Here is a 68,520-nt window from a genome sequence, read left to right as displayed (position 1 = left end):
ATGGCTCCTCGTTGGAGAAAAGGTAAATGATTTGCAACCTTCAGAATTCCAAGTTGGAAGGAATCCAAGAGGTAATTTAGTCTAGCCTGTGCCAGAATAAAAATTCCTTCTACCAAATACCTGACAAGTGAACTTCCAAACATTTGCTTGAAGAGCTCAAGAGAGGGGGAACCAGCTGCTTCCTAAGGTTAGTTCATTTTTGGACATCTCTATTAGGAAGTTTTTCTTTATAACAGAGCCAACATCTGCATCTTTGTAGCTCCCATTCATTTCTCCTAGTTATTCTTGGGACAAAACAGAAAAAAAGGTCTAATTTTGACGTGACAACTCTTCAAGTACTTCAAGATAGCTTTCCCATCCTTTTTTCTCCCAACTCTTCTTTTTGCCAAAGTTAAAAATCCCCAGGCTAAATATTTCGCCAGGCTAAACAGCCTTCAACTGTGACCTACACATTAAATTCATTGAACAAGCATTTATTAAATACCCATTATATATCAGGCACTGAGCTAGAGGTAGAAGGATGCTGGAGAAATGAAAACTGGAAAAAAGAGAGGTTTCCTGGATGAAATTTCCTGCCTTGCATTTTTAAAGAAGCTAGGGTTTCTGTGAGGTGTAGGTTACAAGGGATTCCAAGTATGAGAGTGAGCCTATACAAAGACATGGGAACAGGAGATACAATATTATATAAAGGGAGTAGTAAGCGTGCTGGCTTGGCAAGACTGTAGGCTGTATAAAGGGAAATGTGCAATAACTCTGAAACGATAAGCTGGAGCCAGAATGTGAAGGGCTTAAAAGTCAAACAGGAGTTGAGTGTGTATTTAATCCACGAGACAAGCGAAAGCCACTGAAGCTTCCTGAGGAGCTGGCATGGTCAGACCAGTGTTTTAGTGTATCTAGAAAGTACTCTCTGGCCTCAGTCTTCCAGAGTGAGCCTGACTACATTTTGTTTTCAGGGTTCTAAAGAAATCCCTGAGGGGGGAAGGTGTCTGCCTCTCCACTAATGCTATCAGCTGGAGCCCCCATACTGGGTGTGGTTTTCCCCACTGTTAGGCACCGATGACTGGCACCCAGGTCCATTTACCCATTTAGCATCACTCAACTTTTACAAAGTGATATTTCTTTTAAAGATATAGCATCCTACCTTTCTCTTGTCCCCATCATACCATTTCAGTCTCTGGGAGATGGGGAGTGAGCACAGACTTAATATCTTTGCTTTGCTTTTTTTTTTTTTAGGCAATTAGGGTTAAGTGACTTGCCCAGGGGCACACAGCTAGTAAGTGTCAAGTGTTTGGTCTGAGGGAGGATTTGAACTCAGGTCCTCCTGACTTCAGGGCCGGTGCTCTATGCACTGCACCACCTAGCTGCCCCTACGTAATATCATTTCAACAAAGCATGGGTCCCACTGAATTTCAATGTGGCATCATTAGTGGATGAGTCATCTCCACTACTTCTGGGCTGGGTTACTCCTCACTCCCTGGGCTACTCTTACTGTGATGGTTCCAAAGTCCAGCATACACTCAACTTTTGGACTCCTGGACAGCCAATCAAAGAGGCTGTTGTTCTCCACAAGATGAGCACATTGGGACCAGTTACTGAATGGCTTCACATGTTTCATATTCCTCCAAGGCACTTCCGTTACATCTCATCATGACTCCTGGAAACAGCCTCTCTAACCTCTTCCATGTGAAGAATTCCACCAGCAGCACTCTGTGCTTGTTCATAAGGACTGGGCTCAGTGGCCAGACCCTGAAATACTGGCAATATCACTCTGGTTTATTCTGATTTGACCAATCATCTGATGCTTCAGGGAGGCAGCATGTACATTCACAAGAGTATCTGAATAAATAAAGAGTAAATACAGGCTAGTCAGGGAAAGATGGTACTAAGAATTTGGGGGATCAGGAAAAGCTTCAGAAAGCAGGTAATGCTTGAGCTGCATCTTAAAGAGTTCCATGAGGCACAGGTGAAGAGGAGGTGCATTCCACCTGTGGGAGATGACCAGAGCAAAGGCAAGAAGATGAGAGATTGGAGAGGAGCAAGCTCATGGCTGGTTACACCAGTGTGTATAATGTAGGAAGGGGAGTAATGTATAATGAAGCTGAAATGATACATTGAAGAGTTTGGCTTAAAAGCCTAACAGAGGTATTTATATTTTCTCCTAGATTGCAATTGTGATCCACTAGAGTTTATTGAGTTAGGGAATGCTATGGTGAGGTTTGATGTGGAGGATGGGTTGGAGTGGGGAGAGACTTGAGCCAGGAAGACCAATTAAAGAGCCATTTCAATAGTAGAGTGCCAGGCCTGGAGTAAGTTCAAATCTAGACTCAGCTGTATGACCCTGAGCAAGTCACTTACCGCTGGTTGCCTCAGTTTCCTCATCTGTAAAATGGGGGTAATAATAGCACCTACTTCCCAGGGTTGTTGTGAGGATCAAATGAGATAATAATTGTAAAGCATTTACAGTGCCTGGAATATACTTGATAAATATTAGCTATTGTTTTTGTTATTGTTGTTATTATTACAGGCAAGAAGAGTTGATGAGAACCCATCTTTGGGTGGTGGCTGTGAGTACAGAAAAGGAGTTGGATGTGAGAGATGTGGAGGCAGAAACGATTATATTTGGTCAATGATTAGATATGTGGGGTGAGAGAGGGTGGGAGTCAAGGATAAGTTGAGATCATGCACCTAAAAGAATGGAAGAATGGTGGTGTCCTTAGCAGAAATAGAGACGTGTGTCAGAGGAAGGTTTTATGCAGAAAGATCATGAATCTTATGGACAGGTTTAATTTGAGATATCCTCAGGGAATTCAATTTGAAATGTCCAATTCTTGCCAAGAAAACTCCAAAGACTTTATGGTCCAAGGATCATGAAGATCCAACTGAACTACTGAATAACAATAAGGAGTTGGGCTGTGGAGGAAAGATATAGGATGATAGCTTGAGGAGAAGGTAGGGTCTAATGAAGGTGTTTTTGTTTTGGGGGTTTGTTTTTGTTTTTTAAGAATGGGAGAGTATTGAGAAAGTCTGAAGGCAGTAGGGAAGAAACCAGAAGATAGAGAATGAAGATAAGAAAGGATGATCTACTGGAGAGGATGAAATGAAGTCAAGATCATGTGAAGAAGGGTTGGCCTTAGCAAGAAGAGTCATCTCTTGATTAGACACTGGGGGAAAGTAGGAGAAAGTGAGGAATGTTAAGAGGTTTTGATATGAAGAGAAGGTTCTCACAATGTTTTCTGGGAAATAAGAGATAAGGTTCTCAGATAAGAGGAGAGAAGAAAGGAGTGTGGGGGGAAGGTTTGAGGAGAGAAGAGAAGGTTTGTAACAGCTTCTGAGAAGAGTGGGATAGGGAATCAATTAGGGAATAGTGAAAGGATTGCCTTGCTGCAGTGAGGGCCTAGTTGAAATTAAATAACATAAACTGGCTATAGATAACATAAAAGTCATTAAAATAACATGAACAAACAGATGACATAAAATAGATAAGAGATGTTATTAAAATAAAATAGATAACATAAGTATTATTAAAATAACATAAACAAATAGATAACAAATGGCTCTCATTTATATACTTGTGTGACTTTCTCCATCTTCGTTTGTATGAGCAGGAATGGATGAGGCAGATGGTGAAAATAACCCAGGGTTGGGGTTTGATGAGGAATGAACAGGTGTAGGACAAGAAGGCAAGGGATCTGAGAGTAGAAGATGGTGTGGAGTTTAACTGAGTGGAGATTGGGAAGGGAGAAAAGTGAAGTCAGAGCAATGATAAGGACGTGAAAAACTACCTAGGAGGGGAGGGATTACAGGTCGTGATAAAAACAAAGATCAGGTATAGGAAGGGTAATACATAGGAAGAAGTGGAAGGATAGAAGGTTATGGTCAAACAGAGGAATATCAGAATTTATTTTTAAAGAAGAAAGTAGAGTATCAGTGAGTAATAGTAAGATCCAGGATCATCATCATCATCATCTTCTTCTCCTCCTCCTCTTCTTGTTCTTCTTCTTGTTCTTCTTGTTCTTGTTCTTCTTCTCCTCCTCCTCCTCATCTTCTTTTTCTCCTCTTCTTCTCCTTCTCCTCCTTCTCTTCTTCTCCTCCTCCTTCTCTTCCTCTCCTCCTCCTCCTCTTCCTCTCCTCCTCCTCTCCTCCTTCTTCTTCTTCTTCTTCTTCTTCTTCTTCTTCTTCTTCTTCTTCTTCTCCTCCTCCTCCTCCTCCTCCTCCTCCTCCTCCTTCTTCTTCTTCTTCTTCTTCTTCTTCTTCTTCTTCTTCTTCTGCAATTGGGGTTAAGTAACTTGCCCATGATCACACATGCATATAAATATGATTACATATGATTATACAATATTAGAAGCAAAGACTATTAACAGAAAGATAGAGAGATAAAGAAGAAGAAATACATCACCAATCCGAGGAAGCATCAACTCCTGAACATCTGGCTGGGGGAGTCCTGTATCACAGCCGTCAGGGTTTCAGTTGAGAAAGTCCCTACGGCAGAGTGTCCTCTCCGAGGAAGACTCCCAAAATCCTTTTCCCAAGAAAGACCCTTTTTCTCATCCTTACACAAAGAAGGCAGGGAGCCAAGGAACAGGTGATTGATCTTAGGAACCTGAGAGGTGTGGCCAAAACTCTCCAACCTCAAGAACAATCTTTATTATATCAAAAATGTCTCGGGTCAATACCCAGGAATGGGCGAAGTCCCTGGATGTTTACCTCACGACCTGTTTCTAAGGAATAGTTCCCCAAGGTGGGTCTGGGTTGGAACAAATCCCAGAATAATACATTAGGGAAGTTCCTTGTCCCTTGGCTTAGGCTCTGGATAGGGAAGATCTTATACATTAACCCTTCACCCTGATACTGAGATTCTTTAGTGCTGGTTGTTCATCTTTTCATGGTTCATGACAAACTTGGCCAAGAGCACACTCCTTGCTCCCCAATGCCACTCTTAGAACCTCCCTTTGCCATCATCGTTCAGCATCTGTTTCTCCTTTGAGGTTCATTCTGTTGTCAGTATCACATGGTCTATTAGCCTCCAGGTCACCCTGTTCTCAAGGAGCTCAGTACTTGGTTTACATCCCAGTCTTCTCCTACATTCTAACCCCTGCTTTTATCCTAGCATTCATGATGATGACCCCTCAGACACCCTTGCTTCCCATTTCATCAGCCTCATCAGCTCCCATGACTTAGAACTCTACCTCAACAACCCACAGAGATGATCTCACTTTAGAAACCCCCCCCCACTCAATGAGGCTTCATCCACATGCTTTTGAAATCAATTTCTCTTTTCTATGGAAAATTTCCTTCCCTTTTATGTCTCCCTCTGCTTAACTCTTCCTAAATCTGTCCTTTGGGCTACACTGTCACCTCCAGTCCCTCTAATCTGCTATCACTAGCTGTTCTCCTAATCTGTCACCTCTATTCTGGACTTATTTTCCTCCCTTCATTGCCTTGATCTTCTAATACATAGATAAATAAATTATAAGCAAATGAATGAATGAATGAATAAACAAATAAAAATAAGTAATGATAACAATTGGGTTTACAAAGCACTTTACAAATATTATCTCATTTGATCCTCAAACAATCCTTGGAAGGTAGCTGCTGTTATTATCCCCATTTTACAAATGAGGAAACTGAGGCTGAAAGAGAATAAGGAACTTATCCAGATTAAATAATAAAAATAGCTAATATTTACATAACACTGTGTACCAGGAACTGTGCTAAATACTTTACAATTAGTATCTCTTGATCCTCACAACATTCTGGGTGGTAGGTGTTATTATTATCCCCATTTTAGAGATGAGGAAACTGAGGTTAAAATGACTTGCCCGTGGTCACACAGGTGGTAAATGTTGAGGATTAATTTGAACTCAAGTCTTCCTGACTCCTGACACAGAGCTCTATCCACTGCACCACCCAGATTATACAACTAAATATTTGAGGCAGGATTCAAACTCAGGCCTTCTTTACTCCGAGCCAAATACTTTATCTACTATGACACTTAGCTATTCCCATAGCTAAGCAGTTCAGTAATGTACTGTCCACTCCCTTGAATCCTTTGCCTTCTCCCCACCCCCTCCAAATCCTACTGCTAGTCACACCCTGTCACTGCTCAGCCCTGGATCACCTGCATGCCCACTCCTTATCTTGAACTCTGAAGAAACTCAAATAGCAGACTCAGTGAGGTTGACTCTAAATTCATATTATCTAACTGCAACTAGGCCCTCACTGCCACAAGACCATCTTTTAAACTATTCTCTATCATGCTTTCTATAGCAACTATTCTAAGCCTTCTGCTTTCACAAGCCCCTAATGCCACCCTCAATCTTCCTTCTCAGTAGATGTCTTCATTTCTTATTTTCCTGAGAGAATTGAAGCCATTTTTTTATACCATGCATCTGGCTTAACAATGGATGTGTGCCCCACAGATAACAACTTCTTCATTTGCCTTACTCAATTCTATCCCGTAAACATTTATTAACCATATACTACATTCCAGGCACTGTGCTAAGTGCTGGGGATACAATTAATAAAAAGATAGTCCCTGCCTTCAAGGAGTTTACAGTCTAAAGGGGGAACAAAACACAAAAGAAGGCAGGAAAGAAGAGAGAATGGGACACTGGGGTGCGTGGCACAAGAGCATCTTGTTTCTGTGGAGTTGAAACTAGGCAGGGCATCAATGTGAGTGAGCTGAGAATCTGGTTTCTGCCCTCTATAAAAGAAGGCATTGGGAGGAGTTTGGTATTCTATCCTTCCACCCTCCAGAGGGGAGAAGAGGTTGAGTGAGGTGGTGCCAATCAAGGCTTGAGTCAACAGCATGACAGTGAGTTTAGAAGTAATGAGCTTATGCTGGGAGGGGTAGCTTGTTCCTTGGAGTGGAAACCAGGCAGGGCAGAAGATGCAAAGTGTATACTCTACTTCTCAAATCTTTTCTATCTTCACTTATCCTTTCCTCCTTTCGGAAGATGAAAGGTCCTTTTTGCTAAGGCAAATATTGAGAAAAGAATATCTTTTTTCCCCCAAAAAAAAATTTCTTTATTTTTAGTTTTCAACATTCACTTCCATAAGATTTTGTGTTTTAAATTTTCTCCCTCCCCCTCTGCTCTGTCATTTCCAATTTACTCTCTCTTCCTCTTCCATAGAACCCTCCCTTGTGATAAGGAAGTACAGTTCAGCAAAACAAATGAATACATTGTTTTCCTTCTTCTGTACCTATGATCAATGACCTCTTTACAGAATGAGAGGACAAGGATGGGGGTGGGCTGGAAGGGGGGAGTACAGGTGGCAATCATACCTAACTGCCAGTTTTTCAGCATTCCTTCCTCACATATTACTGTGGTCATTGTGCAAACTGTTCTCCAGGTTCTGTTTATTTTTCTGTGAAACAATTCCTACAAGTCTTCCCAAGTCTCTCAGTTCTTCATATATGTCATTTTCTACTGACATAATAATTTTCCATCACATTCATATACGAGTTTTTTCAATGGGCAGCTACTTTCCTTCCATTTCTTTATTACTATAAAAAGTTCTGCTATAACTATTTTGGAATATAAGGTATTTTTTCTTCCATCTTTGACCTTGTTGGGTTATAATTCCTAGTAGTGGTATCACTGGGTATATTCAGCTACTTCTCAACCTTCTTTCTAACTCACCACTTGCCTGAAATTGCCCTTCCAAAGCTTGTCCATTAAATAGTTAATAGTTAATTATTAATAGTTAAATGTGATGACTGCTGCTGCTGCTCTACTTCTGGATATTATTTGCATCCTTGGAATCAGGTTGGGGGAAATGACCTAGGTAATATGTGAGGAAGGAATGCTGAAAAACTGGCAGGTAGGCATGATTGCCACCTTTCTGACCATTCCCTCTTAGTCTTCCTTTGTTCAGTTGTTTCCAGTCCTGCCCCACTCTCAGTGACTCCATTTGGGTTTGTTTGGTTTTTATGTTTTGTTTTGTTTTTGTTTTTGGCAGAGATCCTAGAGATATTTGCCATTTCCTTCTCCAGCTCATTTTACAGTTGAGGAACCTGAGGCAAACAGGGTTAAGTGGCTTGTTCAAGATCCCACAGTTAGTAAATGTCTGAGGCCAGGTTTGAACTCCAGAAGCTGTCTCCAGGCCTGGCACTCTGTGCACTATGGCACCACCTAGCCTCCCTTTAGTCTTCCTCACTAAATTATTATCCATCTCTTATCCTTTAAATGTTGCTGCTTCCCAATTCCCTGTCCTAGGCCCTTTTTTCTTCTCTATACTCTATGTTCTTTTCCTTGGTGATCTCACCCACTCTCATGGGCTCAGTCATTGTCTCTGTATGGATAGTTTCCATCTATTTATCCAGCTCTCATCTCTCTTGAACTATAGTCCCACATTTCTAATTCCTGGATGAATATCTCCACCCGAATGTCTGTCCCATCAGCACTTCAAACTCAACATGTTCAAAAGTAAATTGATTACCTCCCTTCCCCATTCAAGCCCCACCGCTCCTCTCAACATGATGGCGAGCACTAACTATCATCCTCCTGGTTATCCAGGTTCACAACTCTGCAGTCACCTTTGCCTCTCCCCTCTCTTTCATTCTGGAGTCCCAATCAGTTCCCAGGTCCAGCTGATTCTACTTCCTTGACATCTCTTTTATCGGTCTCCTTTTCTCCCCTCATACCCACGTCCTCCTGCTACAGGCCCGCATCACCTCTCTGATCACTTCCACTCCTCTCTCTAATCTTTTCTTCATCCTAAACTTCCCAAGGCACAGGTCTGATTATGTCATTTTCCCCACTCAATAATCTTCGACTTTGACACAAACTACTTCTGACATTCAAGACTCCCATAAGCTGGCTTCAGTTCACATTTCTAACCTTATTTCACAATACTCCTCTTCACATACTATATATTCCAGCCAAACTGGGTGGGTGGTTGGCTATTCCCCAAACTCAAAATGCCATCTCCTCCAACTTGTATGTGTACAGGCTAGAATACATCTTCTCCTCACCTTTTCTTTCCAGAAGCCTTATCATCCTTCGAGGCCTAGCTCAAGTGCCGTCTGCCCCATGAAACCTTCCTTGACCCCCCCCACCCACCCCTGGTTGTTAGTGTTCTCCCTTCTCACATTTTTGCAGTTCCCGTTCTCTGCTGCCTCCTTTCCCTGTATCATCCTTAACTGTGCACATTTTGTATTCCCCTGGAGGGCAGGTAGGGAACACTTTGCCTTTTTCTTTGTATTCCTAGTGTTGTTGTTGAGTCATTTCAGTCATGTCTGACTCTCTGTGACCCCATTTGGGCTCTTCCTGGCAGAGATGCTGGAGTGGTTTGCCATTTCCTTCTCCAGCTCATTTTACCGATGAGGAAACTGAGGTAAACAAGAGTAAGTGACTTGCCCAGGGTCACACAGCTAGTGAGTGTCTGAGACTGGATTTGAATTCAAACCTTCCTGACTCCAGGCCCAGCAATCTATCCACTGCTGCACCTAGCTGCCCATTCCTAGTGACTAGCATCATTTTTTTGCACATAGTGTAAGCACCTATTGAATATTTGTTGAATTGAACTTTTTAATGCACTTTGCATATAATACTTTCTATTTTGCATTTAATATTATCTAGTTTTTATCATTCCTCAATAGAATACAAGTTCCATGAAGGCAGCAGCAAAAACATCTAAATTTTGTATCTCCTCCAGCATCTAATTGTTGTAGTGGGAAAATGGCTGGATTTGGATTCAGAGGACCTAAGTTCACTTACTAACTGTATGACCTTGGCAAGCTAGGTAACTAGCCTGGGTCTCAAGTTCCTTGTCTTCCAAATAAGGAAGATCAGATTAGAGGCCCTCAGGTCCCTTTCACCTCTAAATCCACAATCCTTTGATCCCATAGTGCTCTGAACAAAGCAGATGTTATTAAATGTGTTGCAAAAACGAATGATGAGAAAGAAAACAGAAATGAAAATTTCTCAAGTCAATTTTATTAATAGAAACATTTAGAAACAAGTGCTACTTAGGAACCTCCCTTTGATACCATGAAAATGAAACAAAAGAGAGATATTCTGATGACCCTCCACCCCTAAATTCCCACAAACTGCAGCCTATCACAAGATATAGATGAGCTTCATCCTTCCCCACTTAAGAGTGTTTCAATTCAGTTGCTTGAAAACGTACAAGACCAAGATTTATTAGACACACAAACCTGTTACATGCCTATAGGAACCTATGGAATTGACCCCTACAGCTTCAAAGCAAGAGAACAACTGGGGCCACTGAACAGAGGACACATGATTTCAGTCTCTGTGGTTAGCTAAGTGAAAGTAAGTAATTGCCCCGAGAACAGAAAGACTATGTAGACAGCAATGAAAGGGACACTGAGTATTCGCACAGATGTTAGACACAGAGAAACCAAAGACAGGGTAGGTAATCGAAACCTTCTCCTTTGCTCCTTCACCCCTCTCAGTATGTATGGGGCAGAGCACCTTCCATCCTCCACTCTCTGATGGATTTGATTCTTTAGAAAAGCACCAACCAGCTACAAAGAGTTTGTACAAACAAAACAAACCAGGCCTGCTATCAGAATTATCAGGAATCAGAGGCCTTTTCAATGTCTCAAGATCCAAAAGTGAACAATGAGCAGATGAGCTAATGACGGGAACACTTATTATCCACATCCCCTCTGGATCTTGTATCCTGTGTAATCTATGGAAACATTACAGCAAGAGAAGACAGTGATGATACACCCTAGTGAAGAGAGTTACGGGATCCAGGAAAAAGAGAAGTGAAATAGTGTGCTTCCTTGGCAGTATCAGACCAGGCAGTTTGATGAGTAGAAAATGCTTCCATTACTCTGGAGCACAAAAGGGATAGTATCTGGAGAGTGATGAATAGGTCCATGCACCAACTCTGGAGGGACTTGGGAGGAATGAAGAACAATGGTGCTACTCTTACTTTCAGTATTCAATTTGACTCCAATAGAACATGGTTCCCAGGAGAACACAGAACTAGAAAAAAATTAAGAATTCATTATATTAGCAATACCTCTCATATTTAGGAGGGTGTAACACTCAGGTTTATGCAACCTTCAAATCTAAGAGGCATCCTATCCTATTCTATCCTAAAAAACACTACAAGGACATTGGTAGAGAAGAGGTATTACTTATAAACTCCTATTTAATGGCCCCAAATATCCCCACCCAAGAATCTTCTGATACATTAGACAGCCTTTCCTATTCCCCCATTTTCACTGCTGAATCACTCCCCTCAGGAACACACCCTTTCTTTGATTACAAATATAGGCCAAATTAATGGGTTCCATCTTTACGGTAGATCAATTCCTAACTTGGGGCTGTTGCTATTGGGGTTTTACTTATTACTTTAAAGGGCAGCCTCCTTTTCTTATTTTTTTTATCATAATAATAATTATATACACATACATACACACACACACACATATTTGGTCTGGACCTGTAGTTTCATTGACATTGGGAACTTTAGGTGAGGAAACTGTCTGTATCAATGTAAATCAACAGCTATTCTGCAATTTATAGTTAGTTGCATTGGGTCCTTGAGAAGTTAATTGCCTAGCCCAGGATCACACAGCCAGTATGTAGCAGTGGCAGGACTTTGAACTCAGATCTTCCTGACTCTGAGCTCCTCCCTCTAACCACTATGTCATACTTCCTCTCTGTAATAGTGGTTAAAAAGTACCAGTAAGGATGATGATAATTGACATTTGTGAAATATAGCTTGCAAAGCTTGTGGACTTTCCCATTCAAGTTGTAGTTGTGACTTATAGTTTCCAAAGTATCCTGTTCATGTAAACTGGGCTTTTCTGAGGCCTCCAGGAAATGACTGTGGCCAAGCATTAGAGACACTCAAAGCTAGGTAGGCATGACTGTGGGCTCCTATACTGGCTCTGCTTATGAGGTCAGCCAGGAGGGGAACCTAAGGACAGAAGGTTCAGGATAAACCCATACTCCTAAATTTTGTGTCCTTTACAGATGAGGAAACTGAGGCTCAGAGAGGTAAGTGACTAGCCCATGGTCACACAACTAATATGTGGCTGAAGTGGGATTTGGACCCAATTCTTGCTGATTACAAGAGCAGCTCTCTTACCACTATGTGTTCTTCATTCTCCCAATTATGCACTCTGTAAATAACCACCATATATAAAGGGGTATATGAAAAGGAGGCCTTTGGGAAAAGTAAAGCTGTCACAGGTCAAAGGAAAGATACCAACCAGCCTTCAGCTGCATGGACTGGTTTCTTAAGACTAGAAATTAGAATATAGAGACAATAGCATCTTTCATGCTTCTGGCATCCTCTCATTATTACAACTCACACCAGGAAATACTTACAGTCCAGCAGAGAATGGCAAATCCAAACCACGCAACGCCCCAGGCATGCCGGTTCATTGGTCCAGAGATCAGATCATAACAACCCTGGCGAAGGACCCAAGGAGCAATTAGTGTCAAATCATACCCCTCTAGCAGGATGTGGAAGGAAAGGAATGATAAGGGATAGATTACAGCATTATTAGACATAATAAGGCTATTCTTCCCTTAAGGCATTATGGTATAGTGGAAAGAGCTCAATGGCTCTAGAGTGGAAATACTGGGGTTCAAATCCCACCTTGAATGCTTAACATTCATATGACCTTGGGCAAGTCACTTAACCTACATGGGTTTCAGTTTCCTTATCCTGTAAAATGAGAAGGTTCAACTAGATGGCCTCTGAGGTCTCTTCTAGCTCTCAAGTTTATTTTTTTTATAATATTTTATTTTTTTTCCTAATTTCATGTGAAAATGATTTTTAGCAATCATTTTTTAAAATTTTGAGTTCTCAATTCTCTCTCTCCCTTCTTCCCCTGTTCCCCCTCGACGCAGTAAGCAATTTGATATGTACTACATTACAAGTTATATGTTGTATAAGTTATATAACATAACTTACAAATATAACTTATATAGGTTATATAAGTTATAAGTTATATATGTGCAATCAATATTAGCCATGTTGTGAAAGAAAACACAGACCAAAAAAAAATCCGCGAAAAAAATAAAGTGAAAAATAGTGTGCTTTGATCTGCATTCAGACTCAATCAGTTCTCTTTCTGGAGCATTTTTCATCATGAGTCCTTTGGAATTATGTCAGGTCATTGTATTGCTGAGAATATCTAAGTCATTCACAGCTGATCATCATACAGTATTAATCACTGTATAATATTGCTATTACTGTGCACAATGTTCTGGTTCTGCTCACTTCACTTCGCATCAGTTCAGACAGCATGGTTTATTCAGCACTGTTTTGTTGAGGTGGGAGTACAGTAATTTTTGCTCAACACTTTGAAATTGATGCATTTAAGTCCTTCTCTATTTAACAAAAGTGTTGGTATTTTGGCGCTTATAGCATTTACATATATGATAGGGGATTGGCCAATGATGGCCCAGTTGTGGCAATGTGCACAATCAGCTCTTGCTGCAAACCTGCCTAGGGGTTTTGTGAGTCTGCTTCTAGAAGTGAGTGATGATGGTGTAATGCAGGTGCTTGGCCGGGGTGGGCGGGAGCCAGCTCAAACCAGCTTAGAACTGATTGTTAAATTTTCAATGAGTATTTATACCTCAGAAATTACCAAGCCACAAATCAGGTCTTTATTTGTTGTTTTGTTTCATTGATTGTCTAGACTTAAGAAAGTGATAGATAAAATGTTAAATAATGCAGATTCAATTAAAAAGTGTGTCATGGGTAAATTTTTTTCAGAGAACTGGTTGTTACACATTTACCACCACACCTGTGGGTCCTGTCCACCATTTCAGAGCTTGCTAGGTTTTCTGTGACCACTTCCCATTCATGCGCTGAGCTGTGAAGTAAAACTTTAGCCCAAACTGGGTGTGCATACAAAAGGCCAAACCGAGTTCTCTTTTTCTTTGTGGTAATTGGTGTGTATGGTGGGAGGGGGTTAGGAGTGAGGGGGGAATGTTTTAAATGCCTGATGAGGAGAGAGGCCTTGTGTATCTGCAGGCCTTACCACAGTGCCTACAGTATAGTAGCGGCTTAATAAATGTTTATTGATTGACTGATTAGCCTGATATGTGGCCTTGATGATTCTGTTGGCTTTCTGTCTGTTGTTTCATTCTTCTTATTCTTAGGTAAATAAAGGTTGGAGATGGAATGGACTAGGCTACATCCATGTGAACTAGAAGTATTACCAGAGGACCATCGATGGAAGTCCACACTAATGTTTGCCAGCAGCTGAGCCTGGTGAGGAACAGGGCCCCAAGGAGCAACTTGTGGGATCCAGCTCAGCCTGGAAGCCTGGCAGCTCTGTCATGTCCAGAAAGGAAGCTGGTGAGCCAAATGGTCAGTAGCAACTACTTACATTTGAGCCTATTCTCCTTCATGGACTAAGGGGGTAGAGGAGAGCATTTGCCCTGGGTTTTTTTTTGGCGGGGGGGGGGGGGAGAAAGAGATGTATTTGTACTTCTGTTCACAGATCCTTTGTAAAAGCTAATTGGTGTTCATTGTTTATTAATGATTTTGAGTTGATACTAACTAGCCCTGGCAAATAGTACTGGAGCAGTAATCACTGGCAACTGATATGGGGACAGGGAAGGGAACAGACTGGAATTGGGGCTCAAGCTGATAGCATTAGGAGAACCTGCTATTTGGTGCAGAACCTGCAAGGGAAAGATGTAACCAGCCATGCTCTGAGGACTTGGCTTGCCAATACAAGTGAGAATAAGGACTGCTAGAATTTATATGGGCTCCATGTACAGTAACTTTAGTTCAATACTCCTACAAGGTAAATTATTGTTACTAAAATTGGCCACCTGCCTCAAAAGCAAAAGCAGAACAACCACCTACCACATGTCAATGATCCTAAGGAGGATCACAGAGTTTGTTGTAAAGGGCCTTTATTACTTCAGAACAAATTTACTCACAGCTGTGTGATGAAAGCCACACTTGTAATAACCATTAACCTAGAGAACCACGTGAGGATTATCATAACTTACTCAGTGTCATCAGTCAATGCACAAAAGAACACAGTGGGGAGAAAATGACATCATGGGGTGGAATTAGTGCATTAAGAACAATGTTACAGTGATTTGACTTTACAATGCAGTTGGGTTTTTTTTAATCATTGTAAAATGTGGTCATTTCCTTCCCCTTCCCCTGGTTCCAAGTCTAGCACTAAATCCACTATTCCAGGCTACTTAGCAGTGTACCCTTTCTACCATTCCTGTGTTCTCACATGCCACTCCCCCCTGCTCCTTATGATCCCCTCACTGGCCAACGTGCAGTTCCTCAAATATGACCCTCTATCTTCTATCTCTGTGCCTTTCCCCGGCTGTCCTCCATCCCCAGAATACTCTGCCTGCTCACCTTCTCCAGCTTCCTTTAAGACTCAATTCAAAGATCACTTTCTCCAGCTGCTGATGCCCTCCCCTTTCAGATTTCCTTCCCTCTCCTCTACGTATCTTCTTTGTTGTCTCCCTTATCATAACATAAGCTCCTTGAGAAGCCCGAGTCATGTTCTAGCCCTTGGCCCAGTGCCTGGCACTTATACTGAAGAAATGTTCATTGCCTTACTGACCTTCTACAGTGAATTACTGACATTACTGCAAAACAGAGTTGGCCAGAGTGACCGTCACTGGGGTAGACGATCTCTTAATGGCCAAATCCAAAGGCCTTTTCTCAATCCTCATTCTCCTTGACCTCTCTGTAGATTTACACCACAGTGGTTCTCCTCCAACCTGACTGCTCCTTCTCACTCTCCTTTGCTGGATCTTTATCCTGGCTGCTCCTACTAATCATAGGTATCCCCCAAGTCTCTGTCCCGGGTCCTCTTCTATCTTTTCTTTATGCTATTTTGCTGAGTGTTCTAATAAATTACCACCTCCATGTAGTTGATTTTCAGATCTTTTTATTCAGCCCTATCCTCTCTCCTGACCTCCAGGATTGCATCTCCAGCTCCCTACTGGACATCTTGAACTGGATATCCCATAGACTCAAACTCAGCATGTCCAAGAGTGAACTCACTACCTTTCCCCTCACACCCTCCCCTCTCCCTGACTTCCTTATTACCGTCAAGGGCATCACTGAACCCCCAGTCCCCCAGCTTGCTATATAGGTCTCACCCTTGATTCCTCATTTTTCTTTTTCTCTCCCCCCAGCCCCCCAACCAATCTGTTGCCAAGCCCTGTCAATTCTACTTTTGCAATATTTCTCATACACATCCCTTTCTCTTCTCTGCCATTGCTGCCATCCTGGTACAGGCCCTCATCACCTCACACCTAGACTACTGGAATAGCTTCCTAACTGATCTCCCTGCCAGCCCATCTTTCACTCATCTATCAAAATGATCTTCCTGAAGTTTAGGTATGGCTATGTCACTCCCCTGTTCAATAAATTCCAATTTATTGAGTTATTTTTATTATTACTTCCAAGATCAAATATAAAACCTTCTGTTTGGCTTTTAAAGCCCTTCCTCGCTTGGCCCCATCCTACTTTTCCAGTCTTCGTACACTTTATTCTCCTCCACATATACTGACATCCGGTGACACTGGCTTCTTCACTGTTCCTTGCACAAGGTGTTCTACCTCCTGATTATAGGCCTTTTCATCCCCCTTCATCCCCAGAAGGCTCTCCCTCATTGCCTCTGCCTCCTGGCTTCTCTGGCCTCTGTCAAGTCTTAGGTAAAGTCCCACCTTGTGTATTTAGCACAGTGCCTGGCACAGAGTGGGTACTTGATAAAAATACTTATTGACTAAATGAGATAGTACATATCGAGAACTTTGTAGGCCTTAAAGTGTCATAATAAAAGTCATATGTATATGTACATTATATATATGTACATACACATGCTCACGCTTATCTTATATAAACTTTAATGTAATAGAATATACAAATGCAACAATGAGAGGTCATAAGTAGTAGCAAATTCAAATGGCTCAAGAAAAGCTGGCTAGAGAGCTTCGTTATCGGTAAATCATGAAAGTGCCCGTGTAACATAAAAAGATAGGAACTGCTACAGTGCACCATTGAAAGTCCTCAGTGTGGCATTGTGCAGGCCCAAGAAATGCACTGTTAGAGGGCACATACGCCCATCCCCAACAAGATCAATCTTAAACATGAGACTTTGGAAAAAAATCTCAGCTACTATTCTTTGTTGCCATTTTTGATTAGGTCTTTTAACACTTGTCCTAATCCTTTCTGAATCCATTCACATTTCCTACCAATGCCAACTCTTTCAGTGTAAAGGGTTCCATAAGTTTCTGTTGTTGTTCATCCTTTGTTTTTTTCTTTGTCTTTTTGCTTTTTGGTGAGGCAATTAGGGTTGAGTGACTTGCCCAGGGTCACACAGCTAATGAGTTTCAAGTGTCGAAGGCCACATTTGAACTCAGGTCCTCCTGACTCCAAGGCCAGCGCTCTATCTACTGCGGCCACCTAGCTGCTTCTCATTCTTTGTTTTTGAAAAGGACCAATGACGTCACAAGGTGATGTCTTGACTTGCTCGTGAATTGGATTTAAGTGAGGCAGAGTTGCACAAAATCATTAGTCTCAGTCTCTTTTCCTGTCATCGAAATCCAGTTGCAGGACAAAAGTCAAGGTGACTGGTGAAAGCCCAGAATGCAGTGGATGACCCTGGCATCTTCAATGTCTGACCAAGCTCTTAGCACCCCGCAGCACCTGCTTCAGCCAACCTTCATGGCCTTTGGAACAAATTGTCCTCATCTGCCCATTCCCCAGGGGAAATATTCATATGCTTGGGGTAGATACCCCCTAACACACCAGCATGTTTGAGGCATGTTGGTTACTCTCAAACTGGTTTTGCCTGTCTGCTAAGATGGTTTACTAGGGTGTGGCTGCTACAGCTTCTTGGAGCCATAGGTGAGAGTTGGGTGATAGGTGGGCACCAAAGATGGATGAGCAGCCCTGAAAACGGCTCATTAGTCCCCACACAAGAAGTGCTGGTTCTCCTGAACACCCCTACACCTCTCCATGAGTTATTACTTACCATTTGAAGTGGCCCTTTTATTTGTCCTAAACTTACTTTACTCAGGTTTCAAAAGGTACCTGCCCATTATCCTTGCACTTGGGGATTTAGGGAATAAGTCCATGTTTTCATTAGCCAGGCCCTCCCTGATCATCAGACACGACCAGTGCTTAGCACAGTGTTTGGCACGTAGCAGGCCCTGACCTACCCTACCATGGCTAAAGAGTAAATACCGTTTGGCCTGTTGTCATACAACAGGCCTCCTACTCCAACCTCATCACTATCACTTTAGTTTCACCTCTCTGGACCTCCTCTGTTTTGTTCATACCTTCTGGAAGATACAGTGACCAGAGATGTGCATGGATCTGTTATCTCATCAATGTGAGCGCTCCCCTCAGTGATGCAGATTGTAACACATTCATACCTGCCCATCCAATGAGACTGTCCTCTGTGTACTCCCACAGATTTGCCACAGGGAACCCACCTGACCTGCAGGAAGCTTTCTTCACATTCACTTTATATTGTCCCAGTCGTTAAATTTCTCAGATGATATCCTTTGCACCACAACTCCTGTGTAATTCCTTATTTGTAATGTATTGCTCAAGTCCATCAATGCATTTATCCATTGACTTTTGGGGGACCTCAAACTTTGTTTTATAGAAGGATAGGAAATGCTTTCTGTTTTGTTTCTAATAGTCTTCTTCATGATGAGCAACATCTGTTGTCTTCAGTAGTATATTGTTTGAACATCCTCAGTAAATCATCTAGAATGACTCCCAAGGCCTTTACCTGGGTTACAACTAACAGTGCATTTCTAAATGCACCTAAATAACATCATTTTCTAAATGTATTTTGGGTTATTTCTCCCTAAATGAGTTTGCCCATTAATAACTCTGTGAAGTTCTATATCAGTTTTCCTGAGAAATGCTCATTCACGAACAACCCCATCTCCTCCCCAAATCACCATGACATTTTGAAAAGCATGTCAGATTATATTCAGAATATCTTATACTGTGATAGGCAGCAAAAATAGATCTGGCTTCAAAATCCAGAGGATATGGATTAAATTCCCTCCTCTGACATATGAAGCCCTACCTAACTCATTTATCCTCTCAGTGCTCTAGGCAATTCTCGAAGACCATATGTTGCTGAATAGTTGCTACCCTGCATGGGTAGAGGGAATTTCTTTCTCAGGTATTCCCTGAAACAATGAAATTACAGGTTCAGTTCCCCTCTGTCCCACTCCCCATATGTTCTATTGCACTCAGACAGAAGTTAATATTAGTTCAGTTGTAACTAGCAGCATTTACAACCAAAGGATAAGGAAATATATCTTAGATTGAACCCTCTGGTGCACTGCTCTGAACTCTCATGACATTTTGTTCCTAGCTCGGTTATACAGTCATCATATTCTCTTTTGCTTTGATGTTCTTTTTAAACATGTCCTAATACTGACTGTTTTCACTGGATGTCTTCCACGCCTGGAACTCTCTCCCTCTTTACCTTTGCATCCTGGCTTCCTTGATGTCTCAGCTGAAGTCTTACCTTCTTACTTCAAGAAGCCTTTCCTGGTCCCACTTAATCTCACTGCTTCCCCTCTGGGATCATCTCCCATTTACCCTGCAAATACTCTTTTTGGACATAGTTGTTTGTTTGTTGTCTTCCCCATTAGACTGTGAACTCCCTCCGAACAGGGACTAATTTCTTTCTTTCTATCCTAGGAGCTTAGCATAACGCCTAACTATGTCATTGAATGGGTGTTGCCTCAAGTAAACTGAGACCTGGGAAAGATCTTAATTTAGAAGGATCAAGGTCACTCGCCACATACTGGGTCAGTCCCAGTAATTTTGACTTTTGTCTTGCCACTGGACTTCCACGACTCTGGAGGAGAGAGTGAGGCTGATGACTTTTCATGGCTCTGCCTCACTTAAATCCAGCTCACATGCAAGTCAAGACATCAGCGTTGTGATGTCAACGGTCTTTGAGAACGGAGGACCAAGAGCAGCAATAGCACAGTGGGTGCTTACAAGTGCTGTTGTTGTTGTTTGTCCTTCGTTCTCAAAGAGGATCATGAAACTGGGAAGTGATGCCATGACATGCGAGTGAACTGGATTTAAGTGAGGGAGGATGGTGCAAAATTATCTGCCTCACTTTCTTTTCTGGAGCCATCTTGGTCCAGTGGCAAGATGTAGATCAGGATGACTGGAGATGACCCCGTGAAAAATTCTAGTTGACTGCTAGAAGAAAACGGTCTAAGTAAGAGTGTGAGGGCTGAGCACCATCTGGTGGACAACAGGGATGCTGCAACCTCTAGGAAAGCAATTGAGTAGGGGAGAGAGGAGGACTGCATAGGTGCACCATATTGCTTCTGATGAAACCACCTGGCTAGTGGCTTGAACATAGGGCCAGCCTGTTGGGAAAAATGATATTTGCACTGCCCTGCTGGTAAACTAGCTAAGTGATTAATCAGTTTTCTGTGGAAAGCAGGACATATACTAGGCATGGGCTATCACTCTTATGCCTTTCAAATTCTTAAAGTTAACTCTCCCTCCTCAACCTTTTCTTCGTAAAGACAGACATACATAATCATTATGAAGCAAGATCTAGAGCCCCTTCATCATCCTGATCACTCTCCTTTGTATTCTGTTCTCCCTGAAGTGTGGACCATCCTACCAGGTCTTTAGAAAAAAGGGGATTTCTTACCTTGCTGTGATAATAACCAGACACACCAAGTTTACAAGCATCGAGATTGAGTGGCTTATACAAACTGTCCATGACGCAGCACTGACGAGGCCAGGGGTAGTCAGCATCATTATTCTCATCCCGGAAGGCCGACTTGTACTTTTGCCAATCTGAAGGACCATTGACACCACAGCACTTTTCCTGTCCGTGGAAAAAAAGCCAATATTTCCTTTCATAATCCCTGCTAAAGTAGTTACTGGAACAAATAAGGTATTGAAGGGGAAGCACGGATCAAATATTACAACATAGCAACATAACTCAAAGCCCTACCCTTAAAGTGTATTAGGGTCTCCATGTGGGAAAGAGAGAGAAAAAGACATATTTTCTCTTGACTTAATGATGCTAAGAAAGATGTATCCTCTCATTCTGAAATAAAGAGCCCACACCCATCCATCCTGTCTTGAAGGTCCTTGAGAGCAGGAACCATTTTCGCAGAAAAACCTTTTAGTTTTGGATCCCCAGCCTCTGGCCCAGTGGCTGACCCATAGTAGGTGCCTAATTAATTGCACTGAATCACATTCAATTTTGTCACTTATTCAAATTGTACTATATATATGTTGTAATACTTAGTTTTTTAAAAATGCTGCTATTCATTAAGTAGTATTTATATATATATGTATATATAATAGTATTAAATAGTATTTATTAAATATCCACTATGTATCAGGCACTGTGTTAGGTGCTAGGGATACAGCTGAATTCGAAATAACCACTATATACATACATACATGCACACATCCATGTATATATGTACACACTACATATATGTACATATATATACATGAAAACAAGACAAAAAGGCATCAGAATTCTGACTAATGAGATGACTGACAGACTTCAGAGGGCTGACAGTAAAGCATGTCTCTGCTTTTGATAGAGAGGTGGTGGGCTATAGATGCAAAATAAGGTATACATGGTCAGATATGGCCATTGTGTGTGTTTTTACTTAGCTATATTACTTAGCTGTGTTGCAATGGAAAGTTCTATGGGGTGGAGGTAGGGTGGGAAGGACTTATTGGGAAGCAATAGTTAAGAAAGGCATTAATAAAATATTTTGAGGCAGCTAGGTGATTCAGATACTTATTAGCTATGTTACCATAGGCAAATCACTCTGTGCCTCAGTTTCCTCACTTGTAAAAAGGGAATAATAATAGCACCTACATCCCAGGGTTGTTGTGAGGATAAAATGAGATATTTGTAAAGTGCTCTGCAAACCTTTAAGCATCCTAGGTATTGCTGATGAAAAGAAAATTTATATCAACACAATGTTCCCTAGGAGCTATTTTTTCCAGTAATAAGGAAAAGCCAACACTAAGTTATATGTGCTTTTTATATTATGAAAGGCAGCATGGTGTAGCGGGTAGAATATGGGATTTATAGCCTTAAAGACCTGGATTAGAATCCTTCATGTAAGACTATGTCCCTGAGCAAATCACTTAAATTCCCTGAGCTGTGATAGAGTTCTGGACTTGGAGTCAGGAAGTCCTGAGTTCAAATCTTGCCTCAGATATTTGCTAGCTGTGTGACCATAGGCAAGTCATTCTGTATCTTGGTTTCTTTTCTCTCTGTAAAAAAGGGATAACAATAGTACCTACTTCATAAGGTTATTGTGAGGCTCAAATGAGATAATATATACAATAAAATGCTTCCTATACCTGGTACAAATGTCAGCTATTACTACTACTGATTAGAATTACAGGATATGATCAGAGAAGAGTCTCTCCTCTGTTGTAATATATTGCTGTGGAGCCATCTAACCATTATTTAGTCTGACCTCAACATTCCTAGAGTCCTGGGGAAGCCAAAAAGCTCTTTGATTTCGCATATTCTCTGGTTAATCATCAGTAAATCAAATGGCAACTTGCAAATGAGCAGGCTTGTGAAACAAAACTAGACCTGGAGCAGGAGGAATTGGGTTTCTTTCTAGTGACTTCCTAGCTGTGAGATCTTAGATAAAATGAAACAATATCTGTCTTCAAGGGTTTTGCATTCTATTAAGGAAAGATGAGATATACACATACAAATGTATGTGAAATAAATAGAAGGTAATTTTTGGGGAGGAGAAGGTGCTAGCAGTTGGGGAGAGCTATTCTCCAAAGTAGGGGGCATTGTTTTAGTAAAGATTTGAAGGGAACCAAGGCTTTTAAGATGAAGAAAGGAGGATGTACAAAGGCATGGAGACAAAATATGGAATATCCTGCAAGCATAGAATAGCAAGAAGGCCATTTTGGCTGCACTACAGAGGAAAGGCAGGTTATAGCGAGGTTGTGAAGGACTTAAACACCCTAGAGGCATTTGCCCCTATGTCTTTTGGATGGAATGGATAAACTCCTAGAGTCCTGGGGTCCTGCTTCTGATACATACTAGTTGTATGACATTGGCAAGTTAAAGTCTCTCTGAGCCTCAGTTCCCTTAGCTGTAAAATGGGGATAATTATGCTTGTAATATATATCATAGGTTTGCTGTGAGGCTCAAGTGAAATAACATATGTGAAATGCTATAAAATATCTATTATAGTTATAGTTATTATTTAGACATAATAATTAAATTAGTCATAATGGACAGATACTTGACAAAGTCAAGAACTAAGACTGAATCCTGTCTCAAACGCTTCTAAGCTGTGTAACCCTGAAAAAATCATTTAACCATTCTGAATCTCATTTTCTTTGTTCAGGTCAGACCAAAATAATGGTTAGATTGCTCAATAGTAATATATTGCAACAGAGGAAAACATTTTCCTTGTCTGTAAAACAGGACAGCAGCACTTGGCTTACAGGGTTGTTATGAAGGTCAGTCGAGGTAACATAGGAAAGTACTTTGCAAACTTTATAGCTCCATATGAATATTAACTATCATTATTATTGTTAGTGGTGATAAATTCAGGATGAGGAAGGTGGCAGCCTTACTGTTTCATTTTATGTAAGATCTTACAGCCTGTGGATTCTCAGGATATTCCAGCTTCTGGGATTAGGGAAAATAATCAGTTAATCAACAAGTAATTATTAAGTGCCTATTATGTTTCAGGCACCAAGCCAGATGACAGAGAAACAAAAATAAAAATAAAATTTAAGTGTCTTAAATGGAAAAAGATAGATTTTATTGCTTCAGATGAGTATTGAAGTACCAGCAAGTATTTGGATGTGGGAAGAGGCAAGTCAACTAAATTTAGAGGTTTAAAATTAGAAATCAGTTGAGCTATTTTTAGTTATTTTTGTTCTGGACTTTACTGCTTTTAGTGTAACTGAAACTTGGGAATATTTTTCCCTGAAGATTAATATATAGTACAAATATAACTGAAAGAGACAACAAGAGGGCCCCAGAAGGATGTTAATTTTTTTTTTTACAAAATTATAGCCAACTCTATTGGTAAGGCTCTTATTATCCCACTTGTACATTTTTCAAAAGTTTATATTCCCCTCTTGCTTTTCAGAAAATTCATTTCTGTTCAGTAGCTCAGCCAAAGGGTAGACATCTGCAGAGAAATGGAAACAAAATACTAAACACACCAATTTTCTCCCTTTTACCAATTCCATTGAAATATTTGGTGAGAAGAAGTTGAAATTATAAATGCTACCCAATTTACGGAATAAATATTTTCAAGCACACGTATAAGTCAAAAGCAAGTTTCTATCAAACAAATCCTTTTTCTGCTGATTTTCATAATAAAATTGGTTACATGTTAACATGGAAACACATATACACTTATGTGAATAATATTATATACAGTGTGTGTATACGTGCATATGTATTTGTATTTGTACATAAGCATATACACATTATCTAAATCTATTTAATTGTGTTGAGTTGAAAATCTTGAGGAAGGGTTAATCTTGAGGAAGGGTTAAGGCTTAAACTTTCATAAGGCCAGGATCATCACTTACTAGGTATATAAAATTCTTTAGGTCTTGGATAAATACTTGTGGTTCCAGAATCTTAGCTTTCCTTTTCCTTTCTCCCTTTGTCTAGGAACAGTATTTATGACATCTATTAGAGGTGGGTTGTGATATCACACTTAACCAGAAGGTGACTCTATCTTGTACATAATATACTCATGGGTGGAAAATCCTTCAATGCAAGGATTTGGGGTCTATAAAACATGCTGTTTTGTCTTGATTTATGTGTCCAAATTAAATATTCTGTCAAATATATATATTTTTTTTTCCTAAGGGAGATAACTGTTATGGTTCCAATTTTCAATGGTTCCAGTTAGTTCCAATGGTTTTTGAGGGGTACAATCTGTAGATTTCAATTATTCATACAATGCTTATAGAATACCAAGATTTGACTGAACAATTAAAACTTATGCAACTCTCAGGGAATTGGAAGACAAATGGGAAGTCAGTGATAGGGAAAGGAGCTAAAATGAAGTGTTGATAATCATCCATTTCTGCTACTTGAGCTCCCCATCTTCTTCCCCACTGATTCTAGGTCTAGCCAATGAAAGTGAAGAATCAACCAAGAAATATTTTCTGATCACTATATTATAATGGTAAATTAATTCCATTCAACAAACGTCTTCCATCTTAATACATGATAGTCCCATGAAGTGCCAGATAATAAGTGGGGCACAGAAGGCCAGTGTTTATATATGTTTGCATATTTTCTAAAGTGTAAGGAGTTTGGAATTATTAACATTTCTTTGTAATGTAAATGGTAGAATATAAATTCTTGTCATGTAACATTTTCTAGGCCATGTTTACTCAAATCTTACATGACTATCATGTAATGTCAACAAGATGACACCAAGATTTGTAGATCTCTGTTCTAGGCACTGGGGTTCTGATACATGAACATTGACTTTATCTGGTCTAGAACCCAGACCCTTACATACTGCCCAATCATTTTAAAATCATACTCATTGCACTATAGCCACCATCATCCCACTAGAAGCTGTACTCTGTTCCTGGGACCCTGGGCTTTGATAATGAACGTAGGCCTTATCTTGCCCAAAACTAGGCCATTCCCAGACCAAGTCTCTACAAGTAGCCTCATTCTACCCTGACCTTTCTCCTATTAGAATGTAAATTTCTTGTGGACGGGCACTGTCTTGCTTACTTGTATTTGTATCCTCAACATTTAGCACAGTTACCTGACACATAATAGGCACTTAAAAATGCATTTTCATTTAGTCATCAATAGGCTTCCCCATCACAGTTTCATCTTTAAAATTTTTTTAAATTTAAAGGTCAATGTCTTCAGTTAAGCTTAAAAATGATAAGTTAGTCCAAAGGCCTTCTACAGTCTGGTACCACCTTACCTTTCCTTTAAATTTTCTTAAACTTCTGAACAATCACCAAGTAAAATGAATACAGAGAAAAGAAAAAAAAGATTGCACATAAAACTATGAATCTCTTTTAAGTACAGATTATCTTTTTTCCCCTTTTTAAGTATATAAGAAAATTGACTGCAACTTTCAAAGCTATCCTGCTTGTCCGTGTTTTCTTCTGGCCATCCTTCTATTCTGTCCATTTAAAACATGTTTCAATGACCCTCTTTTTCTTTTTCTTTTTTTGGGAGGGGGGGATTGTTGCCTTCTCAATTTGCCACTCCAATTGAAAGAAGAAGAAAAACAAATGTTTGACACAAAAATGCATAGTCAGTCAAAACAAATTTCCTCATTGGTCGTGTCCAAAAAGATATGCCTCATTCTGCAACTTAAGTCCATCTGTTCTCTGACAGTCTCATAATAAGAGAAGGCCCTCCTCTAAGCCATTTGATCCTTGCCCCTCTAGTGACCTCTTCACACATGGAAGGCCTCATAGGCTGTCATATTCTCACCTGGAGCATGAGGCGGTCCCAGGTATCAGTCACTCCTCTATTTTTCCAGATGTCATCATTATTGGACTGACTTTTGTTTTGGTACCTTTCCAGCATCTGCCTCAGGAAGAGGTTGGTGGTGAACTACCAGGAGAAAAGATACAATAGGATTAGCCTGATATTTTCCAAGCTGGGTCCTTAGAAGCAGCAAAGTACATTAAGGCTAAGAGGTTCTCTATCATAGTGGAGAGCAAAATTGTATTCAGTAAGTTCAGGTGGAGATTGGCTATGACTCTACTTCTGGATGACCAGTATGGGAGTACCACAATTAGGCCAAAACAGAAGGTAATTTTAAATTTGTTTAGGCTGGGGAAAGAGAGACAATGCAGAAGAGAAAATACAGCTGTAACTAGCAAATATGTTATCAGAGACAAATTGAGTTGAGTGGTGAACTCAGGGGGTGGTGGGGGTGGTAACAGATAATCCATTTCAATTGAATATAGTCACGTTGGGAGAGAGGACAGGGCCCATGCCCCAGAAAGTCCCCTGAGGTACAGATAATGATCTTTAACCTCTTAATCTCCAACAAGGGGACAGAAGCAAGGAGAGGAGGGCAAGTAAGGGGCACTGTCATGGGGGAGAGGAGTGGAGTGGTGACAGGGTACTTGGAGATAGCAGCCAGGGGCTGGCCAAAGGGAGTAGGGGTAGCTGTACTATGAAGGCAGGGGTTTTGTGGCATAAAGATGGTGGAGGATCATGAGACCCAGGAACAATGGGCTGGAGGAACGCCTTGGGGAGAAAGTGTGTCCCTTGAATGTCAGTATCCTGGGGACGATCCCTGTTTACCCCCTTCCTGATTATGGCTCTGAGAGGGAAGGGAAATAGAGAATCATGTGTCAAACTCAGATTGTATCAGAATGATCATTAGAAAATATCCTCCCAGACACCCCCAGTGGAGACCAGACTTACAAAATCTCTCTGCACAGCTGCTGTGATACTGGATGCCACTTCAAAGGCATATACTATAAACATCAGAATAAAATACTGAAAAAGAAGCAAAGTACAAAAGGTATGTGTCATCTAAAGGTACATCTCTCTAGAACTGATTATTTTTTTAAATGTGTGTATTCATTAAAATATTTATTGAATACATATTATATGAGGCTTTTTGCTAGGCTCTAATGGACCTGATTTCTTCTCTCTGCGTTAGTTGTTTGGAGGTCATTTAATACAAACCCCTCATTTTATAGATCATAGGACCATAGATTTGGAGCTAGAAGATGGAGCACAACCTCTCCATTCTACAAATGAGGAATCTGTGGCCCATAGGGAATTAAATGACTAGCCCAAGGCCACACAGATAACTAGTGGATGAGCCAAGATTTGAACTCGTGTCTGCTGATGCCAAAGGCAGTGTTCTTTCCATTGCACCACACTGCTAAGCTGCTTTCTAGCTTGGTTCCTTACATTTTCCCATTGCCTGGAAAAAAAGCCAAGGGGCTATCCCACTGTAGTAGCTGGCAGCAAGTTCCCTGACTGACTGACTCCCTGTTTTGTTTACACAGGCAGAAGCAGAGGCTTTGTAGACCCAAAGGCATGGCACAACTCCTAATCCCCAAGTGCCACACAGTGTACAGTTCCAAGAAGGAATTTTATAGCACAGTAAAACTGCACTAATCCAGAATAATTTGGGGGAAACCCCTTTTTGAATTCCTGAAAAGCCTGAACTATAGAGAAGTGGCATCGTGTTTAGCTAGTATTTCTACTACATCAGAGAGAAAGGAGCAGTAGGTTGCTGGTAAATGTTTAACAACTGGCTTTCTGAAAAAAACGTAAGCACGACATACTTAGACATACACTCCTAGAAAGGAAGCAAACTAGACATGAGACAGACACATGCTGACTAATTTGCGTTCTCCCACTCATAATCACCATTTCACAAAGAGTTTAGGTAGAGGATTAGGTGAGTAAAATGATGTTTGCTCTCCTTGTCTGGGTGACCTATCACATATAACTAGGTGTACTTTCAACCCATATCCAGTTGGAGAGTATGGAATTGCCATAAAAGTCAGATTTATTTCTTCTGAATTAGGGTTTTTTGTTTACTTACTTTGATCAGTCTTGCAGATGCTTTTTTATAAGCCTACACTGGACAGGTTTGCATATATGTGTATATATATGTGTGTATATGTATATATATTTATTTATTTTGGAGGGTAGAAGGAGGGAGAAGGGGATTGGGAGAATACTTTTTTTTTCTTTTAAAATTAAATTTAAAATTTTTCAATGAACAAAAATCTATTTTTATCCCTCCTGCATCTTTCTTTCATTGAAAAAAGAAAAACAAAGCCCTTATAATAAATATTTATGGTATACATTTTTTGGACATGGCTAACAGGTGAATCTGTTTTTATATGACTATACATATTGGTAATGAGTTTTGTTTTTCTTATTTTCTCAAAGGTGGGAGAAGGAGAGGGGGAGATTTGGAATTGAAAATAAAATTGAATTAGAAATAATAAATATGCATAGTCAAGCAAAATTTCTGCATTGGCCATATCCATATGTGTATGTGTGTGTGTGTGTGTGTATGCGTGTGTGTGTGTGTGTACACACATATGTACACACATACATACATACACCTTGAGTCCATCACTTCTCTGTCAGGAGGTGGATAGCAGGCTTCATCATTATCTGTCTTCTGGAATCAGGAGAACACATTTCTATATGTGTTGGTAGGACAACTCTGAGAATTGGATTATAGATCTAGAATCAGAAAATACCTCAGAGGCCATCCAGCCTACATCACAACCCCTGTCCCATTTTATATATGGGAAATTGAAGTGACTTTCCCAAGGTGACTTAGATGGTAAGGGTCAGTGGTGGGGTTTGACTTAAGTCCTCTGACTCAAAAGCCAGCGCTTCTGTACTGTATTAAGCTATTTCCAGGGACCCATTACATACATACAACTAGGCATGAACCTAGTTGGGGGTTCCTGAAAAGATGGCTAGGTCAAAGCAGGAACAGATTCTCTTGCTGAATTCTCTTATTGACCCAGTAAGGTAACAGTAGCTATGGAATGGGGGCCACCTTTGGCCGCCCATAAGAAGTGATTGAAAGTGAGAGCCATAGGGAAGAGCTTCATTTTTCTCATATAATTCTGGGTGCAAAGGAAGAATGACAATTCAATTCTCCCCTCCGGGCTAGGCAGGTCTGTCCCTAGGCAAAATTATGTCAAGCGAAGTTTATCTTCTATGGTACCTCTCTTTTAACCCTATCTACCCTCTTCTCTTTGCTTACTGTGCCTTCATCTCCAGTGTACTTTTCTCTCCCAACTCTCAAGTGGACTCACAGTGCTTTCCAGACAAAAGGAAAGGCAGCTGGTATAGTAATTTTCACAAGTATTAGTGTCTTAATGTGTTGTTGTTCAGTTGTTTCAGACTCTTCATGATGCCATTTGGGATTTTCTTAGCAAATATACTGGAGTGGTTTGCCATTTCCTTCTCCAGCTCATTTTACAGATGAGGAAACTGAGACAGAGTTAAGCGACTTGCCCAGGGTCACACAGCTAGTAAATGTCTGAGGCCAGATTTGAACTCAGGTCTTCCTGACTCCAGGCTTGGCACTCTATCCACTGCACCACCTCTAAGCTGTTGGTTACCTTCTGCTGATGGCATCTATATTTTACCAAGTTATTAGAATAACCCTAGGTTATTCTAAATGTAATCCTAAATTACATAGGAATGAATATTTAATTGTGGGAAGTTCAGGATGTATAGCCTCTAAGCAGGAAAAGACAAACCTCGGGGGGGAGGTGAAGAGTAGAGAGACAAACTCTTCCATATGTCAAGGAAATGAAATTTTCTTGGAATAGAGGTTTAACTGCGCTTAGTTTGCTATCTCTTCAGCCAGGAAAAGGAGAGAATAACTCCCCCCCTGACTACACACATTATATCAGGAAGCTAAGATTATGCTCTGAAGAATATTAGGATAGTATTTTTTCCCCAGACATATCCCCTTTATGTCCTGAAAGGACATTTGTATGTGGTCAAATGCAGCACCTCATCTATGTAAGTGTACTTTACTGCAACACTGTTCTGATTGCACTTGTCCCCTCAGCTCTTCTGTGAGGGCTCAGTTGTACTCAATGAAAGCACACACACACACATACACACACAACTTGGGCAGTATAGATCTTACCGCCAGAAGTATTCTTCTGCTTGACTTCATGATGCCCACAATGCCAAGAACAGACAAGCAGAAGAGGGAGATGCCAACAAAGATGCCAATCCAGGCTGCTCCATAGATGTCATCATTATTAGTAGCTTCTAGTAAAGGGTAAAGGCTGTGCTGGTCTGATACAAAGAAGATGCATTCTGCTGTCAGTGCAATGCCGCACATCTGAGGAATTGAAAGGCAGCAAGTCAAGTCAGTAAGTATGTGTTAAGGGCTCAATATATGCTAGGCACTATGCTAAGCCCTGAGGCTACAAAGAAAGGCAAAAACAGCTCTTACCTTCAAAAAACTCACAGCCTAGTCAGAAAGACAAGAAGCAAACAGCTACATACAAGCAAGATATATGCAGAATAAAGTGAAGATTGTCTCAAAGGGAAGGCACTAGCATTAAGGGGAACTAGGAAAGGCTTTTTGCAGAAGGTGGGATTTTAGATGAGACTTGAAGGAAGCCAAGGAAGAAGAATATTTCAGGAATGGGGGACAGCCAGTAAAAGAGGTAGAGTAGGGAGATGGAGAGTTGGGTGTTCAAGAAATGTAAAAGAGGACAGTATTGCTGGATCCCAGAGTCTGTAGAGGGGAGTAAGGTCTATTATCTTATTCTACATATCGAATCCATCACTTCTGTGTCAGGAGGTGAGTAACATCCCTCCTCTGGAATCATGGTTGATCACTGTGTTGACCAGAGTTGTTAAGTCTTTCAAATTTGTGCATTTTTAACGTTGCTATTGAATAAATACATGTCCTATTTCTGCTCTCTTCACTCTACATCAGTTCACACAAATCTTCCCAGGTTTCTCTAAAACCATTCCCTTCATAATTCCTTACAACACAATAGTATTCTATCACATGTATCATAAAGCTCTTTTTTTTGACAAGCTGCCTTGGCTTTAAGATGTATGTACTCCTCTTGCCTACCCTTGTCCCATCCCTTTCTAGAAACTTCCATGCCCCACCCTTTTACTAAACTTCTGCCAAGCCAGACAAGCAGAAGAAGCAGATGTTAACAAAGATGCCAATTCAGGCTACTCTACAGATGTCATTATCGGAACCATGATTGGTCATTGTGTTGATAAATGTTCTTAAGTCTTTCAAATTTGTTAATTTTTACAGTGTTATTGAACACATAGTTGTCCTGATTCTGCTGCCTTTACTCTATGTTAGTTTGTACATTTAGCATACCTAGCCTCTCCCTGCCTTAGGAATTCGAAATAACAACAACAACAACAATAGCTAGCATTTATATAGCATCTATTATGTGCCAAGTACTATTGTGGTTGTTCATTTGTTTCAGCCATGTCTGACTCTTCATGACTCTATTTAGGGTTGTCTTGGTAAAGATACTGGAGTGGTTTGCCATTTCCTTCGCCAGCTCATTTTACAGATGAAGAAACTGAGGCAAACAGGGTTAAGTGACTTGCCCAGAGACACACAGCTAATAAGTGTCTGAGGCCAGATTTGAACTCAGGAAGATGAGTCTTCCTGCCTTCAGGCTTAGCACACTATTCACTGTGTCACCTAACTGCCCCCAGGCATTGTACTATGTGCTTTACAAATATTATCTCATTTGGCTTTCACAACAACCCTGAGAGATGAGTGTTGTTATTACCTCTATTTTACAGTTGAGGAAATTGAGGCAAACAGAGGTTAAGTGACTTGCCTAGGGTCACCACAGCTAATAAGTATCTGAAGCTGGGTTTAAACTCAATTTTTTCAAACTCCAAGATCAGCATTCTGTTGACTTTGAAACCAATCAAGTGTTACTGAGCAAAAACCTGCCCCTTCCTTAAAAAGCCCAGGGCCCTCACATGTATTGGTGAGCTGCTCTGGTATGAAGAAGATGAAGGAATCAGGTGTCCCATACATCGACTAGGATGGGAGCCTGGAGGAGCCTGGGTGTGCCAAGTCCACAGGCAGCTTGTTGTATGATCATTGCTAGCTCTCTCCACCTCCCCTTGCGGTGCCATGAGGACAAACATGCCAGAGGTTTCCAGTTGTATCTTTGATTGCCTTAGTCCCAAGTGCTTCTGGCCTGGGTATTTTATCTGAAGCTTTGGACCTTTTCTCATATGAATTAACATCCATTTTTTAAAAGGGTCTATTCCTTTTTTATTGTTTATTATTATTGGCTCATTTTGTGAATTTTCCACTAAGTTCTCAAATTGCTGGCCCAATCTGAGACAAACACATAGATTTAGAATTGGAAGTGGCCATAGAGATGTTGCGAGTAAAATTCAGCAATAGGTAGACTAAGGCATGTTTTCTCTGAGCTATATGGCTTATCAGCAGGCACTGCCTGTTAATAAAGCAGGTCTAATGGCTTGCCTCCATTTAGCCAAGGACAAAGAACTGAAAATGCAACTCCTTTTTATAAGCATAGAACAAAGAACAGAACAGAGTAGGTGAGGAAATCATACCATTGGTTATGGGGTTGGCAACAACATGAGAGTGAGGAATCAGGATTGGTTACATCAAATGGGGCTTACCCACATACATGGGACTAGGACTAGGACCCCTCTCTGTCTTAGAGAAATGCTTTATGGATTTATGAGACCCAGCTGCATCCTAAAGCTATGGATAGTGGACCAGGGATAGTAGACTCACTGGTACCAGGGTCTGAGATAAGACCACCTTTAATTGGGCAATGAAGGGCTAAGAACAGGCCAGGTCAGCTTATACGCTCTCAGGGATAACATACACATGTCATGGAGTTTCTCCAGAGATGAAATTATGAGAGATAACAAGCTTCCTCGGCACAAAGTGATTTGCAGGTGATGCAAGGGTAAGAGTTCCCTTAGAATTAGAGTGTTTTGTGAGAGTATTGACTTCTAAATTCAGCTCAGAGTTTTTCTTTTACTAAAAGTGATCAATACAGAGAATACACATTGTCATCTGTGAGAGAGGAAGACTGAATTCTGAACTCATGAGCTTCACTTCAAAGACAAAGAAAAGGCTTAGGTTTGTTACATAAAATACAGAATAAGGTTACAGAATAGAATCAATGAGAGTGAAATCAATTATAAAATACAGGATCAATAATTAATTTTCATAGAAGCCAGTCCTTTCATTTTACCGATGAGGAAATTGGGTGCCCAGAGAAGTTAAAGGACTTGCCAGGATCATCCAGCTAGGCTCTGAGATATGATTTGAACCCAGGTCTTCCTGACTCCAAGCCCAATAATCTATCTACTACACACACTGCCTTTTTCTCTCATACACAAATAAGCAATTAAATGATATTTCTGGAAAGAGAGAGCACTAATTCAGAGCTGAATCAGGGAAAATTTGTTGTCAACCATCTAGGACAATTAGGTGAAACATTCCAATTCCCTCAGGGGTCTGGGGCAGGCTCATTAGCAGCAAGGCAGAAGAAGAAGAGATTCTTATAGGAAGAGGCCTTAGGGTTCAGCAGTGAAAGCCATTTCCAGCCTTCTTGGCATTTCTTCACTTCTTGCTGGGATGGGTCACTAGGGAGGGGAGAGAAAAGATTACTCACCCTTTTCCAACCACACACTTTCAGTGTATTATAGTGATTCCTACAAGATTTTTCCTCAACTGAGATCCTATCTTGCATAGTTAAAATAAGGTTTTAAAATGAAGATGAGATGAAAGAAAGCTAATTATACCATTATTTCCCTTTGAACTTGGGATTCAACCTTGGGTCTAAGTGATTTATCTATTGCTCATTTGAGGAGCAAAACTTCCTGAAGAATACTTGAGGGGAGGAAAGATTTTTTTAAATTGATACCTTTTGTTTTTACATCATGTTTATTTTGAATATATGGCCATGTGCTGATAAATGTTTAACAACTAGCTCTCAAAAAAAAAAGCTGGCCCAACATATTTTCAAGTTTGAGCTGCATTATTAACATTTTCTCCACCACATTCTTTAGACAATTCACAAAGCAATAAATCAAGCCCGAATTTGTAGCATTTGCAGATTTCCCAGGTATAAATTCTCACATTGGGGATTTAACAATCAGCTCTTATAAGTGTGAGCCAACTCCAGCACACCACTTTCTACAGATAATGTACTTTCTTTGACTTGGGGATCTCTTTCAAGAGGTAATCGGTGGATTCTTTCAATGGCTATTTTACCTTCTGGTTCTAGGATATCAGGGCAGTTTTCCTTGATAATTTTTTGAAAGATGCTGTCCAGCCTCTTTTTTTGATCATGGCTTTCAGGTAGTCGGATAATTCTTAAATTATCTCTCCTGGATCTATTTTCCAGGTCAGTTGTTTTTCCAATGAGGTATTTTACATTTTCTTCTATTTTTTCATTCTTTTGATTTTGTTTGACTGATTCTTGATGTCTCATAGAGTCATTAGCTTCCACTTCCCCAATTCTAATTTTTAAGGAATTATTTTCTTCAGTTAGCTTTTGTACCTCCTTTTCCATTTGGCCAATTCTACGTTTTAATGAATTGTTTTCTTCAGTGGATTTTTTTTCCATTTGGCCAACTGTATTTCTTAAGGAATTATTTTCTTTGGTCAGTTTTTGTCTTTCCCTTTCCAAGCTGCTGACTCTACTTTCCCTTTGAACAAAGATTTTAAAAGAAAAAGGGGGGAGAAACCAACCAATCCATCTGCCGAGTCTGAACGTATGCAATATTCCACACCCATAATCCTCACCTTCTTCAATGAAGAGAAGTCCATTTACATTTTCTCAGTTCTTTTTTTTTTCTTTTGGCTAGGCAATGGGGTTAAGTGACTTGCCCAGGGTCTCACAGCTAGTATATGTTATGTGTCTGAGGCCGGATTTGAACTCAGGTCCTCCTGAATCCAGGGCCAGTGCTCTATCCACTGCACCATCTAGCTGTCCCCATTTTCTCAGTTCTTTTAGGCCAAGCTGGGTTATTATAACACCACAGCATTTAAATTAGCTTTTTTTCCCTTTCTATTTACATTATTGTAGTTATTGTGTATATTGCTTTCCAGGTCTGACTTACTTCACTATGTATCAGCTCATTTAAGTTTTTCCATGTTTCAATGAACTTTTCATATTCATCTTTTCTTACAGGACAGTAATAACCCATTACATTTATGTGCTACAATTTGTATAGTTATTTCCAAATGAATGACTACTTACTTTGTTTCCTGTTCTTTGCTACCTGCCTCCTCTTCCCCCAACAAAAAGGGCTATTATAAATATTTTGGTGTATAGGGGACCTTTCTTTCTTGAAGTGTATGTATATATGCTTATGTGTACACAACACAAACATATACACACATATATGCACATATGTGTATATATGTATATATGTATGTATGTATGTATACACACATATGTGCATATAGAAAATAACATGCCTAACAGTAGGGTCTCTGGGTATAGGCTCTGAATATTTTGGTTACTTTTTTTTTAAAGCATAATTCCAAGTAGCTTTAAGACTATTTGGACAAATTCAGAGTTCCACTAACAGTGTGCCTGTCTTTCCACAACATTGACTATTTCCAGCTTCTGACATCTTTGCCAATCTGCTGGCCATAAAGTGAAACCTCAGTTGTTTTGATTTGAATCTCTTATTTTTAATGCTTTGGATCAATCTTTCATATGGTTGTTAACAGTTTGCAATTCCTTTGAGAATTGTTCTGACTAATTATCCATTGGGGAATAGCTCTTGGTCTTACATATTGGCATTAATTCCCTATATATCTTGGATAACAAATCTGTCTCAAAGATAATTGATGCAAAGATTTTTTTCCCCAACTGATGACTTTCCTTCCTGTCCTAGCAACATTGATTTTGTTCACTCAAATGCTTTTAGTTCCTGAAAAATTCTTATGACTTACCCCAATAATCACATTTCCAAAAATCAACAGGCCTTGGAAGCAGCGCACAGAGGAGTCTCCTTTGGCCATCCTTAGTGTCTCCTACAAGCTGAAGACTCTGTTGAAGAAAATACAATTTATTATAGCAGGTGACGGATATAACTATGATTGCTTTCATAACTGCAACATTCTCCCAGCACATATTATTTAATTGGCACAGTGGATTGAGCATTGGATCCAGAGTTAGGAAGACTTGAATTCGAATTTGGCTTCAGATACTTATTAGCTATGTAACCCTGGGAAAGTCATTTAATCACTGTTGTCTTCAGTTTCTTCATTTGTACAATTGGAGGAATAATAGTACTTACCTCCCAGGGTTGTTGTGAGAATAAAATGAGATTTTTGCAAAGTTCTTTATAAACCTTACAATACTATAAATTATTAATAAATTACATTAATATAGAATTAATATTTAACATGCTTATATGTATGTTTCTGAATTATGTGTATTATATTAATAATTAACTATCATAATTATTATGATGTGTAAAGCCCTATAATTTGAGTTCCTGAAATCATTTGGCAAAAGCTGCCCTTGCACTGGATGAATTTAAATGCAGATAGTTTAACTTCAAGTTAAATGCTCATTATAAAAGACAAATAAGATTCTGATCTGAGCATTTATTTCAGATCACAGGTAGCTATCTGATCCATATAGGGTAAATCCCCAGAATTTGAGGACAAGCTCAGAAAATGTCCCTCTTGAAATGGAGCTAATAAGAATTAACATAAAACTGAGGGAACTGTACAAATGCAGATGTAATTTATCATGAGAGATTGTCTGTGAAAAGTTGCTGATGAGACAAAAGTCACTCCCAAACTCCCATCAAGGAGATATCAATTTAAATGTTAATTACTATTATTAATCTTTTTTTTTCCTGGACCAGACCTGTGATTTTCATAGGAAGTAATGTGTGGAAAATCCCTTCACCAATGCAGATGGCAACTAATTTGTAATTTATATAATTTGAATATAGCGTGGGTCATTGAGAAGTTTAAATGATTTGCCCAGTGTCACATAGTTAGCCTGGGTCACCGAGGCAGGATTTACTCTAAGATCTCTTTCCTTCAACTATTAATAACTCACATTTACATTAAACTTTAAAGTTTTCAAAATGTTTTCCTTAGAACAGTCCTATAAGGTAGGTAGCACAAACACTATTATCCCCATTTTACAAATGAGTAACACAAGATTCAGGAAGATTGCCCAGGGTCACATGGCTAGTAGGTGGGGAAACTAGTGTCCAAACCTATATCTTTTGACTCCAAGACCAGTACTCTGGTGGCTAGAGAGTGCTTCTCTAGTTTATATAAAAAAACTATAGTCTCAAAAGTTATAAATTGTGAATAACAAATGAAAAGGGTGTGGCGGTCTCTACTGACCACTTAGGAAAAAAGAACTTGGAAAAAGAACCTAACTTTATAAGAATTTATCACTATTTAAACAGTCCAGTCCAAGGGCTAGGGTACTCTGACCAATTCCATCACACTTAGCAGTCAGACATATTCCTAAGGTGGAGATGGTGACATCAGGCTCCTGGGGCTGATGATACTATCAAAGCATTCACATTATCCAACTCTGTCTGGTCTGATTCTCCTCACTAAGCAACTTGGCTAATATTGATTTAATTTGCTACTGGGAAGGGAATGTATGAACCAGCCAATATGAATACTCCACTTTATTTGGCATTTATGCTTCTTAGTATAAATTAATAAATTCGTACCCCGAGTCATGGGGCAGCTAGGTGGCTCAGTGGATAGAGTGCTGGACTTGGAGTTAGGGAGACCTGGTTTCAAATGCAGTCTCAGATATTAGCTGTATAACTCTGGGCAAGTCACTTAACCCTTCCTCAGTTTCCTCATCTATAAAATGAGCTGGAGAAAAAAATGGCAAACCACTCCAGTATTTTTGCTAAGAAAATCCCAAACGGGCTCGTGAAGAGCTGGACATAAGTGAACAACTAACCCCAACTTATCAATTAATCTCAGGAGTTTGATGAACACGATTCAGTCCCCTATAACCTCTTCACCCTGTGAACTGAGAATCAAATTCCTGAACTTTCATAGTTAAGTAGGAGAATCTGGAACCCAGGTGATCCCACTCCCATACAAACACTCCCATGAAGCCCAGTTTATGTAGTCAGGCTCTCTTTCTCTCTGTTCTGATCCTTCTGACTAAATTTCAAGAAGTACTGGTTCACCCTGTTATCTATATCTTAAATAACAGATTAAGCAGCATTAACTTTCTCCGAAGTCTTGAACATAAGCTAGCAAATGACATGTAAATAAAGGCAACAACAAAATAGTTTCACTTGAGTTCTTCCACTTAGCAATGGACTTAATTTCTTCAGAGAGGGTAGAGGTCTTTGGAACATTTCCAGGTCTGATAGAGGTGACTTCCAGAAGCTAATGTCTGATTTATGTTAAAATGTCCAGAGATACAATGCCCTTTTCATCCTTGGTCATTCTAAGATAACTTGATGGACCAGGGGTTCTTAACCTGAGGTCCATGAACTTGGACAATTATTAACTATGTTACAATGTAACAATCATTAAATTTTTATTAAGTGCCTACTATGTGTCTGGCACTGTGCTAAATTCTGGGGATACAAAAAGAGGCAAAAGATAGTCTGACCTCAGGGAGCTTACAATATAATGGAGAAGACAACAGGCAAACAAATATATACAAAGTAAGCTATATACAGGATAAATAGGAAATAATTAACAGAGGGGAGTCACTAGAATTAAGAGAGGTTAAGGAAGGCTTCCTATACAAAGTGGGATTTTAGTTGGGACTTAAAGGGAGCCAGAGAGGTCAGTAGTCAGACTGGAGGAGGGAGAGGGTTCCAGGCATGGGGGATAGCCAAAGAAAATATCCAGAGATGGAGTGTCTTGTTCCTGGAATAGCCAGGAAGCCAATGTCACTGGATCAAAGAGAAGAGTATTTGTTGGGAAGTAAGGTGTAAGAAGACTGGAAAGGTAGGAGGGGATTAGGTTATGAAGGACTTTGACAAAGAGAGCATTTTGTATTTGATCCTGCAGGCCACAGGAAGCCACTGGAATTTATCAAGTAAGGAAGTGACATGATTAGGTCTTTGCTCTAAGAAAATTGATTTAGTGGCTGAATGGAGGCTGGATTGTAGTGGGGAGAGACTTGACTCAGTCAGATCCACCAGCAGACAGTAGTGAGGTGATGAGGGCCTCACCAGGGTGGGGGCAGTGTCAGAAGACAAAAGGGGATGTATTCAGGAGATGCTGTAAAGGTGAAATTGACAGGCATTGGAAACAGTTTAGATATGGGGGTGAGAGATAGTGAGGAGTCCAGGATGAATACTAGGAGGATGATGCTGCCCTCTACAGTAAGAGGGAAAGCGGGAGGAAGGGAGGGGAGTTTAGGGGAAAAGATAACGAGTTCCACTTTGGACAAAATGAGTTTAAGGTATCTACTGGACATCTAGTTCCAACTGTCTGAAGGCATTTGGAGATGCAAGATTGAAGGTCAGCAGAAAGTTTGGGGCAGGATAGTTAAGATTTGAGAATCATCAGCTTAGAGATGGTAATTAAATCTATGGGAGCTGATGATATCAACAAGGGAAATAGTATAGAGGGAGAAGAGAAGAGGGCCCAGGACAGATATCTGAGGGACCTCTACTACTAAAGGGTATGATCTGGAGGAAGATCCAGCAAAGGAGACAGAAAAGGAGTAGTCAGATAAGTCAGATAAGGTCAAGAACCAGGAGAGAGAGATGTCCTAAAAACCTAGAGAAAAGAGAGTATTAAGATGGAGAGAATGATCCACTGTTCAAGGCAGCAAAGAGGTCAAGGAGAATGGGGATTGAGAAAAGACCATTACTGTATTTGACTTGATCCTTAAAACGATGCATAAGATTTTGATAGTGGAGATGGGACTAGGAAAGGCATTTCAGGTGGAAGGAATAATATAAACAGAGGCACAAAGATGGTAAAGCATAAGGCATGTTGAAAGGCGGGCCAATGCAGTGCAGTACCAAACTTGGAATGAGGCCAGACCTGGGTTCAAATTCTGCCCCTGGCATATTTGAATTACATTCCCAAGGGCAAGTCTGACCCTTAGTTACTCCCTTTAAAAAGTGGGGATAATATCTGAAGTATTACCTTGAGTTGTTGTGAGGATCAAATCAAACAATGTACACTGTGTGACAAGTGCTTTGTTAAGCTTAAAGTGGAGTTAAAATGTCAGTTATTATAATTTAGGAAATAGTTCAATCTGGGTGAAATTCATGGTTCTGTAAGGGATTAATAGAAACCTGGCCCACTTGATTTTTGTTATGCTTTCCTTACATTTCAGACTTCAGAATCATTGTTGTATCTAATCTAACAACTTTCAAAACTCTCTATGGTAGTTTCTAGTCTTTAAATACCCCTAAGTGATTGCTAGGTGGTAGAGTGCTTGGAGTCAGGAAGACTCATCTTCCTGAGTTGAAATCTGTCCTCAGACACTTACTAGTTGTGTGACTCTGGCCAAGTCATTTAATCCTGTTTGCCTCAGTTTCTTCATCTATAAAATGAGCTGGAGAAGAAAATGGCAAACCACTGTCAAAAAAACCCCAAACAAGGTCAAGAAGAGTTGAATAGGCCTGAAGAACAACTACAAAATGGTTGCTACTTTTATAAATTTTCTTTACATAGCAGTTTCTGAGTTTCTGTTAAATGGCTTTTTTTTGTGTATTTTTGGCATGTGCAGAAATACACTAATTATTTCAGGGTACTAAAAGTACTAAATCTTTTTATTGACATCTTTTATTTTTAAATCACCTTTATTTTCTAATTTATCCCTCTCTATTCTTCTTTCTAGAAAGCCATCTTTTGTAACAATGAATAAAAAAGGTAAAAAAAGTTTAGGAAAATCAACCAACATATCAACTGTCTGATAGGATATGCAACATTTCACATTCATAATTCTTCACCTCTGCAAAGAAAAGAAAGAGATGCATTTGTTCAATCCTTTAGAGGTATTTTGTAATAACATTAATATTGTACCACTTTGCATTTAAAAGTACCCAGGAGCTGAAGGAGTTAATGCACCAATTACACAGGGAGTACCTGACTCATCCAGCAGGACCTGTCTCATTGTTAAGTTCATTATCCGCATCTACAAGGCATTCTTCCTGACCAAGGGGATTACCATCTAATGGGGGAGGGGTTACTATAGTGGACACTTAGGGAGTAAAGGTCATTAGGGAGTAAAGGTCATGGTTCACTTGGAGGGAACAAATCCTGCCACGATTTATTGAGTACTGGCCCTTAAGGTATCAAATTGTTGTCATAGGTAGATTAGGGCTTCAGAACACAGACAAGGCAAATCCTGCTTTCTAAGAGTGAACAATTGGAGTGGGACAAAACAACACCCAGTAGAAGGGCAAGTGGCAAAATAATGAGCAATAAAGGAAAAAAAATTGAGTGGATAGAGAAAAAAGCTAAGGAGGGTAGAGCATATAGATGAGAGTCCCACAGAATGGGTGGGCATGAAATCTGTCCCACTGGAGGGCATGTCTCCATGGATGAGATCACAGATGCACGAGGCCTAGTGGCCAGGTCCTCTCTTTCTTTACTATGCATTCCCAATCCTCTTTTGGTTCCTCTACCACTGAAAACTCCTGCTTTGATAACCATTCAGTGATTTAGAAACCACTTAATTCACTGCTATCTTCTTTAACAAAACAAAGTATTAGTTTCAGCACCATAAGTTTAAAAGGTTAATGAATTTTTAAAATTTAACAGACATCAGAAAAAGTCAAGATAGTTCCCCTTGCATTCTTACTCTTTTGGGTAATGAGACTAGATAACATTGCATGTGTTTAGTTAAAACTAGACTGAAGCATTTAATGAAAGCCAGGAGATACAAATACATTTTGTATTCTCTTCCTCTCCCTCTTATTTTCATAGCCTTGAAAAAAGGAGGAGGAGAGGAGGAGGAGGAGGAAGAGGAGGGAAAGGAGGAGAAGATGATGATGATGATGGCAGCTAACATTTAAATAAACCTTAAAGTTTGCAAACTGCTTTACATACATTATCTCATTTGAGCTTCATCACAACTCCATAAAATAGGTACTACAGGTATTGTTATTATTCCCATTATATAAATAGGAGAACTGAGACTCGGGTTAAGTGTCTATTAACTGTCACACAACTAGCAAATATCGCAGGTAGGTTTATAGGACATAGACTCAGAGCTGGAAGGGCCCATTTAATTCCACTCCTTCATTCCACAGATGAGGAACTGGTAAATGATTTGCACTTATGAAAAGCAGTAGTTAGGTGGCACAGTGAATAGAGCATGGCCCTGGAGTCAGGAGGACCTGAGTTCAAATCAGATCTCAGACACTCACTAGTTGTGTGACCTTGGGTAAGTCACTTAACCCTATTGCCTAGGGGTGGGGGTGGGGAAGGAAAAGTAGTTCTTGAACCCAGGCTTTAGATCCAGATCATCCTGATTTTAAGCGTAGTGTTTCATCCATTCTACCAAATTCCTTCTAGTGATAATTGAGAGAAGTCCTATGGAATAGTGAAGACAGTGCTGACCTTGGAAACAGGAAAACTAGGGTTCAAGGGAGTCCTACCTCAGACACATACTGCCAGTGTCACCTTGAATACATAATTTAATCTCTTAGTGCTTCAAGTTACTCTCTAAGACTCTAAGTTGGTGGGGAGAGGCCCATCTGTAGTAGGGAAGGGATTTTCCTCACCTGGGATTCCCTATACCAATGAAATAATAGGTCTATTACTTCCTCTTCCCACCTCCAATGATAATTGGTAACATTTTAAAAGGCTTATGACAGTAAATCTTTCATAGCTCCTTCATGGGATTTTGACTAGAATCTAGATTTGGTTGGTTTTCAGGGCACTAAAATGCATCCCCTAAATAGCTGCATATTCAAATGGGGTCTCTGGATCCAGCAACAATACAGAGGGGTGCTTTTAGGCAGTCCAGGCATAAGAAATGTCACAGCTGCTCTACACATGCCCTCCTTAACCATGGGGCTGTAAAGACAGTCTTGTGCCCTTAGACTACTGGGACAGGACTGAGCATCTCTGGCTTGTGTCCTGTGATGTCCCAGTTAATTTGGAGGTTGAGGAAATGTGAGATGGAGAAGAGATCCTCAGTTATGATTTCCCAAGATTTCTGATCCCATCTCTAAGGAGGATGGGAAAAAAAAAAACAAACCAAACAACCTTCCCTACAGTTGGGCAACGGGTGTGGTCAGAGACAGGTACAAAGCAGCACTGCTTTATGGGAGGACCCGCTTAGTAGCATTCCAGCAACATTCCTAAGAACTTACTGTCCTGCATTTCAGTGCCAGCACAGAGTTCATGCCTGCACACCTTTCAAATCTTCACTTCAAGTTTAGAAGTAGTGTTGGGAACTACTTTGCTCTAGGGAATGCTTATTCTTTTAAGGAATAAGAAGTGAAAGAACCACCTTTGTCTTATTCCTGCCTCCTTTTCAGCAGGTGTTAGTTTGGCAACTGCATCCTGAGGCAACCCTTTTCCTGTGAGACACTCCAAAGAGCAAAGAGCTCTTTAAATGCCTTGAGGAAATGAGCCCAGATAGAGCATCCCAGCACTACTATATCTTGTATTAACTTGTTTATGTGCATCTTTTTTCTCTCTTAGTAAAGTCTGGACCGGCACCTAACACACCGCCTTGCACATAGCTGGTGCTTAATAAATGCTTGATAGACTGAAAAGGAGGCAACATTATTTAAATGAAGTATGCATCTAGGTCTTTCCTGGATAAGACCAAAGTGTCTTTTGAAACATGAGGTCATAAGTAATAAAGATTAAAATGGCAAAGGTACACATTTCTAGAGTCAATCAACCAATGAGAGTCAATGTGACATAGTGGATAGAGAGCTGTCCCTGGAGCCAGGAAGATGTGGCTGGAGTCCCATCTTGACCACATCCTGCCTGGGTGACACTTAACTTTTCTGTACCTCAGAGAACTTTCCAATATCATAAGTCGCAGAGAAGCTGCTGCTCTTCATTGGTTAAGAAAGTTCCTTAGCAGGAACTCCTGGGAGTTCCCTAATCACTGAAATCATAGGTCAGGGAAAAATAATGTCAATTAACTAGATGTAAATTCCTGAGCCCAGATGTCATCAGCCCAAGGAGACTGAAGAAATTCAGTCTAATTGGTGACTGACCACAATCCATAATAAACAGCTAACTGATATGACTATCCATAAGGAGACAAAAATAGACAGTCTTTTCAAGATTACAAAGTTTCACTTTGATACCAGGCAAATCTTTGGGGGCAACTAGGTGGCACAGTGGATAGAGCACTGGACTTGGAGTCAGGAAGACCTGAATTCAAATCTGGCCTCAGACACACTAGCTGTGTGACCCTCGGCAAGTCACTTAAACCTGTTTACCTTTGTTTCCTCATCTGTAAAATGAACTGGAGAAGGAAATGGCAAACCACTGCCAAGAAAACTTCAAATAGGATCACAAAGAGTTGGACATGACTGAAAAACAACTGAACAACAAACCCCAAGCAGCAAGGGTAGGGGATAAAGGTGGGGAAAAGCACCGGGGGCGGGGTACCCAACATAGAGGTATCTTGTTCCATGGAGTTGAAAAAAATCAGGCAGGGCAGCAGATATAGAGTGGAGTGAGCCTAAAAGTTCAATTTCAGCCCTCAATAAAGGAAGGAATTGGGATGAGTTTGGCACTTTATCCTCCAGCCCTCCAATCAGAGGGGAAAGGAGGCTGGGGGAGGTGGTTTCAGGTAAGACTTGAGTTAGCAGCATGGAGATGAGATTAGAGGTGGTTATTTTATTTTATTGATCACTGATCATTGATCACTGATCCTCCTGACAAGAGTTCAGCGTTTTGACTCTCCGTAAACAAACATCTTTGATGTGGCCATAGTCTCTAGTGCCCAATCAGGAGTTCCCAGTGTCATCTCAGCAAAGCTCACTTCCCTTAGCAAGAAGCCAGAGAGTATGTCCAGCTCCCTGGGAGGTGCTCTAGTCTAGAAAATAAAGAGTTCCCCTGACCACTCCTGTTGCAACTAAAAGAAATGAAGTCCCAAACTCTTGACAAGTGGCACTATCCCCTCTCCTTGAAGTTTAATCTTGGGGAGGATTCTTATCCCCTTACCTGCAGAATGCTTTATTTACCCAGCCCACTGATACTGAAACTACCAAAAGAATCAATTTCTTTGCCACTTGGCTTCTATTAAAATGCAAATGTACCTAGGAGAAGGTAACCTTATCAGTCTTTTTTTTTTACCTCATTGTGAATGAATTTTATTAGAAGGATTCAAATTTTATCTGCTATTTACTGTGATTTACTGGAGGTCCCTCCACCTTCTTGGGCTCCAGTTTCCTAGCCTGTTTGAAAAAAAAATAGCTGGGGGAATGAGAGGAATAAGCTTGCTACTGGAAGTGGATGAGGTGACGATAACCAATGACAGGGACTCAGTCAGTCAGTCAATAAACATTTGTTAAATGCTCGCTGTGTGCCAGATACTGTGCTAAGTTCTGGGGATACAAAAAGAGGCAAAAGACAGTCCTTGCCCTCAAGAGGCTCACAACTGAATGCAGGAGACAGCAAGCAAACAAACATGTACAAGTAAGCTATATACAGGATAATCAGAAATAAGAGAGGGAAAGCACTAGAATTAAGAGAGATTGGGAAAGGCTTCTTGTGAAAGACTGGATTTTAGCTGGGACTTAAAGGAATCCAGGGAGAAGGCAATGATGCCCAAATTTTAATTTGCTTCTTGTTTTTTCTGCTAAGGTAAGTAACCTTTGGACCAGAACCAGAAAGAACAAAACAAAAATGGCTAATTGAGATTACTGCCCAAGATAAGTAAGGCAATAGTAAGAGAAATCCAGGCTGCCCTTGATGGGTTGAAATCATCCTGTCAAATCAATCACACCTTGCCTGCTAAAAGACTTGGCAGATGTGATTGCTGAGACATTGTCAACAATGACAATGACCTTTGAAAGAAGCCAGAAGCCAGACATGGTGCTGAGCACACTTATAATTCCTGCTATCTGGAAGGCTGAGGCTAGTGAGGCGCTTGGAAGTTCTAAGCTGCAGTAGGGATAAAGCAAATAGAGTCTTTCCACTAAGTCCAGCCATAATACAGTGAACCCCTGGAAACAGAGGGCCACCAGGTTTCCCAGTGGGGCAGGCAGGTTGAAAGCAGGGCTTGTCAAAGCTTCCATGCCAATTAGTAATGGGATCAGGCCTGTAAATGCCCACTTCATTTCCAGCACAGGAGAGATAGGAAGACTTAGTCTTGGAAAAAAAAGGAAAGAGAGAGAGAGAGAGAGAGAGAGAGAGAGAGACAGAGAGAGAGAGAGAGAGAGAGAGAGAGAGAGAGAGAGAGAGGGAGAGGAAGGAAAATAAAGAGAAAGAAAGAAAAAGATAATAGGAATCTGGAAAGATACTGAAGGACTGGAAAAGAGCACATGTCCTGATTTTTAAAAAAGAGAAGAAAATGGAATCAGCAAACTATAGGCAAGTAAGCTTAACTTAGATTACTTTTAAAATTCTAGAACATATTATTAGAGACAAAACATTTAAAAGAGGAAACAGTAACTATAGAGGCTACGATTTCATCGGGAACAGGTTGTGCCAGGCTATTTCACTTTTTGATAGGGTTACTAGATCAAAAAAATGTGGTAGATATGGTTCACCTAATTTTTTTCATTAAAAAATGTTTACTGAGCACCTACTATGTGCAATGCTATATATTACTTAGAACAGTAGAGTATTAGAGATGGAGAGAATGTAAAGGATATTTCTTCTATAGCATATTGACAAATGCTTACCTAGATTTTAGCAAAGCATTGGGCAAGATAGCAAAATGTGGACTAAATGATAGTATCATCAGTTGATTTCAGAATTGGTTGAATGGCCAGATTCAAAATATAGTCAGTCATTAATGGTTCCACATCAAGTTAGAAAGTGGTCTCCAGTGGAGTATTCAGGGATTTATGTTTAGCTGTGTGCTATTTAACATTTCTTTCAATTAATTGGATAAATGCATAGATGGCATGGTTATCAAATTTGCAGATAACCCAAAGATGGCTGACACACTGGCTGACAGTATGGATTCAAAAAGGCTAGTAACATTGTACTGAACCTAGTAAAATTAAATTGGATATAAAGAATACAGAGAAGTATGGGAAGGCATGTGAACTGATACAAAACAGGAATAAACAGAATAAGGGGAATAATACAATGACCACAATAAAGCAAATGGAAAGAGCAACAACAAGCATAACAACAAAACCTGATGAAATTATAATGACCAAGTCCGGCCCCTCAAAAAGAGAAGAGAAAGGTATCTTTCTTCCTTCTTTACTGAGGTAGGGGACCACTGGTGTGGAACACTGCATATACTGTTACTTTGTTGATATATTGGCCAATTTTGCTGAACTACTCTTTTCTCTTTTTTAATTCTTTATTACAAAGGATGACTCTGGGGAGGGGAGAGATCTATTTGGAAACAAAGCAGATATCAAAACATAATAAATACAAATTGGCCAGATCTTTCACAGTGGTTATGAGTTATTTCAGAATAACATCATGAATCAGGCAGAAATAACATGATAAACCTATAACCTAATTCAACTTATAAAAGAGGTTGAAAGGAGGAAAAACTATGGAACTGAGTCATAAAAAGTTGACAATGTCCTGAATTTCTAGAGAGTAGCTCACTTCAGAACAGATTTTGCAGAGTGCATGGATAGTTCTGTTCTGGGAAGCCTCTTTTCCACCCCTTTGAAACATTTTTCCTCCCAGTCTGGTATCATTACAATTTGCCCAACCTGGTCAATGCACAAGGAATTCATTCTTAAATCTTCAATCCACAATGAGTACTCCAAGCTATATTTCTCAACCTTTTCTAGTCTTGTGTTCAGTCTATGTCTTAAAAACTTATCCAAGTCCAAAGTGTTGACTTTTCTAGGTGCATTGAATGAATCTAAACAGAATTACTCATTAAACAAGCTAATTTTGGGAGTAGAAGAAATGTGTGAGACTCGCCCACTTAGCATGAGATCATTTTTCTGGTTCATTACTCTTTTTTCTCACCTAGTTCTGTTGTGCCCGAGAACACACAAACCACACCTTCAGTTTCTAGTTCAGGTTAGAGAGGCAAACACAAAATGAAAAGGGTGGGAAAGAAAGAACCATTTATAACATGTTATTCTTCCCCTTTCAGGCTTGATACTCAAAGAGAAATAGTGATGTTTAGATGTTTGTATAGCTGTGAGGTGTAAACCCTAAACCAAGGTGTGTCTTAGAATTCACCCATTCACTCATTTGAGCTGTTATTCTTCCAAGCAATGGGGTTAGATCCTCATATCCAAGTGAGGTACCTGGGAACAAGAATCCTCTAAGAGGGTGGGACAGCAGTTTGGTTACAGAGCACCATTAGGATCATTGCTAGCCTACCTGGCATTAATAATAAAAATAACTAGTGTTTATATAGTGCCTGCTATGTGCCAGGTACTGTGCCAGTATTCCTGCTCTCTATTTATTTCATGATGAGGAACAGTATTGTTGGGGTTGATAGGGACTCCACAGATAACTTTGAACTAGGTGAGGTTCTAGAGCCCTTAGAATTATATTAGGGTTGGTTCAGTCCATTTACTCTCAAAAAGTGGGCATTTGCCAAAGGGACTTACAAATGGAAGCTGGGTGAGCAGAATAGAAAGATTATCTTTTTAAAAAATAAACTGCTTCTATGGTCTATTTCAGTTCCAAAACTGTTTAATTCTAAGGAGTCTACCTATGTAAATTAGGAATAAAATAATTTGTTGGCTGGGAATTTTTATTTGTATTTATTTACAATTCTATTTTTAGCAGTCAGATAAATATCTGAAAATTCATCTGTTTATATCCATAAAGTTTCATTCAACAAATATTCTTTCATATGAATTAAATATCATATTCCATGATCTATGATGTATCGGAATATCTGCACCCCTTGGCAGTTCAATACAAAAACTACTTTTCATTTTAAAGAAGGTAATTAAGGATTATCAGAAAGAGAGAGATGTAAAAAAATTTTTTTTTTGTCATCCTAAAGACACTGAAAATATGCATGGATTCTATTAGGGATCATGGAAAATCAACTAATTGGTAAAGAGTGAAAGTAAGTTTTTGTAAGAAAAAAAAAAGTCACATACCCAGTTGATAAAGCTGACTTGCTCACCTGCACTATTTTACAGAGAATACATTTAAGACAAATTATTTATTTCATTTTGTAAAATGAAAGTTCCTTTTTGCATAAATGAAAAAATGGGGTCAAGGTAAAACTGAGGCCCATATTTTGTTAAGCAAATCTTTGGACCTACTCAGCAGGGCACTAGGATATCAGAATTTCTCTTGAAATAGTGGGACCCTGAAGTCAAAAGTTGAATAATAGCCCTAGAGGAAGACAGCTACTTTCGCATGTACCACAGTGATGATGGTGATTTAAAAAATAAACATCTTTTAAAAATCAAATATTCAGTTCAGGCTAATGGGAGACAAGTCTATCCCTAATCACACAGAATAATGCCCTTATAAATCCTTTAATCCATTAATTTAGCACCACTAAGAAACTGTTCATGCAAGAAGATGAATCCTGTCTCCTTCTAGCTTTTTCACTGGAAAATATTAATTTCACAGTGAATTTAGCTCTCTACTCACCAAGAATGCCTCCTGTCCTTTTCTTGTTCCCCTCTGAGCTTGTTCACCTGTGGGGTTTATCTAGCCTGTAGCGATTCTTTAAAGTCCTGAGGCACAGAGGAATAGTGGATTGTGATTGGTAGGCTGCCTTTCACAGGGGCTGAACCTGTGCCTGCCTGAACTTGTTTCAAATGAGGATGAAAGCAAAAGAAAACTTTTAGCCAATACATTTTTGACTGCAATGGACTGCTGTTATTCTGACAGTCCCAAGTGCTTCCACACTAACAAATTTCTCCTCTCCTTCCTCTGGACTGCTCCCACTTTCTGAAACAAGTTTGCTACAATCATGGTTATTCCGCCTTTTTTCTATTCCTACAGCAGTTTTAGAAGGAACTCCCAGTGAGGAAATTCTCTCCACTGATGCTGATCAGCAACTGTTCTGCATCTACAATCTTAAAGAATTACTTAAGAGGTTAAATGATTTGTCCAGGATCACAGAGCCAGTAGGTGCCAGAAGCAAGAGTTCAATCTAATCTTTCTGACTCTGCGGGAAGGTCTATGGCTACTGCCAAGCTGTTCCTATGTATTTATCAGATTCTGATTTTATTTCTATCACATCTCTAGCACTTGTTCTCTCTCTACTCACACAGTCACCACGTTAGTTCGGACCCTTGTGATCTCTTGCCTAGATTATCATAACAGCTCATTAATTGATTTTCCTTAGTCAAGTATATTGTCCATGTGAAGTGGAAGTGATTCTCCTTAAGCACAGATCTTACCATTTATTTCACTTTGACTCAAGAAATTCCAGTAACTCCCGTTATCTCTAAGACAAAATACAGACATCTCTGTTTAGCTTTTAAAGCCCTTCACAACCTGGCCCTAGCCAATCTTCTTGACTTCCTTTTACATTATTCCCTTTCTCATACTCTAAGATCAAGCCAAAGTAGTTTACTCTCTGTTCCACACACAGAGGTGTGTGTGCTGATAAATGTTTAACAACTGGCTCTCAGAAGAAAAAATGTATGCTGACACACTTTTAAATTTAATCTATATGATTAACATTTTTTTCTCTATCACTTTCCTAAGTCTAGCCCAGAAGTGTTAAATTCACAGCCAGTTGTGATCTGCAAAACTCCCCAATCCCGGGCAGTGGATACACCAGCCCTGGATTCAGGAGGACCTGAGTTCAAGTGTGGTCTCAGACACATAACACTTACTAGCCGTGTGACCCTGGGCAAGTCACTTAACCCCACTGCTTAGCCAAAACAAACAAAAAACCTCCCCAAGCCAGATTAAAATGTTATTGGTAAATGTTTAGTAAAATAGATAAAAATACAACATAACATAGATAATGTTAATTTGTGGTTTTCCAAGTAAATTTTTGTAGGCAGGGATCCATTTCTATTTGAGTTTGATACCACTCATCTACATAATCAACAAAATCTGATTTCTACCATTTGCCGATTCCTAAAGTATAAATGAAAGTTGGCTCCTGGCACCATTTCTGTTCCTTTACTCTGGTTGTCTCCCATGCCTCGAATATACTTGGTCCTCACCCACACCTCATATAATCCTTCTGTTCCTTCAAAGCACAGTTCAAGCACTGCCTTGTAGATGAAGGCCTTCCTGCTGGTGCTTTCCACCCTTAGCTTTAGCTACTCAATATTTCTTTGAATTTCTTTATATTTGTTTTGTACGTAATGGGGACTGGCCAATGAGGGCCCAGTCCCAGGAGCACAAGCAGGGGGTCTATGTGGATTGTTTCCTGTTTCCCAAAATCTGTGACAACATGTAAAAGAGGGACCCAGTTCTCCACTTCAGAGCACACATAGATATCCTTTGACTACCTCCTCCAGTCTGATTACTGTGTGGTGAAGACAAGTCTTTTGATTGTCTTCTGAGGCAGAACTGAATGTGCATACAAAAAGCACTAATTGGATGACTCATCTTTCTCTTTCTTCTGGCGGTAATCAAGGAAAGACTTGTTCTAAGTATCTGGTGGGGGAAGGGAGGCAGGGGTAGTGCCAGCAGCCTACTCTCTCCTCCCAGGATGATATATGCCTGAGGATGCATGGCTCTGTTATATTTATTTTTCTCCTAGTTCTTAGACGAAGGAAGATTGGAAATGAAATAACATTCTGAGCTTTGAAAGGTCAAAAGAGCTAACAGAGTTTTCCAACAGCCAAAGCCCCGAGGACTGACCTGCAGCTTAGCAGTGACCCAACCCAGTAGCCAAGACACCAAGTCCTGCAAGCCAGGGAGCAATTCTATCTCTTGACTATGCTCCATTCTGAAGAGAATTTGGTGGCACAAATGCTTGAAAGCACCTGTTTTAAGTTTGAGCCCATTCTCTCCAGGATCTGAGGTGGTAGAGGGGAAGTATGCCTCCAGTTTGGGGGGACCTGTTTGTACTTCAGTTCTTTTTATATCTTTTTAGTCAAAATAACTTTGCTAAAAGCTACTTGATATAAATGGGTTAAATGATATTGGGGCATTAATCACTGGCAACTGATGTTCGAGTAAACATATTAGAATGGAAACTTGGGCCAAAAGACCTAGAGAAAAGCCCATAATCCCTCAGGGTTACCCCTAGAACCATGAGGGGGAGATATAGCTGCCCTCTGGGGACCTGATCTGCTAATGCACATGTGGGTTGAGAGAAGTAAGTTCAGAGTACTGTTACATGTAGATTCTTTTTTTTTCTTTGCTTTTTGGTAAGGCAATTGGGATTAAGTGACTTGCCCAGGGTCACAAAGCTAGTAAGTGTCAAGTGCCGCATTTGAACTGGAGCTCCATCTACTGCGACACCTACATGTAGATTCTTACATAGGTACTTTCTGTCTCCTCTCCTCTCTCCCACCACCCTCCATTAGACCATAAGCTCCTAAGAGTAAGGATTGTTTAATTCTTTGCATTTGTATTCTCAGTGTCTAGCACAGCACCTAGCACAAGGTGTTTAATACACATTTGTTGGTCACATGGTTGGCTTAAAAATCTACAAACATTTATTAAGTTTTGTTCTATGTGGATCAATATACTGGTGGAGTTACAGATACATAGTTAATTTTGTGTTTTTGTTTTTGTTTTTTACCCCTAAGGAACTAAAAATTCTGTAGGGAGAATAAGATATTTGTGTAAATCATTATAACATACAATATCATATGGTAAGTTCACTAGAGAGGTACAGGACAATGCTATATGAGGTCTGAGGGGTATGGGTTGTTACCAAACACTCAGGAGATAAATTTGGAATTAAGCTAAGAAATCATCTACATTGCTCATACCCAGAGATCCCACTGATAGGTATACAGGAGATCCAAGGTAAAGAGAAAGATTCCATAGACATCAATATACTTATAGCCGGACTTTTGTGGTAGCAAAGAGCTAGAAACAAAGAAGAATAGCTAAGCAAATTGTGGGACATGAATGTAATGGAATATTAGAACAAAAAACAAAAAACATAATGAATATAGAGAAACATGGAAGATATGTAGGAAGTGGTACAAAGTGAAGTACATGAATGAGGAAAACAATATGCATAACACTACAACAATGTAAATGGAAAGAACAATAAAACAATCAAAATTGTTATATTAAAATAACCAGGTTGGCCATGAAAAAGATATAAGGATGCACTTCTTTCCCTTCTTTTGCAGAGGTGAGGGACTACAGGGTACAGAACGAATGAATGAATAAGTAAAGTATTTGTTAAACACTTACTATGTGCAAAGATCGGTGCTGAATTGTGCTCTCAAGAGGCTCACATTCTAATGGAATAGACAACACATACAGAAGGCCCTAGCTGCAAGACAGATGGAAAGATCCCATGGCCCTTAGGGTGCTGAGGCAAAGCAGATGTTAATGCAACTTCTTTAATGTCATTTCTACTGATTAGTTTTTGAGGTCAAACCATTCAATGGTGCCAAAGACTGGCTGCAAAAACTTTCTTTTCTGGGTCTTCAGTAGCTGTGACTGGAGCACAAGAGCAGTTGTCAGGTTGTATCTCTCCAAATCTTGCTTCCAGGATGATGTTAGAGGAGACTGAGCTAGAAGGATGGCTATTCATTCTAAGGCTCTTGGGCTTGGGGAACTGGGCTATCTCCATCAGAATCGGAGGGGGAGATTGTGGTCAAAGAATGAGGGGGGCGGTTTTGACTTGCCTGGCACATTCTGCCTCCTGTATCTCCCTCACAGTACCTAGTTGCTTCAGCTAGCCTGGCTTGCCTGCCTTGTGTGTGGCAGCTGATTTTGATGGGGATGGCCAGCCCCTAGCCAGCACAAGGCAGTGTTTTCCTCCAATGATGGTTGTGAGGATGGTCTAGGAGGTGCTGCCACTCCTGGGCCTCTTTGACTGTTGGTGGCAGTTGGTCAATAGCTGTTGCTGATGGTGACAAAGAAGGTGGGCCCACACTCCAAAATGATTTCTCTCTTCAATCATGGCTGTGTTGGAACATTGTATATAGACTCAGACTTGATTGATGTGCTGGTTAGTTTTGCTGGGCTATTTTTTTTTCCCTTTTTATTCTTTGATATAAAGAATAACCTTCCAGGAGAGAAGGGAAGCTACAGTGGAGCTATTAGGCGATACAAAAACAAAATATATCAATAAAACTTTGAAAAATGTACTCCTACAGAAATTCAAACACAGTATCTATGAAATTTTAAAGTATGGCTCTTAAACCTAGAGTTGCATAATTAGCAAAACTCAGTATGTTCTATGAAGTCAGGAGATGGATATAAAAGAAACAAACAGACTTTGTGGAGATATGGCCACTTCAAGGAAATCTTTAAACAATAACTGAGCTTTCTAGTCAATAAGATAACTATTTTAAACAATTCACACTTCCTATTGCAAGATAAAACAATTGCTAACTACATGTGATAACTCTCCCAATTCCATATTGGCTAAAATGCCACTGAAGGATTTGTTTCCTCCAGGAAAACAAAAGGAACAAAGGAATAACAACAACAACAACAAAAAGACCCCACACAACAGAGGGGCCGAGTAATTTAGCTCAAAGCGAGGTCTTGTTTGATCAAAGCAAAGTCCAATTTAAAGGAAACTACATTTTTATTAACTCATGACAGATGAGCTCGGAGTTTACTCAGTTCTGTTAAATTTAGATTAATAATAGAAATAATTCAATTCAACAAGCTTTTTATTTGTGCTGCTCAGGTACCAACATCATGCTAAGCGCTGGAGATAGAAAGACTGAAAAAATGAAATAGTCTTGGATCTAAGAAGCTTATGTGCTATATTTCTTATACAAATAAGAAAGTGTGCTTTCCTTCCCAAAAGAATGCCTAAAGAAAAGATAAACCTAACAATTTTAACATTAAATGAAAACTGTCAAAGGGTGGATTACAAAGCAAAGTCCGATAACAGCTTGCTTATAAATCACTCTCAATCCAAATAAAGGGATTCAAAGCAAAAAACTGGTCTCAAATTGACCATGCCCCTGTCAAATCAGAAAAAGTGGTAGTGGCATTAATGATTTCAGACAAGGTTGAATTTAGACCAGAAAGTATTCAAGAAGCAAAAAAGGACATCATATTAAATTGCTAAAAAGCTCTATATTAAATGAGAATATATCATTCTTAAATACATGTCCATCTAATAATTATACAGCAAAATCCATGTAGGAAAACCTCCCAGGCTTATGACAAGAAAAAAAAAGATACAGCTAGGTCCTGATTAGTGTGAACAATGAACCCCATAAAGTGGTTGCATTTTTTGAATGTGTACTTTTTGAAGTTATAATTATATGTAGTATATGGTAATTGGTTGTAGCTCAAGGAAATCCAATGAAAATTCAAATACTACAACCACTTCATGAGATTCATTATTCGTACTAATCAGGATATAGCTATAACAGTGGGACATTTTCACACCTCACATTTGATAAGATAAATTTGTCAGAAATATATCTTTTTAAAAGTCATAAAGAGAAACAGAGCTTTAAACTAGAGCTAATAGAAATAGAGAAAACTCAATAAAGAAGCAAAAGATATATCTTTTTCCAAACATTCATGGACCTTTTAAAAAATTTTTTGGCTAGGCAATGGGGTCAAACATTCATGGATCTTAAATAAAAATTAATCATGTGCTCTAGTGCAAAAACACAAAGAAATATAGAAAAGCAGAGACTGTACACTAAATTTAGGTATCATAATTCAATGAAACCAAATAATAAATAATAATGCAATAAATAAAAGTTATTGGTTCATAGGAAAACAAAAAAAAGACTTGTTAGATGATTGAGTGAAAGAGGAAATTATTTTTTTTAAATATCAAATTATATACAAATATCTACCCTGACATTGTAGAGTGGCAGTGATCCTTGGTTTTCAACACTATGAAAAAAGAAGTGCAGGCTGTAGCAGGTTCTACTGTGTTAGGAAGACTTTGCACATGGTCCTGGAAACAGACCAAGTCTTTTTTCCCACTGCCCAGCCCAACTAAATACGGTGGCACTCCTAGAAAGTAGGCTGGTCATTTGGTGATGAATTCTTTTGAATATATATATAAGGGGTAACCATAGATTATGTACAATATAGACATTATATATATGTGTGTATATATGTATGTGTCTATATATACACACACACACAACACACACACATAAATATATATATATAAACTTCCCTGGTTCAGCTTCATTCTACATCAGTTCAAATAAATCTATGCAACTCTAAATTCATTATAGGATTACGGCTTTAGAGATGGGAAGGATCTTAGAGGCCACTTAGTTCAATCCCTTCATTTTATAGATGAGGAAGCTGAACCCCAGACAGATTAAATGACTTGTCTAAGGTCACACAAGAAGGAACTGATAGTGGCACTATTTGAATTCAATGCCCAACTCCAAAACTATAACCCTTTCCACTGTGCCATACTGCCTCCATATCTGTTGTTTCTAATAGCACAGTAGTATTTCATTCTTCGAGGGCAGCTAGGTGGCACAGTGGATAGAGTATTGGGCTTGGAATCAGGAAGACTCATCTTTAAGAGTTCAAATCTGGCCTCAGACATTTAGTAGTTGTGTGATCATGCACAGGTCAGTTAACCTAATGTTAATGAAGCTAATGAAATCACAAAATAAGGTAGTGTAGAAGGAGAAGAAAAGAGGGCCCAAGACAGAGCCTTGGGAGACATTTACAAGTCAATAGGTATGACCTGGATAAAGATCCATCAAAGGATACTGAGGACTGGTGAGACAGGTAGAAGAAGTAGAAGAGATTAGTTTCACAGAAACCTTCCAAAAGTGGTGATGGATAGTATCCAAAGGTTGAAGAGAGTCGAGAAGGATAAGGACTGAGAAAGGGCCACTAAATTTGGAAATTTAGAGATAATTTGTAACTTTGGAAAGAGCAATTTCAGTTGATGAGATTAGACTTCAGATTTAAGAGGAGCATTGGAAGGGAAGAAGAGGAGGCACCTACTGGCTTCCTCAGGGTTTTGCGGAGAAGGGTTGGAGATATGGGATAAAGAGCTAGTGGAGATGGTTAGATCAAGTGCAGGTTTTTTTAAGGATGGGAAAAAAACACATGCATATTTGAGAGAGTGAAGATGGTTGTGGGGACAATTTGCTGGAGATGGGAGAGAATGGGATCCAAGATGCCTATAAAGAGGGTTGCTTTGGCAAGGAGAAGGGCCACTTCCTAATGTGAGACAGGGGTGAGGGAGGAGATAGCGATGGAAAGCATTTGAGTAATGTGAGATGACGATGAGGGGAGACAGGGAGCTCTTGGTGAATGTACTCAGCTTTCCCAGGGATGCCTAGTTGAGATGCCCAATTGAATGGATGGAAGGTGGGGCTGTTGTGAGATGTTTGAGGAGAGACTAGAAGTTTTATTAGTCCTTGTGTTGAATGGGATAGCAAATTCATCAGAGAGAAATAAAATTATTTCCTTGCTTATTCTTGTCTTTCTTAAGAGCACTTGTCTGCTTTGGCTTGAAGGGTTGCCTGCCTGTTGGTGGCTAATGGCCTGAGATGATGGCAGGCCTCATCTCCATTGCAGTTACTCCCCTGAGTAATGACTGTGGGGGATGGACTGGTGACAGGGCCTAAGTCTCTCTCTGTCTCTCTCTCTCTCCCTCTGTTGATACTTCAAGAAAAGAAGGAGGTACATTTTTTTCTTCTCAGGTCCAACTGAGACAGTTTTGGTTTTTTAGTTTGGTTTGGTTCTGGTCAAAGATATGATTATTGAGAAACATTAAAAATATGAACCATATTAATTCTATGTGAATTCAGCACTGCTTTGGGACATAGGTTCCATGTACACAGCCATACACATCCACACATATACACACAAAACACAAAAACACATATTCCCAGGATAATGCAAATGGTAAGAATTTTCCAGTAGGTGAGGAAATAAAATACAAACACATTCGTTAATTTTTTTTTATAATCTTTAATTGGGAGGGAGGTATAGGAAGAGAAAGAAAGATACCCTAGCTTGTTCCAGCTTTGGTTTCCTAATAGGGGATGAAGCATGGTGGAGAGGAGACCTTAGGAGCAGGAAGTCAAGAATGCAGTCCTGGCAAAGGCTCAGGAAGGTCTAGGCAATGCCCCTTTAAACTCATTGTCCTAGAATCCTCTTCCACTCCAGGGTCACTCTAATCCTCAATCCCCCCCCCCATCATTAAATTCAGAGAGAATGTAAGCCCCTTGAGGGAAGAGACTTTAATTTTTGTCTTTGTATTGCCACCACCTAGCACATAGAAGGTATTTAATCAATGCTTGTTGATTGACTGACTGAGCAACATACATAGACATACGATGAGGACATCAACAGCTTGGGGATTGAGAACAGTGTCTCTTCCTCCAACATGTGCCTCAAAGGGCATTATCTTTCTTTTCTATTTTTGGTAAAGTTCCTCCTATTGAAATTTGCTATTTGAAGGCAAACTTTCACTCTCTGTAGACACTTGACAGTCAAGCTTAGTTGGGTTGATTCTGATGACACTATTTCCTCCCCTTTTAGACAGTCTACAAAGAAAATTAATTCTTGGGGAAATACTCACTAGGATAGTTAATCCACAGTAAGGCCTCTGACCAACTGGGACAGCCTCCTTACAACCCTAAACCTAGAAAATGACAACAAATTTCACAAGGACCAATCTTTCTTCACTATCTGCACATTGCTAATAGCATCTACCTGAGTCCTATTTCATAACTCCATGTGTTCTGATTAAGAATAACTAACACAGAAGGATAAATATTTACTGAATACAAGAATAGGAGCTCAGTGTGCCCCAAAATGTACAGGGCTACCCAAGTGAGAGCTATTAATGTTATCACGGCTGGGCAGCTTCTATATTTGAGAAGAGGTGGCACCAGTTCCAACAAGGCTACATGGCCAGATTGCTCCCTATGCTACATTCTACTTTTGGTCTGCGATTTCTAGCTAGGTCCCCGCCAACAGAATCCTAACTTTACTGTGACATTATCCATGGTCAAAATGGCTTAGAGCAGCATGGCAAAGTAGCTGACAGCAGTGGTCAAGAAGCAAGTATGTGGAGCGACCACAGGGACCAGTGTGGTTTTTGCCTGAATTTGTTTAGTAATAGGAGAATGAGAACTAGAAAAGTTTCGACACAAGCTGATAAACTACTGAATTATAAGTAATCATGATTGGAAGAGTCAGATAACAAGCATTCATTAAGTTCTTACTTAGTGCCAGACACTGCGCTTACCTAGGAATACAAATACAAGCAGAAAGTCCTTGCCCTCAAGAAGCTTACAATCTAATAGCAAAGACAGGACAAAAAAGTGAAATGTGGGAAGAAATAGGGGAGTTAATCTCTTAACATTTAATTTTTGCTGTAAGTAACCTTTTTCCTAATCTTTCATGAACCAGGAAGACTGATGGTTTCAACATCTCTGGAAAGTCATGTGTGTTGCTGTTGTTTAGTTGTTTAGTCATAGCCAGCTCTTTGTAACTCCATTTGGGGTTTTCTTGGCAAAGATACTGGAGTGGTTTAAACTGAGGCAAATGAGTAAGTGGCTTGCCCAGGATCACACAACTAGTAAGTAACTGATGCCAGATTTGAACTCAGGTCCTCCTGACTCCAGGGCTGGCACTCTATCCACTGATAAATCCACAGGACCACTTTCATTTTATTCCTGTTCTTCTCTGATCATTTATCTTCCTTCATAGAACTTAAGATCATAGATCTAGAACTTGAAGGGGCCTCAGATACCATCTAGTCCAACTCCTTGATTTTACAGATGAGGAAACTGAGGCCAATGAAAATTAAGTGACTTGTCTAAGGTCACACAGGTATTAAGCATCAGAAGTCGGATTTGCAGCTAGGTCCTCTGAATCCGGAGTCAGGATTGCTTCTATTGTCCTGTGTTGCCATTATCTATGTCTGCAACAAGCAGGCTCCCTGGTTGCATATCTTTATTTTTTAAGACTTTTTTTTGTTTTAAAAAATGTTATATTGAATATTTATTCATTATTAAGCACATTGTTTTTTAGATATAGAATGGTCTAGATAAGAACTTCTTAATATGAAGTTCATTAACTTCCTTTGAACATTTTATTAGCTGAATTTCAGGATAATTGGTTTCCTTTGTAATTCTATGTATTTTATTTTACGTATTTAGAACACAATTCAGAGAGGGGGTCCACAGGTTTTACTAGACTGTCAAAGCCCATGATACAAAAAAAATGATAAAGAACCCTTGGACTAGATAATCACTAAAGTTCCTTTCTCCGTTCTCAAACTCTGACCTCATAGACAAACAACTTAATGGTTATGAATTAAGTAAGTTTTTCTTTTTAGTACTATAAATATAATCCTTTGAAAATAAAATTCAGGATATTAAAAAGTTGCTTACGTGGCTTACCAGAAAGAAGCATAATATATAGCTCTACCATTTATAAAGGCACATTCAAAAGCTGTGTTGCCAGGGTATTAGCTGAAGTGCTGAGAACCAAGTCTGCTTAAAGTTCAGAAAGAAATTAAGTAAAAGGTTGACCTCACAGAAGTAGTATCATCAGTCATGGTTTCTGGGCAGATACCCACACAGTCTCATACCAATGATGTCTTTTTGCCTTCAAATACCAGTTGGACTGGTTACAACACTGCACACAGGATACATGGTCTTCAAGGGATAAAGATGATGAGGAGGTGACACTACCCTCCCATGGGTGTGTACAGAGTTGGCTTTTGCTGCAGCATAAGAATAAGAAGGCTAAGATTGCTAGGGATGAATGGAATCATGATCTGAGACCACCACAGCCTGTGCAGCTAAAGGGAAAAACTATATAAATACATGGAAGCCTAGAGATATATGGAGACATCATCCTTCCATTAGGAGATAGAAGTGACTGATATATTTGACATATATTACACATACACATATATGCATCTATAGGACTGTGAGGTCTGGGGATATATAATGTTTATACTTTAAGGATCCATGATTTCAGTGGCGTGAAACTCCTCACACTGATTTTTAGAGATGAGCTTTGAGAGTTTCTTGGCCAAAAAATTAATCACCTGTGGCTAACCTGGTGATGAGCCTTTCTGAAATAAGCTAGGCTGCTAGGTTGGTCCTGGGAACCAGCCAAAGTCATCAGGAACACAGAGTATATAACATACACACACAGAGTGCAGCACAGTGGATAAAGAGTTAGTTTCAGAGTCAAGAAGGCTTAGGTTCAAGGTCTGCCTTTGATGTACACTAGTTGTAGGACACTGGGCAAGAGACTTAATTGTTTCAGGCAATTCTCTATGACTGTATATGATGCAGAATAAGTGTCAACCTGCATTGATTGAAAAGTGTTTCCTCATGGGCGAATTCCTGACACTTATCGAATCATGAGTTGGTTTCCAAATATGTGTGTGACACACATACACATATGGGGGAGGGGAGGGAGGGAGGCAGAGAGAGAGAGAGAGAGAGAGAGAGAGAGAGAGAGAGAGAGAGAGAGAGAGAGAGAGAGAGAGAGAGAGAGAGAGAGAGAGAGAGCTCCAGCACACTACGTGGCATAATGAATTGAGTGCTGGACCTACAGTCAGGAAGTCCCAACTTCAAATTTGGCCTCACACACTTATTACTTGTGTGATCTTGGGCAAGTTACTTAACCACTGTTTGCCTCAGTTTCATCTGCAAAATGGGGATAATAATACCACCTTCCTCCCAGGTTTGTTGTGAGGATCAAATGAGATTGTATTTGCTAAGGGCTTTGCAAAACTTAAAGCACCATATAACTGTTAGCTGGCATTACTATTACTATATAATGAACACATTAGAGGAAGAGTGGCACAGTAGGCAGAAGACTAGCTTTGGAGTCAGGAAGCTCTGGGTTTAAGTCGTATTTTTAGCACATAATAGCTATGTAATCCTAGCAAAGTCACTTAAGGTCTACGGGCCCTAGGCAAAAGATCTGCATCATTGGAGTTTCCATAATGGGAGTTCCCTATGTCAATAAAATCATAGGTCCAGATCAAAAAATTCCATATGTACTATATGTTAGGAAATGTGTGTGTGTGTGTGTATGCATGCACAGACCTTCTCTTAGCCTCTTTGGGGTATATGTATATATATATATATGTGTGTGTGTGTATAATTATTATTATAATACAGATCTTTTGGAGGTAAATAACAATAATTGAAGGTTGAATAATAGATCTTTGATCTCAGTGATGAGAATATGCCCTCCAGTGGTTAAGGTTGCAACTAATTCATGCCTTTCCAACTTTAGGGCAGCTAGGTGGCACAGTAGATGGAGCATCAAGCCTGGAGTCAGGAAGATCTAATTTCAAATCCAGCCTCAGTCATAGCTGTGTCACCCTAGGCAAATCACTTTAATCCCATTTGCCTTGGCTTCCTCAACTATCAAATGGGGATAATAATAGCACATTTATCTCTTGGGGTTATTGTGAGGTTCAAATAAGATAATAACTGTAAAGTACTTAGTACAATGCCTGGAGCATAATAAATACTATATAAATGTTATTTATTATTACTTTCATTCTATGTGATTCATGTTCAAATTCTCCAATGAATCTTTCTCTTCAAGGTACTGAGATGCCCTGGGGTTTTTTTGGCTGTGAGTATAGGGCACAAACTTTGGCCAGTTCTGCCAAGGTGGAAAGGCTTTAAGTACAGATGTATCCCCTCTCTGACTGAGGACTAGCCTAGCTCTTCACCAGTGGAGTGGCCATGTGTGATGGTTTCCTAGGCTGGGGCAATTCATGAACAAAAAGGTATGCTCTGAAAAGTTTGTCCTAATGAGTATAGGATACCCTCAGATAATGGTATAACCAGACAATTTATTCTACAAAGAGACCCTCTACATACCAAGTATAAAAACCAAGGATCCATTTAGGCAGAGGAACTGCCAGTAGCTAGCCATCCAAATTCATTTTCCAGATGGAAATTATGTTAATATAAAAAAAAGACAATTTGACTCTGAAGCTGATGGTGGTTGAGAATGAGGAAAAGTTCTTTATTTGCAGGTTTTAGTTTTGATCCCTCTCTCTGATTATTTCCTGAATCTGAGAATAAAAAAGAAAAGCAAGTTTCTTTTTTCTTTTTCTACTTGTAATTACTATATAACATACTACTACCACTGGATTATGCTTGCTGAAACGATTATTTCTGTGCACAGGTGTACCTATCCTCTGAAAAGCTAGAAATAGAACATGAAGAGATAAAGGATATAACTGAGGCCTCTCTTTCACACATGTCTTTTGTCTACCCTATCGGGAAGTTCCAGCTTTTCTGATAGTGAGGCACAGTACATTGGGTACGGAGTCAAATCCTGGCTTTTGCTAATTATTAATAATGTGACCTTGAACAAGTTACTTAACCTTTCTGGGCTTCAGTTTACATAACTGTCTCAAAGGAGCTGGAGCTTTTCCTTGAAGGGTCCATTCTAACCAGTTCCAGCACCAGATCTATGATCCTATGATCACTACATCATAGAGATAACCATAAGGTTGAAAAAGCTCATTCTGATCTCGAGAACCACTGCTGCCATTTTGGGGTGTTCTTGTGTACCGATTATAAGTAAAAGGTTGGTTATATCATGGAAACTGAACCTAGATCATGTGACCCAGGATGGTGTGGACTGCTGGTTCCATGGTTCCTATCGTGGAGGTTGATCCCCATCACTATGCACAAGCAGAAGGCAAGCCAGGGCTCATAAATTTCTGACCCTCATACAGATACACACACAGAGGTTATACAGACCTATCCTAGGTATACCCCATTCTTCTACATTCATCTCCTGTTCACATATTAGTGTCTAGAAGATCAAAATATATGTATACACAAACACACATACACACATAAACGTGCCTCTTACGTTAAGGAAAATAATGCCAAGCTGTTCTTAACTCCCCCTCACTTTTACCTCAGAGCATTTCTGTGTCTTCACTACTCCCATCTTTCCTTCCTATCTCAGCATATGGCTGCTTTTTCCCTTGACTATTGCTTCTGTGCATTAGAATTTCTTGAGTCTTTCTCCTTCTCTTGGCTTTCGTGATTTTATACTGTTCTCCATTTCGGTTCTTTCTTTACTGGCTCCAAGTCCTATTCCCATGCTTTAAATACAGGCATAGCCCAAAGATCAGTGGACACTCAGATGACACAATGGATAGAGTGCCAGGCCTGAAGTCAGGAAGGCCCATCTTCCTGAGTTCAAATTTGGCTACAGATACTTACTAGCTGTGTGACCCTGGGCAAGTCATATAACCCTGTTTGCCTCAGTTTCCTCATCTGTAAAATGAATTGGAGAAGGAAATGGCAAACCACTCCAATGTCTTTGCCAAGAAAAACCCAAATGGGGTCATGGGGAGTTTGAAATGACTGAACAACAAAGCTGAATACTCTCTCCATACTCTTTTCCTAAGAATTCTACCTCAAGTTTGATCTCATTCAAGAGATCCAGTTATTAACTTCACAACTTTTTACATGGATATTCTGCTATCACCTCAAGTTTAAAACATCTAAGACTGATTTAATTCTTTTTCTCAAAAAGGCCACCATCTATCTAAAGAGTTATTTAGTCAAACCCTTTCATTTTACAGCTAAGGAAACTGAAGCTCAAATAAAAGTTAACTGACATGCTCAAAGTCATGGAATTAATTGCTGACAGAACTCATCCTAGAGCTTAGGTCAGGGGTGAGGAACCTAAGGCTTCCAGGACACATGTGGCCCTCTAGGTCCTCAGGTATGGCCCTTTGACTAAATCCAAACTTCACAGAACAAATCCTTTCATGAAGGGGGGATTTGTTTTATGAAGTTTGGATGTGGCCTGGAAGCTGCAGGTTCCCCACCCCTGGTAGGTAACCTGATTCCCAATCCATTATTTTTTCCACTGCAGTACACTGAAGCTAAGTTAGTACTGTTTTTGGAGACAGCAAATAAACTTGCTTCATATAGTCCTTCCATTTCACTTTTTCATTTCACTTGATGTTGCTTCATCTTCCCAGTTCTATCACTTCTATCTGAATACATCTACACCCAATTAAAAAACTCTCTCCATTCCATTAATGAAATCTTCCCCTTCTCTACTCTCAATACTAGATTCTAAGGTCCTTGGTTGATGTGAAGCTGATTCTAAAAATAAAGAATTGTTTTCTTTTTGGTCTAGTTCATACCTGCCACAGCAAAAAATACAAAGGATCTTCAGGCTGTTCATATATTAAGTTTTCAGTGACCCGCTAAGAGAGAGAAAGAGAGAGCACAAGAGGCTGATGTTAGTGCTAAGCTAAGCTCATGTAGTCAGGGTACATTTCTGTTTTCTACTAAACCACAAGCAGCCAAACAGATTTTTAAAAATTAATATGCTTCCCCTAAGTAAGTACATGTACTTCCTAAGCTTTCAGAGACTAGTGAGAGGTTCCCTGGGGCAAATCTGTCCTTTGTTCTGGTTGCCAGTCCCCTGCCTTCTTGGTTTCCTGGAGCACTTCCTGGTCTTTCTCATGACATGAGAACTCACATTCTCTCATCCCCAAACCCTAATCACCAACTTCTTCCCTGAGAGGAACTATCTTATTAGAACTTGGAAGCTGGTGGGACGGATTGCACAAACTAAGAGAATGATAATTTACTTCTGGAACATAAGAGACATCTTTTAGATAAAATGATAATTAAAATTTGGATTTATGTGGGATCTTCTGAGAAATTTGAAGTGTTCCACGTATACTCTTAGTTAACCTCATGAATACAGGAATCTTCCCCTTCAGAATCAAAGAGCAGAGGTCTGCCAGAACATAAAGGGAGACTTTCTTCATTAAGCTGTGGAGGAACACTTATAGGGATGAGTTCCTCTGAAGACTATTCTATCTAAGAAAGTTCTGCTTTAAAGAAGAGTTCATCTGGTTTTTCTCTAACTAGGAGTGAAAATTTAACGATTTCTAAGATAAAGATTTTTTTTCCTTTTATTTGTTGCATTTTAAAGCCTTTCATACTTTATATCAATTGGAATAGTAAATTCTTTACCTTCTGGATAATACTTTCAGATACTACTACTATACTGCATATTATTTTTCCAATGGACTTTACAAAACTATGCTAACCTTAAATAAAAGGCATTGCATGTACACAATAAAGGTTATACATTAATAATATTAATAGAAAGTATACTAATCAAAAGCAGTTGATGAAAAAATCCAAAGTAATTATAAACTTGAGAATCCAGTCTTGTAATTCCATTTTACTTAAAGAATGTCACCATTAAAGATGGGTCCACACCCTGAAAGTCAACAAGTTTTATTATTTCTACAAAAAAGTTACCTTTAAACACAGTTTTAGTCCAAAAGAATGTAGATTATGGGGTGGTCATTCAACTGATAATATATTTGTCTGTACTACTGTCCCAGTCTAGAATGTCCTTCCCCCTCCTCTACAATTTTTAAATAATTAAATCCTATTCATTTTTCAATTCAAAGTATAGATTAAGTCCTAAATGCTTTTCCCCAGTCTTTCAGCCCACAGGTAATCTAGACTGCTTATCCCCCATTCATTTAACACAATCATTTACTACCTAGTATTGTTAATTATCCCAATTAGACCATGACTTAAGAGCAGGGATTACATTCTTTGGATCCTCAAGCTAGCACAGTACCTTCAACACTAGTAGGTGTTCAATAACTCAAATGAACTTTCCCCTCCACTGTTACTTAAAATTTGTGATACAATACAATACCAGCCAGGTAAAAACTTGTTCTGTTTAACTTAGTGTGGAAGTCAGTTGATGAAGAATATGGAGAGGTTCACCTGGAATATTTGAATAATGTTGTGCCTTTCCAAGTATCTCTCAGCTACTTCAAAAGGGTCTTGAGATGCTAAAGAAGCATTTGATGATTGTTGGAAACTGGATCCCAAAACTTCATCACTACCCAAAGTCACATTTGATAAAGATGGTGGAAGACTATCTATCTGCAATGTAAATTTAAAAAAAAAATCTGTTCAATAAATCTCCAAATTGCAACAACTTCCAAAGTGGTAGGAGGAAGCCTAGGACAAAGAACTATTTAAAAATATTAAATATTTGTTGCTGAAAAAGTAGATTTCCAAGAGAGACCCAACTCACCTTCAATTAGGTGAAGAACTTTTTCCTGGGGTAAGGGAATGGATAAAATGATCTCATTTTTTCAACCCAAAATCAGGGCAGAGGACTTGATGGGGTGTGTGTGTGTGTGTGTGTGTGTGTGTGTGTGTGTGTGTGTGTACAGGACTGAATTTTAAAAATGAAAACCTTTCTGGATTGGTTACTTTGGGCATAGAGCTAACACACTTTTTCCTTCTTTATTGCAGCCAGGATTCAAACCCAGGTCTCCCTACTCCAAATCCAGCACTCCTTCCAATATACCACACACCTTCTCTTATTCAATACTGTCAAAGTGCAGTGAGTTACTGATGAAAAAATGTCCCATAAATATAATTTCTTAACTCCCTCGGCTCCCCCACCCCACCACCCCCCAAGCTTGCCCAGGGGCACCCTGGAATAAATTATTTTGTCTCAAAATGCAAGGAGAAAGAGGGATTAATTAAGACTCTGAGAGCTGAAAGGACTTGCCCACCGTTGAAGAACTTGTAGGCCCAGGGAGAGAATTTAAAGACCCCTCCATCCCCATCTCTGCACCCCTGCCAATCCACATCCGGCCAAACTAGCTTGAAGGGACCCCCACCCCCAGCCCCACCCCCACCCCAGAAGCTTCGGCCTCCTTTCCCCCACCACACTGGAGGGGAAAAAGGAGGGGCGAGGCTAGCAAATGGAGGGTCACATAGAAGAAGTCAACGTTCGGCTTCATTCGGAAACATTCTTCCCCATCCCGGCAGCT

At 39.8% G+C, this 68,520-nt stretch overlaps 1 protein-coding gene across 2 annotated transcripts; it reads right to left on the bottom strand.

Moving 5' to 3' along the window:
• Positions 1-9,919: 9,919 nt before the first annotated feature.
• Positions 9,920-54,634, bottom strand: UPK1B (uroplakin 1B). 2 transcript variants are annotated; one of them, XM_020985855.2, is made up of 8 exons: positions 53,922-54,634; positions 36,483-36,579; positions 30,657-30,857; positions 27,425-27,499; positions 26,477-26,599; positions 20,660-20,839; positions 12,321-12,404; positions 9,920-10,964 (listed from the first exon to the last, which is right to left on the bottom strand). In XM_020985855.2, the coding sequence occupies exons 2-8, from the start codon at positions 36,549-36,551 to the stop codon at positions 10,914-10,916; spliced, it is 783 nt and encodes a 260-aa protein (XP_020841514.1). In that variant the 5' UTR covers positions 36,552-36,579; positions 53,922-54,634; the 3' UTR covers positions 9,920-10,913. The 2 variants fall into 2 exon arrangements, with proteins under 2 accessions (XP_020841514.1, XP_020841513.1); XM_020985854.1 differs by lacking the exon at positions 53,922-54,634 and adding an exon at positions 50,220-50,328.
• Between the last annotated feature and the right edge of the window lie 13,886 nt (positions 54,635-68,520).

Source organism: Phascolarctos cinereus, unplaced genomic scaffold (assembly GCF_003287225.1).
Source record: "Phascolarctos cinereus isolate Bilbo 61053 unplaced genomic scaffold, phaCin_HiC Scaffold_726;HRSCAF=1367, whole genome shotgun sequence".
In the NCBI taxonomy this organism is placed as follows: Eukaryota; Metazoa; Chordata; class Mammalia; order Diprotodontia; family Phascolarctidae; genus Phascolarctos; species Phascolarctos cinereus.
This window is presented reverse-complemented; position numbering and strand designations above follow the sequence as displayed.

Coding starts and splice junctions, on each gene's coding strand:
- UPK1B (XM_020985855.2), bottom strand. CDS start 36,551: ATGGCCAAAGGAGACTCCTCTGTGCGCTGCTTCCAAGGCCTGTTGATT. Junction 30,858..36,482: donor TTGGAAATGTGATTATTGGG/GTAAGTCATAAG, acceptor TCAATTCCTCAG/ATGTGCGGCATTGCACTGAC. Junction 26,600..27,424: donor CAGCTGTGCAGAGAGATTTT/GTAAGTCTGGTC, acceptor TTCTCCTGGTAG/TTCACCACCAACCTCTTCCT.